Source organism: Asparagus officinalis, chromosome 7 (assembly GCF_001876935.1).
Source record: "Asparagus officinalis chromosome 7, Aspof.V1, whole genome shotgun sequence".
NCBI classification, from domain to species: Eukaryota; Viridiplantae; Streptophyta; class Magnoliopsida; order Asparagales; family Asparagaceae; genus Asparagus; species Asparagus officinalis.
In genome coordinates this window covers 68,587,511-68,659,599 of record NC_033800.1, presented here as the reverse complement: position 1 = coordinate 68,659,599, position 72,089 = coordinate 68,587,511, and positions in this window count along the sequence as shown.

Sequence of the window (72,089 nt, the reverse complement as noted above, 5' to 3'; positions counted from 1 at the left end):
CTCGGGCTTATTCATTGACTAGTCCTTGTTCTAATAACGTAGCTGAGTACAACGCGCTTCTCATTGGACTCAGTTTCGCCAAAGAGCTAGGGGTCGAATATCTCGAAGCCTTTGGGGATTCTCAATTGATAGTCAACCAAGTCCGTGGAGAGTATGAAGTCAGAAACCAAGACCTGATCCCGTACCACCAGGAGGCCATCAGAATGGCAGATTCTTTTAAAGAATTCTTTATTGAATACATCCCCTGTCTCCAAAATGCTTATGCGGATGCACTAGCAGCACTAGCGGTATCACTGGCACAGCCTCCCGAAACTGAGCTACTAGTCACAGTAATGACGCATCAACTCTGCATACCCATATACGATATGGACATTGAAGAAGAAGATGATAGAAACATGAACGCTAAGGAGGTGAATTCAACCCAAATTGGGTCTGAGTCCTGAGATTAGCGTTTTCCTATCATTGACTACGTCCAATATGGTATTTTGCCAGAGGATGTAAAAGAAAGAGAATCAATACGCCGAAGAGCGCCAAGATTCTTCTATAATACCGAGACCCATACATTATACCGTCGAGGGTACGATGAGTTGTTACTCCGATGCCTTTCGAACAAAGAAGCAGAAGGTCTTAAGGAAGCACACGAAGGAGAATGTGGTGCGCATCAGCCCGGTCCCAAACTGTATGATCGCATCAGGAGAATGGGATATTTCTGGCCAACGATGGTTCGTGATGCAATCGAATATGCCCGAGAGTGTCATGCCTGTCAGATACATGCAAATTATATGCACCAACCACCGGAGCAGTTACACACGTCAACCACGTCGTGGCCGTTCGAGACATGGGGCATGGACATTGTTGGTCATATTTTCCCCCCTTCAGTCAAAGGTGATCGATTTATCCTCGCAATCACGGATTACTTTTCAAAGTGGCTGAAGCGATCCCGCTTAAAGAAGTGAAGACGAACAACGTCATCAATTTCATCAAACATCATGTCATATACCGACACAGCGTGCCAAGACGGATCATTCATGACAACGGTCAAAAATTCATAAGCAACGCCTTCATCAGGTTTTGTGATAAGTTTAAAATTGAAGATGTTTCGTCAACAGCTTATTATCCCGCTGCGAATGGATTAGCTGAGGCGTTTAACAAGACGATCATTAAAATCCTGTCAAAGCTCGTGAAGACCAATAAACGAGACTGGGACGATAAACTCGGTGAGGCGCTCTGGGCTTATCGCACCACCATACGCACACCTACGGGAGCTACCCCATATTCGTTGGTATACGGATGTGAAGCCGTGCTACCATTGGAGATTCAAATCCCGTCACTTCGGATCGCTCTCGCAACTGAGATGACGACAGAAGAACAGCATCAATAACGTCTCGAAGAACTTGAAAAGTTGGATGAAAAGCGCTTGGAAGCTCAACAACAAATTGAGTTTTATCAAGCCAGAATATCTAGGGCCTTTAACAAAAGAGTCCGACAGAGAAGCTTCAAGGAAGGAGATCTGGTCCTCGCTACTCGCCGACCGATAATCCTCAATTCCAAAAAGAAAGGTAAATTCGAACCCAAATGGGAAGGTCCATTTGTAATAGACACAGTCTACTCAAACGGCGCATATCGCCTCATTTCTCTAGAAGGCGTCAGGCAATTAATGCCAATAAATGGGAAGTTCCTGAAAAAGTACTATCCCTAGTACATTCAGGATAACCCATTTATCGGAAAGTTCCTCGAAGAATATTCCACTTAATATTCTAGAGGATAACCCGAAATTGTTTCCTACCACCAAAATCCCTCACTGATCAATTTCAATTGACAGTGAGTCCACCAAAAATATCTTTTTGGCCCAAACCGCCAGCAATTTCCCCTCTTGATTCTTTTCACGAACAAGGGGCCCACTTTCAGTCCAGAGTCTCTTTTCGATAAACGAAAGAACTCCCTTCTTTTTCTCTTTGGTTAAGCCTTCTCATGGTTATAACCAAAGTTGAAATTTCATTTCGATAAACGAAAAACTCATCTAGATAACCAATCCTATAAAAGGTAAGCTTATTTAGATCTTCCGGATTCTCGGAGTGGAGATCCCACTTCTAGTTTCTTTCTCGCACTGGAAATAGAATATAAAATTTTTCCTTTCCAGAATCAAGGAATAGAATATAAAATTCTTCCTTCCTTGTTTGGGGAACAGAATATAAAATTCTTCCTTCCCACACCAACTCTTTTCCAAGTATTTAGGATTCATCCTAGGAAGTTTATCCCGAATCCTAAGCAGGGATAAGTCTGCGCCTAACACGCGCTGCCGGTTTAGTCTTTCCCCGTAGAAAAAGACACCAGGGTTAGATTTTGGGGTATTTTATCCTGAAACATAAGCAGGGATAAGTCTGCGCTTAACCCGCGCTGCCGGTTAGTCCTTAACCGTTAAAAAGAACACCCATCTACATATTCAACATTATGGTAGATTATTATTAATAACACCAAAATCCATGCCTCACACGCATGGGGAATTTCATCCTGAATCCTAAGAAAGGATATGCCGACGCCTAACACGCGTCGCCGGTTTAGTCTTTCTCGTAGAAAAAGACACCAGAATTAGATTCTGGGGTATTTTACCCCGAAGCCTAAGTGGGGATAAGTCAGCGTCTAATACACGTTGCTGGGTAGCCTATCCCCATAACAATGGCGAAGTCTACGTATTCGAAGTCGTAGCGCTGAGTCTAAGAGAATTCACTCTCTTAGCACAACGTCACATGCGGAACGGATTTAGACAATCCGCATGCTAGCCCGATTCAAACGGTAGTCGGTAAAGGCTAATCAAATCCGTTGAAGGCTGGGGGTTAGCCAAAAATCCTAAAGTCAACACCTAACACGTGTCGCCGGGTAGCCTATTCCCGTAACAATGGCGAAGTCTATGTATTCAACATCATAGCACAAAGTCTAAGGGAGTTCATTCCTTTAGCGCAATATCACATGCGGAACGGATTAAAACAATCCGCATGTAAGCCCGATTCAAATGGTAGTCGGTAAAGGCTAATCAAATCCGTTAAAGGCTGGGGGTTAGCCAAAAATCCTCAAGTCAACGCCTAACACGCGTCGCCGGGTAGCCTATTCCCGTAACACATGGTAAAGCCTATGTATTCTACGTATTCAATATCGTAGCACTAAGAGCGTTAACTCTCTTAGCACAACGTCACATGCGGAACGGATTTAGACAATCCGCATGTAAGCCCGATTCAAACGGTAGTCGGTAAGAGCACGTCAAATCCGTTGAAGGCTGAGGATTTGCCAAAAATCCTAAGTCAACGTCTCATACACGTTGCTGTTTAGTCTTTTCACAGGAGAAAGACGAAGTCTACGTATTCAATATCGTAGCACTAAAAGGGTTAACTCTTTTAGCTTAACGTCACATGCGGAACGGACTTGAACAATCCGCATGCTAGCCCGACTCAAACGGTAGTCGGTAAAGGCTCATCAAACCCGTTGATGGCTGAGAATTTGCCAAAAATTCTATAAATACGAGTCATAGATGTATCAACTCCGTAGATTGGTCTCGTGACTCGAGTATCCGCCACGCTCCAAGAGAGCTTAAACTGTGTATACTCCAGCTTGGACGCCGGACAACGCGTTACAATGAAGCTTAGACGACGGACAACGCGTCACAAGGAAGCTCAAACGCCGGACAACGCGTTGTAAATGAAGATTCAACGCCGACGACCGATGGTCAGTTCTATGTTGAAATAACCAAATCGAGCTAAAAAGTCAAAAAATCGAGAATCGACTTCAAATTCAAAATTCCGACAGACGGTCAGACAATAAATGCAGCACCGGAACCCTTACAGACATTCGACAAAGCACCGAACAGCAAATATCCCGTCGTAACCAATCGAAGAATGGGACAATCATATCCAAAGTATTCCAGACTCTTCTATAAAAGAACGAGGCTGAAATACTTTGGAGGGGGTATCTGTAGGCGTATAAAACTGCCTATAGGTCCCTTAACACAGCTCGACGACACTGATTCGACGAACCAACCATCGGATGACGAAGCCAAGTGATACGCGACGAAACAGATTAACGAGGCTACGAGGCTAACGAACCGCACGCAAACAACGGAATAAATCCACTCGCGTGCGGAATCAAGCTAACGGGTTGAAGAGTCAACGAGTCATCCAACCAAGGGCGGACTCGGACGAATCACGATCGAATCAAGATCAGTTTCAGACTCGAACTCAGAAGTGGATTTACTGCCAAATCAGGAATCCGACTTACTGCCAAATCAGATCAACCAATCAGAGTCTCAATCAACCGAATCACGGACAAATGAAGCTTTAAGACTTTGAGGACTTGCTCTTCCAGATCCGGGGCTCGGCGATCGTCAAAGCCAAATAAGGCAAGAGTTCGAGAGGAACCGGATCTCAGATCTACATAGTCATCCTCCGGATCAAAGCTTGGCCTTTGATCCCGAGAACTAGGGCGACTATTTCCTTGGTGAATTAATCCCCCCCGGCTATTATTTCCTTTGCGAAATAATACCAGTCATACTGCGTAGATCCGACCGGATCTAGATCGCGCGGTGGTCCACGGATTAACCCCGGCGCAGGCGAAGAACCCACGCAAGCAAGCGACCGCAAAACAGGAGTTCGTGATTTGTTCGACAACAAGGAGAAAAAGTTGTAATTTTTAATTTTCTTTTATTTGATTTTCATTGTAACCGGATCTTATAAAAATACCGGATCTTTGTAACCGAAAAACTGTTATTCAAGATAGTAATGGAATCAATGAAGAAATATACGATTTTTCCCGCGAACACTACTGAAGGCAAATTTTCTTTTATCAGTTTCTGTCAAAATACAGTGTAGTCGACTAATGAGCATTGTAGTCGACTACTGAGAAATTTTCTGAATACACAGAGTCTGTTTGAACTCAGTGTAGTCGACTAATATGTATTATAGTCGACTACAGATACAGTTTTTCCAGACTTTAAAGTTTGAATTTGTGACTGTTTATAGCCGTTTTTAAACGTTTTTAAAGTTCAAAAAATTATTTTTTCAAGGGCTATAAATAGGTTATCAGTTCAAAAAAAATGTAGTGACTTACATACCCATAAGCTTTGATCTTTGTGCATTTTTTCAAGTGAAAAATATTCAGATTTTGAGAAAAAGAAAAGTTTCTGAAATTACCTCTGAAAATCATTCAAATACTTATTGTTTAGGCAATTTACAGAGGTTAAAATCATTCCTAAGCCACTACTACACTACACTACAAATCAATGTTTATAGGAATTGAAATTGTTGTTTCAAAAGGGATCTCAAGTTGTGAGAGGAGTAAATCTCTTGGTTTAGAGATTGGTGTTCAAATTGGCAAGGTGTTTGTCAATTGGTGTTACAATTTACAGGGACTTGCAAATTGGTCAGGCTTGCGTTTGATTTTGTAAGTTTATTCAAAATTATAGTGGAAACTCTCAAGCAGGATTTGCTTGGGGACTGGATGTACACCGGATTGATGGAACCAGTATAAATCCTTGTGTTTGTGATTGTTAATTTCTGAGATTACCATTTTTCTTTACAATTTATAATATACTTTGCATAAATTTTTAAAGAATACTATTCACCCCCCTCTAGTGTTTAAGGGTATCTATTTCAGATCCTACATTTGGTATCAGAGTAAGGTGAAAGATGGCATCTACAAATACATTACAATTTAAAGAAGGCCACTCTACAAATCGTCCACCAATGTTCGATGGATTGAACTACAACTATTGGAAGTGCCGAATGAAGATTTACCTTCAATCAATTGGCTACGAACTTTGGAACGTCGTGGAAACAAAATATGAGAAGCCAACAACTCCTTTTGCAGAATGGACTACTTCTCAAAGAAATAATGCAAATTTGGATTCAAAAGCATTGAATGCATTATTTTGTGCACTTGACAAGAATGAGTTCAATAGGGTGTCAACGGCCACATCTGCATATGATATTTGGCATACACTTGAGGTAACTCATGAAGATACAAATAAAGTTAAAGAATCTAAAATTTCTGTTCTTGTGCACAGATTTGAATTGTTCAAGATGAATGAGACTATTGGAGAAATGTTCACAAGATTCACCGACATCACAAATTCTCTCATTGGTCTTGGAAAAACATATACACAAGTGGAGATGATAAGAAAGATACTTCGATCACTTACTCCATAATGGGAAAAGAATGTTACCGCTATTGAAGAAGCCAATGATTTATCAACTCTTACGGTTGAAAATCTTATTGGTAATCTTATGGCATATGAAGTTCAAATTGAAGATAGAAAGAATGATGAAGAATCAAAGAACAAGAAGTTCTTGCATTCAATACTATTTCTGATAAAGAAGATTCATATGATGATGATGAAGAAATGGGCATGTTTGCACGAAAATTTCGAAAATTTATAAAACGAGGTAATTTTAATTGCACGAAAATTTCGAAAATTTATAAAACGAGGTAATTTTAAATCTAAGAGTTCAATTTCAAATAACCCTCTTTGTTTTAAGTGTAATAAACCAGGTCATATGAAGAAAGATTATCCAATGTTGAAGAATAAGCAAAAATCAAGTTATTTTAATAACTCCAACAACATTCAAAATAACAAGAAAATGAAAGCAATGGCAGTCACTTGGGATGATAGTGATGAGTCATCTTCAGATGAAGAAATTGAAGAAAAGAAAAGTGCTCACATGTGTTTCATGGCATAAGATGAAGTAAGTGACAATGAAGAACTTTTAGATGCTTTCAATGAATTATATGAAACTTTTGTGAGATTAAAGACATCACATAATTTTCTTAAAGGTGAAAATAAAAGATTACTTGAAGAAATTTCTGATTTAAATTCCTCTACTTTTTCTAATTCTCAAATAATTGAATTGAAAGAAGAAATTTTTTCTTTACTTAAAGAAAATGAATGTTTATCTAATGAGAATAATTATTTAAAATTAGAATGTAATGATTTAAATATTCGTATTAATAGTTTAGATAAAGATATTTCTTCTTTTAAATCAAGATATGAGGATATATGTTTAAATGTAAGCAAGTTTAATAAAGGTAAAGAAAATCTCAATAACATTCTTTCTTTTCAAAGAGAATCACAAAAGACAAAAGGATTAGGTTTTAAAATTAATAAAAATATATCAAAGAAAACAATTTTTGTAAAACCTTCTTGTGATTTGTATGAATATAGGAATGAAAATTTGTGTAAAAAGAAATCAAAATTCTTTTTAATTTGGGTTCCAAAAGAATTATCTTCTTTACATAAGAATTTTTATATTTCTAATTTTATTAAAAATACTTGTTTATCATCTAACTATTTAGGCAAATCAAACTCATCATGGGTTTGGTTTCCTAAAGGCTAATTTAAAGGACCCAACATAGTATGGGTACCAAAATGTAAATGTTTATTATTTCAGGTACCCAAAAAAGATAGGTGGATTTTGGATAGTGGTTGCTCCAAACATATAACTAAAAACATACAATTGTTGTCATCTTTTCAAAACAAGGATGGTGATACCGTTACTTTTGGAGATAACAACAAAGGAAAAGTCATCGGTATTGGATCTGTCGGTAATCCAAACAAATCTATCATTGATAATGTTTTATTAGTTGATGGTCTTAAACATAATTTACTTAGTATTAGTCAACTTTGTGATAAAGGTTTTAAAATTGTTTTTGAAAAAGAATCATGCTTAATTTATGATATTGATTTAATAACGATTATCTTTAAAGGCCATAGAAAGAATAACATATATGTTTTATCTATGAAAAATATTTCAAATGAACATTGTCTTATTGCATCATCTAATGATTCTATTTTATGGCATAAACATTTTGGACATGTTAACTTTAAACATATATCTAAGATTTCTAAAAATGATTCAGTAAATGTTTACCTAAGATGTCTTTTAAAAATAATTTTTGTGATGCTTGTCAACAAGGAAAAATGCACAAATCTTCTTTCAAATCTAAAAATGTAATATCTACAAATAGACCATTAGAATTAATTCACATAGATCTTTTTGGTCCATCTAGAGTAGCATCTTTAAATGGAAGTAGATATGCATTTGTTCTTGTTGATGATTATTCTAGATTCACATGGGTAATTTTTCTTAAACATAAAAATGATGCTTTTAATGAGTTTTCTATATTTTGCAAAAGAATTCAAAATAAAAAAATCTACTTATGAATTATTTGCAAATTTTTGTGATAAACATGGTATATCACATACTTTTTCTTTTCCTCATGCTGCTCCGAAAAATGGAGTTGTAGAAAGGAAAAATAGAACTTTACAAGAATATGCTAGAACCATGTTGTGTGATAGTAATTTACCAAAATATTTTTGGGCAGAAGCTATATCAACAGCTTGTTATGTATTAAATAGAGTTTTATCATGACCTATTTTAAAGAAAACCTCTTATGAATTATTTTATAACAAAATTCCTAAAGTATCTTACTTTAAAGTTTTTGGTTGTAAATGTTTTATTTTAAACACAAAGGATAACTTAGATAAATTTGATTCTAAATCTGATGAAGGAATTTTTGTTGGATATTCTAATCAAAGTAAAGCATATAGAATATATAACAAAAGAACATTAGTTATTGAAGAATCTTTACATGTTTCTTTTGATAAAAATTTTTCAAAAATACCTATTATATTAAATAATAATGATGATATAATTGATACTATACATGATACTCCTATGATAGATATTATAAAAGATGATAATTTACAAAATGATTTACCTAAAGATTTTGTAGAAGTTAAAAATCATCCACATGATTTAGTTAATGGAAATATTTCTGATAAAGTAACTACTAGATCTCATTTTAATTTCATTGCTCATACTGCTTTTATTTTAACTATTGAGCCTAAAAATATAAAAGAAGCTCTTCTTGATGATTCATGGATAATTGCTATGCAAGATGAACTTAATCAATTTACTAGAAATAATATTTGGGATCTATACCTAGACCTCAAAATAAATCCATTATTGGAACAAAATGGATTTTTAGAAATAAATTAGATGAATTTGGTCAAGTTGTTAGAAACAAAGCTAGATTAGTTGCTCAAGGTTATAATCAAGAAGAATGAATTGATTATGATGAAACTTATGCACCTGTTGCACGTTTAGAATCAATTAGAATTTTACTTGCATTTACATGTTTTATGAATTTTAAATTATTTCAAATGGATGTTAAAAGTGCTTTTCTAAATGGTTTTATAAAAGAAGAAGTTTTTGTAGAGCAACCTCCAGGTTTTGAATATGAAAGTTTTCCAAATCATGTTTTTAAACTTAAGAAAGCTTTGTATGGTCTTAAACAAGCACCTCGTGCTTGGTATGATAGATTAAAGAAATTTCTTTTAACTTCAGGTTTTGAAATTAGAAAAGTTGATTCAACATTATTTATTAAGAAAATAAATAAAGATATTTTACTAGTTCAAATATATGTAGATGATATTATTTTTTGTTCTACTAACAACAATCTTTGTCAAGATTTTGCTAAGACTATGCAGGATGAATTTAAAATGAGTCACATGGTGAACTAAATTTCTTCTTTGGACTACAAATTAAACAATTAAAAGAAAGAATATTCATCAATCAAAGCAAGTATGCAAAAGATTTACTCAAACGTTTCGGAATGGAAAATACAACAAGCAAACCAATACCAATGAGTACCACTATATCACTTGACAAAGATGAAAATGGTAAGAATGTTGATCAAAAGCTCTATTGAGGTATGATTGGATCACTTCTTTGCATTACTGCAAGTAGACCTGATATTATGTTTAGTGTATGTTTATGTGCTAGATTTCAATCTAATCCTAAAGAATCACATCTTAAAGCAGTAAAAAGAATATTTAGATATATTAAAGATACTATAAATTATGGTTTGTTTTATCCAAAACATAGTTCATTTGATTTAATATCATATAGTGATGCTGATTTTGCCGGATGTAAATCTGATAGAAAAAGTACAAGTGGAACATGTCATTTCTTAGGACATTCACTTGTATCTTGGTTTAGTAAAAAACAAAATTTAGTATCATTATCAACAACTGAAGCTGAATATATTGCTGCAAGTCTTGCATGTGCTCAAATATTATGGATAAAACAAACATTATCTGATTATGGCATAAATTGTCCCATATCATCCATTATGTGTGACAATTCAAGTGCAATTAATTTATCTATAAATCCTATTCAACATTCACGTACAAAACACATTGATATTAGACATCATTTTTTACGTGATCATGTGCTTAAAGGTGACATTTCATTAGAATTTATATCTACAGATAAACAAATAGCAGATATATTAACAAAACTCTTAAAAGAAGAAATTTATGTTAAATTAATAAGGGAATTAGGTATATGTTCAATTGAAGATTTAAATTAAATTTTTAAAACAAACACATATGCATTTATATCTTTAATAGTCGACTAATTTGACTTATAGTCGACTACATGCACAAGTCTTGCATATAAGTTTTTCTCTAAATTACAGTGTAGTCGACTACTTGCTTCTATAGTCGACTACTCTATGTTAAAATCTTAAAAATCAACTTTCTGTTGTTTACAGTGTAGTCGACTACAATACAGATTAGTCGACTACTCTGAGTTAAAAACTAAAAATCATATTTCTGTCAATTACAGTATAGTCGACTACTTTTACTATTAGTCGACTACTGATTCTGAACTCTCGGTTCTACAATTTTAAAGCTTATTGGATTTTAACTTAAATTCATACTCAAAACCCAATACCCAATACCCGAATCAGTTTAATAAAAATCATCTCAACCATAGATTTTTAACTCTATCAATCCTAGCCATATATCTAAGATCAAATCTTAACCCTACATTTAATTCACTATCAAATCTGAACCATACATTGTAAAAGATAAAATAAAAATCTAAAAACTACCCACTAACCTATCTAAAACCGACTATCTTCTTCCTCCCTTCAGATCTGTCGTTTCCAGGTTAGGGCATCTTAAATCTCTCAAATTCTTCATTAAAATTTTCAATTTTCTTTCATATCGGTCAAGCAGTCAAGATCAGTAGTCGACTAATCCAAGCTATAGTCGACTAATCTAGGATTTCAACAGTTTGGGGTATTTTTCTAAACTTGATCTTTGAATCTTTGGTTATTTATCTGTTTCATCATGTCTAGATCTATAAGCAAACTCATACTTCTGTCAACGATGAAATCATCATTTATTTAAAAAGTCCTGATTTATCAGAAGAATTTAACAAAATATCATCTTTTGAAGTTCTTCCAGGACGATTTGTGAAATTTGATGATTTTATTCCCTGGAATTTTGAGTCATATTTTGAAAATGTGGGATTGCTTGAATTATTCTCTGCTGAAAATAAAAAACCCACATATTCATTTCTTGTGCAACTGTTCTATACCAATATAGAACGTGTGGGAACTATAGGTGGTTCTGAAAAACTTAAGACTCTTGTTAAAGGAATAGAGGTCGACTTAACTACAAAGTCAATTGGAAAAATCTTTAATATTCCTTATCAAGGAGTTTCTCTTAGGTCAGTTAGGATGAATGATTCTGATCTTTTATCTAATCATATATTTCTTCCTAGATATGGCAAACCTTTAAATAACTCAAACAAACTTCGTCCAATTCCTAGGTTTATTGCACGAATCCTAGCTTATAACCTATTTCCAAAAACTGGGAGTTTTTATTTCATTTCCCTAAATTTAGCAAAAGCTCTATATGCTATAATGAGAAATATCCAAGTTAATTGGGCTGAAGTTTACTTTGATAATCTTCTGACAATTCCAAGAGGATTTCTTCCTTATGGTGCCTTTTTAACAAAAATCTTTGATAAATTTCATGTGGATCTCTAATCTAAAAATTCTGTTGTCCGTTCTATTAAATTCTTTGATTCCAATGCCCTAACTAGAATGAAGTTGACAAATTTTGAAATTCATGAACAAAATCCTCAAAATGAACCTCTTCAAGAAGAAATTCCACAAGATATTCCACAATCTTCAACTCAAGCAGGAGCTTCTTCTAGTCAACCACCACCATTTCCTACAGAACCCTTATGTTTTTCAGACGTGCAATACAACACTTTAAGTGCACGTATTCTTAAACTTGAAACTGGTCAAAAAGCTCTATATTCTAAGAATTCATATATCATTAGTAATTAAGAAGAGCTAATCAAGAAGTTTGAAGACTTGGACACAAAGCTTAATTCATATTTTCAAGGACAGCAATCTCCTCCAGCACCTTAGGATGTTTTTATGTTAAGTTTTAAAACAATTATGTTATTTTGTTTAAGTATCAAAAACTTTGTAGTTGTGAGATGTTAAGACTTATGTTATTTATGTTGCTACTATGTCTAGTATGTTGATTGTGTGTTTAAGTATCTATGATAATGTTTGGTTAGTTAATATATGTGCTACATATTTTAAACAGATCATGGTGATGAACATTGTGGAACTTTTGGTCTTTATGGCAAGTCTTTGCCTACCTATTTGGATGGGTGAAGTTATGGACTATGTTCATAACCTGGATGATTTGTTTGAAGTTTTAGCTCATGTTGAAGAAATAATGTCATGTTTAGCATTAATGTTTTCCTCTTTTGTTGATAACAAAGGGGGAGAAATAGGTATTATTATGTATTGTTATAGACTTAAATTTGCATATATGCAGGGGGAGTAAGTATGGTTATTTTATTATGTTTAAATCTAATTATAATATACATACTTATGCATAAATTTTTTTTGTTATCATCAAAAAGGGGGAGAATGTTGAATATCATATCTCCATGATAGTATTTTGATGATAACAATTTATACAGTGTGTGTACTAACTTTTATATGCAGATTTCAATATCAAAATATGAACAAGTGCAAGTTGATTTCAAGGCATGATGAAGTGAAGAAAAATGAAGAACATATGAGATAATGTATTTTATATTTTCTTTACTTAGAATTTTTGTACAAGCCTTGATCACACACACGCACACACACAATATTAGAACACACTAACACATGCTTAGTGTGTTGGTTAACTATAGAAATCCCCTATGTTAACCATTAGAATTATAGTTAACACTTGAGTATAAAAATCTTTTATTTCATAATTTTATAAAAATCTTTTATTTCATAATTTCTACTCTTAGTAGTCGACTAATTAGTATAGTAGTCGACTACTCGTGTATAAAACTTAAATATACGTTTCTGTCATTTTATAGTATAGTCGACTACAATGGATTATAGTCGACTACTCAGGTGTTTAACAGAAACATAAGTTTCTGTCAAAATACAGTATAGTCGACTAATCAACATTATAGTCGACTACTGAAGGTAAATTTTCTTTTATCAGTTTCTGTCAAAATACAGTGTAGTCGACTAATGAGCATTGTAGTCGACTACTGAGAAACTTTCTGAATACACAGAGTCTGTTTGAACTCAGTGTAGTCGACTAATATGTATTGTAGTCGACTACAGATACAGTTTTTTCAGATTTCAAAGTTTGAATTTATGATTGTTTATAGCCGTTTTTAAACGTTTTTAAAGTTCAAAAAATTGTCTTTTCAAGGGCTATAAATAGGTTATCAGTTCAAAAAAAATGTAGTGACTTACATACCCATAAGCTTTGATATTTGTGCATTTTTTCAAGTGAAAAATATTCAGATTTTGAGAAAAAGAAAAGTTTCTGTAATTACCTCTGAAAATCATTCAAATACTTATTGTTTAGGCAATTTACAGAGGTTAAAATCATTCCTAAGGCACTACTACACTACACTACAAATCAAGGCTTATAGGAATTGAAATTGTTGTTTCAAAAGGGATCTCAAGTTGTGAGAGGAGTAAATCTCTTGGTTTAGAGATTGGTGTTCAAATTGACAAGGTGTTTGTCAATTGGTGTTGCAATTTACAGGGACTTGCAAATTGGTCAGGTTTGCGTTTGATTTTGTAAGTTTATTCAAAATCATAGTGGAAACTCTCAAGCGGGATTTGCTTAGGGACTGGATGTACACCGGATTGGTGGAACCAGTATAAATCCTTGTGTTTGTGATTGTGAATTTCTGAGATTGCCATTTTTCTTTGCAATTTATAATATACTTTGCATAAATTTTTAAAGAATACTATTCACCTCCCTCTAGTGTTCAAGTGTATCTATTTTAGAGCCTACAGAACGGAGACCATAAGTTTAATTCTGATGTATTCTATGTGTCGAATATGAAGAAAAATTTACGCTGTATGGGCCAACTTCTTAAAAAGGGGTATGATCTGCGCTTCTCTGTTAATCAACTCCTAATATTTGATAAAATATCCTTATAGCCCCTATGAAAAATAATCACATGTTTTGAGTTGACATCCAGAATGATGGTTATCATTACTTTGATATTATTATGAAAGATGAGTCTTGGTTATAGCATCTTCGGCTTGGACATCTGAATTTTTACGGTCTGAAGTTGCTTGCTCGAAGAAATTTGGTGAGAGACTTACCCGTTGTAAATTATCCCGAGAAATTGTGTGAAGGTCATATTCTTGGAAAGCAACATAGATCATCCTTTGGTATTGAAAATACTTGGCGTGCAAACAAGCCTCTTGAGCTCGTTCATTCAAATGTGTGTGGTTCTATGAACACTATATCCAATGACAATAATTGATACTTCCTTACTTTTATTGATGATTTCACAAGGAAAATATGGGTCTACCTTTTGCAGCAAAAATCTGAAGCCTTTGATTATTTTAGAGTTTTAAAGCCCTAGTTGAGAATGAAAGTGGTTACTTTATCAAGATGCTATGAACAGATGAAGGATACCTACGCATAGAGCCAGACTAGATAATCATAAAGAGCTTCTTGCTATCCTTCGACCTGAGAGTACCCTCGTTCCTCGTTATGCCTTCTGCTCTGCTTGCGATACAGTTGTTTTGATGAGAATAGATGCTTATGGGTATGTGTGTAAGATTTGGCCCATGTTTTCCCGCGGGTTATAAGTTTCCGATGCCTGCTCCACGACTATTATCTGGCTACTAGATATAAGTGCTAGCATTTCCTATCTACCAACCAGTGCTAGTTCCAGCGGCGAGTGAGGAAATCAATGCAGTTCCATGTCGGTCCAGGTATACTTCTAATGAATTCAATTAGTATTATGCAGAAGAAGGAATAAAACAGGATGTCACTTTTTCCTACACACCTCAACATAACGGTGTCGCTGAACGGAAAAACCGGACGATACTTGACAAGGCAAGAAACATGCTAAAGGCCAAAGGTATGCTAATTGTTTTTAGGGTGAAGCTGTCTCATGCAATGTATACTTGTTGAATAGGTCATCAACAAAATGTGTTGCTAATCTTACTCCTGAAGAGGTGCGGACTGGTTATAAACCAAGTGTAAGACATCTCAAAGTGTTTGGTTCTATTGCTTGTACTCATATTTCAGCAGAAAGAAGAAAGAAACATGATGACAGAGGCGAGAAGATAGTTTTTATTGGCTACAAGTCTGAGGGCTACAAACTCTATAATCTTATTACAAAGAAGGTGATTGTAAACAGAGATGTTATGTTTGCTGAAGAAGAAGCTTGGAATTGGGATCTAGAAGCACAAAACGATTCACGACATACTCTCCTTGATATTCTTGAAGACGATGTCCCTGTTACAACTGAAGAAGCACCACCGACCAATGCTCCTGAAGCTCCAACCCCACAAGGTCCATTAGAAGTTGAAAGACCAAGAAGAAATTACCAACAATCAGTTCTCTTGAGAGATTATGAAGTAACTCCAGATGATGATGTTGATACAGATGGAGATATATTACACTTTACAATTTTTGTAGATTATGAGCCAGTTATGTTTAAAGAGACTATTCAAGATCCTAAGTGGATAAATGCAATGAAAGAAGAGATAAAGGCAATTGAGAAGAATGACACGTGGGAGCTTACTAATATCCAGAAGGACATAAAGCAATCGATGTGAAGGGGGTTTTCAAAATAAAGATTAAAGCGAATGATGATGTTAAGCGCCATAAAGAAAGATTGGTAGAGAAAGGCTACGAGCAAATGTTTGGTTATGATTACCAAGAGGTATTTTTCTCTGTTGTTAGAATAAACTGTTAAACTAATAATTGTCCTGTCTATGCAGAAGCATTGGAATATTCATTAGATAGATGTGAAGTCAGCTTTTTCTTAATGGGTGACTTGAAGAAGAAGTTTTTGTGACGCAACCACCTGGATTTGTGAAAAAAGGATGTGAGCATAAAGTATACAAGTTAAAAAAAGCCTTGTTCAGGTTGAAGCAGACGCCACAAGCATGGAACAAAAGAATTAATTCTTTCTTTCACAAAAGTGGATTTCAGAAGTGCCCCTCCGAGCATGCCTTATATGTGAAGATAAACAACTCTGGTGATATACTACTATTATGTATTTATGTTGATGACTTGATTTTTACGGGTAATAATATTAGTATGATTAAAGATTTTAAGAAGTCGATGACGCATGAATTTGAGATGACAGATCTTGACTTGATGTCTTATTTTATCAACATTGAATTAGTTTAAGGAGATGATGAGATTTTTATATGTTAAAGGAGGTATTGTGCAGAATTGTTGAAGAGATTTCATATGTTTGATTGCAATCCTATTAAAATTTCTTTGGAGGTTGGTACTAAATTATCTCACGAGAAGGTGGTAGTACACAAGTTGATCCTACTTATTTCAAGAAAATTGTTGGGAGTTCGAGATATCTCACATGCACAAGGTCAGCTATAGCCTATGGAGTTGATTTAATTAGCAAATATTTGGAGGCCCCTTCCTAATATCATCTACAAGTTGCAAAGAGAATTATGTGGTATCTAAAGGGGACTTATGATCATGGTTTGTTTTATTCTTCATCTAACAGTTGTGATATTATAGGCTATTCTGATAGTGATTGGAGTGGAGATCATGATGATCATAAAAACACTTCTGGTTATGTCTTCAATTTTGGAATCACCACATTTTCATGGTCGTCGAAGAAGCAATCTATTATCGCACTCTCAACTTGTGAAGCGGAGTATGTAGAAGCTATGTCAAGTGCTTGTCAAACAATTTGGTTATGTAATGTGCTAAGTCAGATTCATATTCAAGTTGAAGGTTCTACAAAAATTTATGTTGACAACAAGTCCACAATTGATTTAGCAAAGAATCCAGTTACTCATGGAATGAGCAAACATATTCATACTAATTACCACTTTTTCCGAGACAATATTGAGAAGAACGAGATCATGTTGGTTTATTGCAAGTCTGAAGATCAAGTTGCGGAATTTCTCACGAAACCTTTGAAGTTTGAAGCGTTTGTCAAGTTGAAGCACATGACGGGAATGAAGACTTTACAAAATTAGGATTAAGGGGGGATGTTGAAATTAATCCTAATTCTAAAATGATTTGAGTTAGTTATCTTTAGTAATTATAGTCATGCTAGATATCTATTATGAAACATTTTTTAAAGCCTTTAAATATGCATTCATGCATCATTCTACCTAAGAGAAAAAAGAGGAAAAAAAGACAGGAGCTGAGTACTATAGCTACAATAACCAAGAGTTAAAAAGAATTTTTTATTTGCTTCTCCCACTAAATCTCTCCTCATACATATTATACTTCTATTTGCTTTGCTTTTGATTGTTCCAATAACCATCTTCTTGTTTCTCCATCTCCTTCCTCTCTAAACCCTAACCCTAGCCTCCTCATCTTCCTCTTCTCATTCCCTCCTCAAATCCGCTCTAAAATCCCACCTCAAACACCGCAGCCACCCCATGACCACCACCTCCCCCTAAACCCCTAATCCTAATCCTACTTCCCACTTAGGGAGGAATGGAAGAGTAGGAGCCTAGGGAGAAGAGGGAGAATGAGAGGAAGAGGGAGAGGAGTTGGGGGAGGAGGGAGAGGGAAGACGAGGAGGATTAGGAGGCTAGGGTTAGGATTTGAAAAGGAAGAAGATGAAGGAGAGAATAGGGTTGGAGGTAAATGGAATTTTTTTTATTAACAGTTAAAAATTACTATTTGTGAAGATGTATGCAAGTAAATGTGGTTTTGATAAAAAAAGGTTAAAATATGTAAGTATTGATTTAGGTATAAGTAAAAGTGATTTTAATATAAAAATTCATTTCTTAGTTTTTATCTCTATATCAATACTATAGAAGTTTATCAATTATCAATTGTCACATCGACGTCTCATCTCACCCCTCTCTTTTCCAAACACAGTTATCACTTTTTCTCAAACTTGTTAATAAACCATATATCTATGCCGAAATTCTTGTGCACCAGTGTGCACCCCGTGCAAAACACGGCCCCTTATTTTTTAAACATTGTATTTTGAACTTTCATTCCTCTAAGTTTTAATACATTTAATTTAATTATTGTATACTTAAAAATAGAAATCATATCTACTCCTCTATACTTAAAGAATTATCAAATTTTTAATACATTTAATTTAGAAATTATATCTACTCCTCTATTGTAAAACTCCGTAAATTTGTGATAAATAATATTTAATATGTCATACTATGATAAATAACATAATTTTGATGTTTGAGTAAGTTAGGAATTGATTTGAGATTAATTCGATGTACATATTTTTGGGTATGAGAATGAATCAGTTTGCACAGGCAAACAGACTCAGTGTGGTCGACTAGTGCTCTTAATAGTCGACTACTCTGTGCCTGTAAACATTTTACAGAAACTTGAGTTGAGCTTATTAGTCTACTACTAAGCTTAGTAGTCGACTAGCGGGAGATTTCCCAATGTGTGCAGGTTTGGTGTCGGACTAGTTTTGTTTGTTTCGAACCCGACCGTTAACCTATGTGTATATACTCATTTGAAACCCTAATTTCCTCACCTTCCACATAAAATTTCTGTAGCCTCTCACCTCCTTCAACTCCAATCCTAAAAGTGTGAGTTTTGGGTGTGTTCTTGAGCGTTTGTCGAGGGGAAGGCAGATTTTGGTGTTTTGGAGAAGAGAGATCTTGTGTGCACGTGTTCAGGAGATCAACACCACTTTGAGGCAAGATTATCTTCGTCCAAACTCATCCTCATAGATAAATAACTAGTTTGAGATGTAAATTTTGGTTTTCACATGCTTAAATCTTGACCCAAGGTGTTAAAGTTCTCGAGGTGTTAAAATTTGTTTTTTGATGATAAATCTTAACCCTACACTAGATCTGAAAGTGGTACCTTTGTTGTTGATGATTGAAACGTGAGCATGATCATTAGGGTTTATACTAATTTTATTTTTAACATGATAATTTTGTTTAACTCATGAGTAAACCCTAATTAGATGTTAATTGAGGTTTCTTGTAAGCTAATTATGCTAAAAACCTAAGTTTGTGATACCTAAGACAGATGAACATGTATAAACAAAATTTTCTTCTGTTCATGAGTAGATAACATCATGTGTTGATATTGTCGTGGTTTAATTAAGAGCTAATTCGAGTAATTTGATTAATTAGGATGTTAATCCCTAATTAGAGCAAATTAAGAGATTGTTTCATGTTCAGGATGAATTCTCAATTTTGATGAATATTACATGTTTTATTTTTGTATTAAATCACATGAGAAGTATAGTTGAATGATAAATCATGTTCGTGCATGAAAGAATGCACATTTTGACAGGATAGTCGACTATTAAGCTTAGTAGTCGACTACTCATGCCCAGTTTAGGTTTACAGAAACTGAGTTAGTACAGTATAGTCGACTAATATGCTTAGTAGTCGACTACTAAGTTTAACACTGTAATTACAGAGTCTGGATGGACTCGGTGTAGTCCACTGCTAGGGATAGTAGTCGACTACTAAGACTTTTTCCTAAACATTTTGTTACTTTGTTTTGAGATGCAATCGCAGGGTTCGAGTCGCACGATAGTATACGTATAGACATGTATATACATGAATAGTGTTGTGGCACACACATGAGTATCCCAAAGGGGATTTGACAAGTGTTGAGTGCTTACACTTGAGTTGGAGTAGTTTATACACATGTCGGATATCGTTAATAAGCTCAGTTCAGTACTATATGAGATAGTGTATCGGTATACCAGATTTATACAGTTTATGCATGGGATGGATATCGTTGATGAGCTCAGTTTAGTACTACATGGGGGGTAGTACGTCAATATTCTATTTGTACAGACCGTTGAGTCGGGTTTGGATGCTTTGTCTAGCAGTTTGTTTGCATGAGGATGCGATGAGGCTCGTGAGACGTCTTTTAGGATACCTATAAGGTAGGATGTCCCACATTCATGTTACGTACTGAGATCATAATAAGACTAATGAGCCATGTACATTGATCTAGGATACCTACAGGGTAGTCCGTTGTGTATGATACTGCGATGAGATCAGAATCTTGCAAAGAGTTGTAATGATACGATTATTTGATAGCCTGAGTTTTGGTGGATGCCATGAGTGTTTATGTCACATTGTTGAATATATATATGACCAAGATACCTTACTTTTGTGAGTACATGAGAACTGTGTGCTGATGTTCATTATGGTGTTTTATTTTTCCAGTGGTGTTTCTCTTCATAGTTCAGGATTAATATTTAGATATATACAGTTTGAGATATATGGTATATACATGAGGGTTTTCATGCTTGGATTATTTTTCTCGACGTACTACGTCTCATTGTAAGGATCATGAATTTTGATACTAGTTAAAATAATTTTCTAGTATTTAAAAATATTTAATTAAGATTTTTAAAAGAGTATTTGTATTTTTCTTGAATTTCTATAATTTTCTATAATTTAAAGTCTAAGTTTTATATTTATTTAAATGATTTAATATTTTTCTTGAATTTCTATAATTTTCTATAATTTAAAGTCTAAGTTTTATATTTATTTAAATGATTTAAATATTTATAAATTTATTTAGTAATTTAAAGTCTAAGTTTTATATTTATTTAAATGATTTAAATATTTATAAATTTATTTAGTACAGTAAAAAAACTTTTGGAATTTATCCGATGTGTTACCGATACTATTACGTATCACTTTGAATAATAAGTGGTATTGTTATTATTATTACGTATATTTTCGTATAATATGTTGTATTATTAATTACGTATTATTTGTATAATTTATTGTATTATTTCTATTGTTACATATTATCTGTTATATTAGTATAACTGGTATGTTTTACTGTGTATATAATTATCCCCTAATTATTTGATTTTAAATGTAAGTAAATATATTTTTATTATTGATTATTCTCGTTTAATTGTACAATATGTGTATATTTTAACAATTTTGTATCAACTGTTGTATTAGCACAACATGTATGTTTTTATTTATAGATAATTACTATGTAATTAGTTTAATTTGAAGTACTTGTATTTATTTATTTTAATTAATTTCATTTTAAAGTAATTAACCCTAAACCCTAATTATATATATATATATACATTTATTTTATCTTGCTCTCTATTTTTTCTTCCCCAAAACGCAAACAGCCACCACCTTCTTCTTCCCTATCTCCTCTCTCTCTATCTCTTTAGCGTTTCTCTCTCCCCTCCGCCTCACGCCTCCGAGCACCGTGGCTTTCCCGCTTCGATGAGATCACCGCATCGCCCTCTACCCGCCTGCTCCGCCGCCATCACACTCGAACAGCCGCAACTCCTCCCCCACCACGGCTTCATCAACCACGCTTCAGCCTCCCGCGCCTCAAACTCGTGCCCTCCTCCACTCGCAGTCAGCTCGAGCTCCGCCACCTCCTGCTCCCCATCTCTCTCTCCGACGCAGAGCCCGGCTGCCGTCGATAGTGCCGCTGCCGTCGACAGTGCCGCCCAAGCCACGTCCCCTGTAGCCTTCCCAAACCCGATAGCACCACCTCCTCTGTCTCCCCTCCGATCGTCGTCGTCCACGCCGCCCTTCAGCCCTTCGTCGTCGCTTCCTCCACCTCAGCCCAATCCGCTCCTCCTCGTCAAAGCGCCACCAGGCACTATCGACCACCTCAACCGCTAGCCTCCAGCCTCCTCCTTTCCCGCTTGCCCATCTCCACCCAAGCTCCAGTTTTGGCCAACCAGATCCAGCCCTCGTGAGACCCCCGACCCGCCGACCGTCTGCCTCCGAAAGATCTGGCGCCCGACGCCTCCGACGCCGACCGCCCCTCCACAAGACCCAACGCCATCTCCCCCATTGGCCTCCCCTCTCCTGAGCTCGCTGCTGCCCGACACCGATCCGAGTTCGTCGTTGCGCTCCCCGCGCTCAGATCAGACCCGTAAACTCGCCCATCGACGTCGAATTGTTCGACGAAACCGCTAGGCAAGATCCCGCCTCTCCTTATTTCCGTTTAGATATTTTTATGTGTAGATTAGTTTGTGTTATAATTAAGGGAAAATCTTCTTTTAACCTAAAGTTTTACTCCAACTTATTTTTAAACCCACCTACTTTCATTATGATCCATAAACCAAAATACAACACCCACTTATTTATAAACCTAAAGTATCAAATACACCATATTTATATACTGTATACAAAAAATAAAAGATAAATTCTGAAATTACCCTTGTTCTTCTTCTTCTTCTTCCTCCCTAATAACTACCCATGGCTCAACCCTCTCTTTCTAATTATCTCCATCTTTCTAGTTCTCCTCCCACTAAAAAAAACCCTAAAAATTCAAGGGTTTTGATCTCTTGCAATGGCGTCCAATGTCAACTTGCAGGTTTCTCTTCGCTAGATCCTTCGTTGAAGGGGGCGGTGGCAGCGGCCCTAGGACCACCTAGTCCACTCAAAGCCGACCAATAGAAAATGGTATGTTAACATTTTGAAAATTTAGGTTTTTTTGGTAATATCTTGTTAAAAATGTCTTGTTCTTATAAATTGATGGATTCTTATCAAGCTTATGCTTCAGGAAAGAGTATGTGCATAACAATTTTGCTTATATATATCTATGTTTTGGTGACTAGGTTGATTCATAGAAGGTGTTTGATGGAATGACAAAAGGGATATAGTTATTTGGACCATAACGATTAGCGGTTATGCCATATTGTTGTTGGTTGAGGAGGCAAAAAGGTGGTTGATGAAATGTCCAAGAGAAGTTTGGTTTTGTGGACCGCCATGATCTTAGCCTATCGGTATGCCATCCTACTCCCTCCGGTTGCTCCTCACCATTTTCTATTGTCGCCAACACCTAACGCAATGTACAGTTACCCCTCAATTAGAAATGATTTGTCAATGCACGTACACTAACTTTCCAATTAAATACATGAGAGAATCCTCCACTCTTGGCATTCGATCAGATCTTAGCTCAATGCACGTACACTAACTTTCCAATTAAATACATGAGAGAATCCTCCACTCTTGGCATTCGATCAGATCTTAGCATTGTTGTCACATTGCAACCCAAACGGCAAATCAACTACAGCCAGCAATATGATGTACCAAGTAGTATCTAATGTATCATGTTGTATGAAATTTTCTATATTATGTATATATAGATGATTTTTGTGTATATTGTATCAAATGCACTATCCAATGTGTCATGCTGTATCAAATTTTCTATTAAAAATTTATCAGTGTATCTAGTAGAAATGTATTTAGTAGAAATGTATACAATGTTTCGATAGTGGTGATTTTGGATTATTTCCATTCAATCTTCATGGATTATTTTCATTCAATGTTATGTGCTTGAGTTTAGTGGTTGATAGATATGAATATCTGTAATGAATTGATGCACTGATTGAACTGAAGAAGTTATGATGGTAGGTTGTGGTAACTACAGCCTATTGGGCCATATTATGTTTCGTGTGTCCAATTATCCACCTCGACGAGGGGTCCTCGCTCAATTTTTTAGCTTTTGATAAAGATTAGCACTTTATGGGAAAGTATAGCAGCTTATTGATAACGTATAGCACCTTATGGTAAAGTATAGCACCTTATGGTAATAGTATAGCACCTTATCGATAAAGTGTATCACCTTATGGTCTCTGGAAATTCAGCAACTTATTGCATTGTGATAAACCAAATAAGTTTTGTTAGGGCCATGCAAACACTTGATGACCTACGTTATGTGTCGCGTGACCAATTATCCACCTCGACGAGGGGTCCTCGCTCAATTTTGAAGCTTTTGGCAAAGTATATCACTTTGTGAGCAAGTATAGCACCTTATGGCCAAAGTATAACACTATATGATAAAGTATAGCACTTTATTGGTAAAGTATAGCACCTTATTATTAAATTATAGCATCTTATGCTCTCTGGAAATTCTGCACCTTAAGTTGTCTAAAACCAAATCAGTTTTTTTCACCGCAACGCAAACACTCGATGACCTACGTTACGTGTTTATTGACCAATCATCCACCGCGACGGGGGGTCCTCGCTCAATTTTGAAGCTTTTGGTAAAGTATAGCACTTTATGGGAAAGTATAGCATCTTATGGCCAAAGTATAGCACTACATGGCAAACTATAGGACTTTATTGGTAAAGTATAGTACCTTATTGGCAAAGTATAGCACCTTATGCTCTCTGGAAATTCTGCACCTTAAGTTATCTAAAACCAAATCAGTTTTTTCACCGTAACGCAAACACTCGATGACCCATGTTACGTGTTTATTGACCAATCATCCACCGCGACGGGGGGTCCTCGCATAATTTTAAAGCTTTTGGCAAAGTATAGCACTTTATGGCAAAATATAGCACCTTATGGCCAAAGTATAGCATTATATGGCAAAGTATAGCACTTTATTGGCAGAGTATAGTACCTTATTAGTATAGTATAGCACCTTATGTTCTCTGAAAATTCTGCACCTAAAGTTGTCTAAAACCAAATCAGTTTTTTCACCGTAATGCAAACACTCGATGACCTACGTTACGTGTTTATTGACCAATCATCCACCGTGACTGGGGTCCTCGCGTAATTTTGAAGCTTTTGGCAAAGTATAGCATTTTATGGGAAAGTATAGCACCTTATGTCTAAAGTATAACATTATATGGCAAAGTATAGCACTTTATTAGCAACGTATAGCACCTTATTGGCAAAGTATAACACCTTATGCTACCTGAAAATTCTGCACCTTAGGTCATCTAAAACCAAATCAATTTTTTTTCACCGTAACGCAAACACTCGATGACCTACGTTACGTGTTTATTGACCAATCATCCACCGCGACGGGGGTCCTCGCGCAATTTTGAAGCTTTTGGCAAATGATAGCATTTTATGGGAAAATATAGCACCTTATGGCCAAAGTATAGCATTATATGGTAAAGTATAGCACATTGTTGGCAAAGTATAGCACCTTATTAGCAAAGTATATCACATTATGCTCTCTAGAAATTCTGTACCTTAAGTTGTCTAAAACCAAATTAGTTTTTTTTACAAATAATATGCTATATTTTACCAATAAAGTGCTATACTTTACCATATAGTGCTATACTTTGGCCATAAGGTGCTATACTTTCCCATAAAGTGCTATACTTTACCAAAAGCTTCAAAATTACGCGAGGACCCCCCGTCGCAGTGGATGATTGGTCAATAAACACGTAACGTAGGTCTTTGAGTTTTTACGTTGCGGTGAAAAAAACTAATTTTGTTTTAGACAACTTAAGGTGCAGAATTTCCAGAGAGCATAAGGTGCTATACTTTACCAATAAAGTGCTATACTTTGTCATATAGTACTATACTTTGGCCATAAGGTGCTATACTTTCCCATAAAGTACTATACTTTGCCAAAAGCTTCAAAATTGTGCGAAGACTCCTGTCGCGGTGGATGATTGGTCAATAAATACGTAACGTAGGTCATCGAGTGTTTGCGTTACGGTGAAAAAAAACTGATTTGGTTTTAGACACCTTAAGGTGTAGAATTTTCAGAGAGCATAAGGTGCTATACTTTGCAAGTAAGATACTATACTTTGCTAATAAAGTGTTATATTTTGCCATATAGTACTATACTTTGGCCATAAGGTGCTATACTTTCCTATAAAGTGCTATACTTTGCCAAAAGCTTCAAAATTGAGCGAGGACCCACCGTCACAGTGGTGATTGGTCAATAAACACGTAACGTAGATTATCGAGTGTTTGCGTTGCGGTGAAAAAACTAATTTGGTTTTAGACAACTTAAGGTGCAGAATTTCCAGAGAGCATAAGGTGCTATACTTTGCTAATAAGGTGCTATACTTTGCCAATAAAGTACTATACTTTATAATATAGTACTATACTTTGGCCATAATGTGCTATACTTTTCCATAAAGTGCTATACTATGTAAAAAGCTTTAAAATTACGCGAGGACCCCCATCGCGGTAGATAATTGGTCAATAAACACGTAACGTAGGTCATCGAGTGTTTGCGTTGCGGTAAAAAAAACTAATTTGGTTTTAGACAACTTAAGGTGCAGAATTTCCAGAGAGCATAATGTGCTATACTTTACCAATAAGGTGCTATACTTTGCCAATAAAGTGCTATACTTTGTCATATAGTGCTATACTTTGGCCATAAGGTGCTATACTTTCCCATAAAGTGTTATACTTTGCCAAAAGCTTCAAAATTACGTGAGGACCCCATCGTGGTGGATGATTGGTCAATAAACACGTAACGTAGGTCATCGAGTGTTTGCGTTGCGGTGAAAAAAATGATTTGGTTTTAGACAACTTAAGGTGCACAATTTCCAAAGAGCATAAGGTGTTATAATTTACCAATAATGTGCTATACTTTGCCAATAAAGTGCTATACTTTGCCATATAGTGCTATACTTTGGCCATAATGTGCTATACTTTCCCATAAAGTGTTATACTTTGCCAAAAGCTTCAAAATTACGTGAGGACCCCATCGTGGTGGATGATTGGTCAATAAACACGTAACGTAGGTCATCGAGTGTTTGCGTTGCGGTGAAAAAAACTGATTTGGTTTTAGACAACTTAATGTGCAGAATTTCTAGAGAGCATAAGGTGCTATACTTTGCCAATAAGGTGTTATACTTTGCCAATAAAGTGCTATACTTTGCCATATAGTGCTATACTTTGGCCATAAGGTGCTATATTTTTCCATAAAGTGCTATACTTTGCCAAAAGCTTCAAAATTGCGCAAGGACCCCGTCGCGGTGGATGATTGGTCAATAAACACGTAACGTAGGTCATCGAGTGTTTGCGTTGCGGTGAAAAAAAACTGATTTGGTTTTAGATAACCTAAGGTGCAGAATTTCCAGATAGCATAAGGTGCTATACTTTGCCAATAAGGTGCTATACTTTGCCAATAAAGTGCTATACTTTGCCATATAATGCTATACTTTAGACATAAGGGTCTATACTTTCCCATAAAGTGCTATACTTTGCCAAAAGCTTCAAAATTGCTCGAGGACCCCCCGTCGCGGTGGATGATTGGTCAATAAACACGTAACGTAGGTCATTGAGTGTTTGCGTTGCGGTGAAAAAAACTGATTTAGTTTTAGACAACTTAAGGTGCAAAAATTTTCAGAGAGCATAAGGTGCTATACTTTGCCAATAAGGTGTTATACTCTGCCAATAAAGTGCTATACTTTGCGATATGGTGCTATATACTTTGGCCATAAGGTGCTATACTTTCCCATAAAGTGCTATACTTTGCTAAAATCTTAAAAATTACGCGAGGACCCCCGTCACGGTGGATGATTGGTCAATAAACACGTAACGTAGGTCATCGAGTGTTTGCGTTACGGTGAAAAAAACTGATTTGGTTTTAAACAACTTAAGGTGTAGAATTTCCAGAGAGCATAAGGTGCTATACTTTGCTAATAAGGTGCTATATTTTACCAATAAAGTACTATATTTTGCCATATAGTGCTATACTTTGGCCATAAGGTACTCTACTTTCCCATAAAGTGCTATACTTTGCCAAAAGCTTCAAAATTGAGCGAGGACCCCCATCGTGATGGATGATTGGTCAATAAATACGTAGCGTAGGTCATCGAGTGTTTGTGTTGCGGTGAAAAAAACTAATGTGGTTTTAGACAACTTAAGGTGCAGAAATTCCAGAGAGCATAAGGTGCTATAATTTGCCAATAAGGTGTTATACTTTGCTAATAAAATGCTATACTTTACCATATAGTGCTATACTTTGGCCATAATGTGCTATACTTTCCCATAAAGTACTATACTTTGCCAAAAGGTTCAAACTTGAGCGAGGACCCCTCGTCGAGGTGGATAATTGGTCACGCGACACATAACGTAGGTCATCAAGTGTTTGCATGGCTCTAACAAAACTTATTTAGTTTATCGCAACGCAATAAGTTGCTGAATTTCCAGAGACCATAAGGTGCTATACTACTTATCGATAAGGTGCTATACTATTGCCATGATATGCTATACTTTACCATAAGGTGTTATACTTTATCAATAAGCTGCTATACTTTCCCATAAAGTGCTATACTTATACTTTACCATAAGGTGTTATACTTTATCAATAAGCTGCTATACTTTCCCATAAAGTGCTATACTTTCCCAAAAGCTGGAAAATTAAGCGAGGACCCCTCGTCGAGGTGGATAATTGGACACACGAAACATAATATGGCCCAATAGGCTGTAGTTACCCCAACCTACCATCAAAACTTCTTCAGTTCAATCAGTGCATCAATTCATTACAGATATTCATATCTATCAACCACTAAACTCAAGCACATAACATTGAATGAAAATAATCCATGAAGATTGAATGGAAATAATCCAAAATCACCACTATCGAAACGTTGTATACATTTCTACTAGATACGTTTTTACTAGATACACTGATAAATTTCTAATAAAAAATTTGATACAGCATGACACATTGGATAGTGCATTTGATACAATATACACAAAATCATCTATATATACATAATATAGAAAATTCCATACAACATGATACATTAGATACTACTTGGTACATCATATTGCTGGCTGTAGTTGATTTGCCGTTTGGGTTGCAATGTGACAATAATGCTAAGATCTGATCGAATGCCAAGAGTGGAGGATTCTCTCATGTATTTGATTAGAAAGTTAGTGTACGTGCATTGACGAATCGTTTCTGATTGAGGGGTAGCTGTGCATTGCGTTAGGTATTGGCGACAATAGAAAATGGTGAGGAGCAACCAGAGGGCGTAGGATGACATACCGATCGGCTAAGATCATGACGGTCCACAAAACCAAACTTTTCTTGGACATTTCATCAACCACCTTTATTGCCTCCTTAACCAACAACAATATGGCATAACCGCTAATCGTTGTGGTCCAAATAACTATATCCCTTTTGTCATTCCATCAAACACCTTCTATGAATCAACCTAGTCACCAAAACATATATATATATGAGCAAAATTGTTATGCACATACTCTTTCCTGAAGCATAAGCTTGATAAGAATCCATCAATTTATAAGAACAAGACATTTTAAACAAGATATTGCCAAAAAAACCTAAATTTCAAAATGTTAACATACCGTTTTTTATTGGTCGGCTTTGAGTGGATTGGGTGGTCCTAGGGCAGCTGCCACCACCCTCTTCAATGAAGGATCTAGCGAAGAGAAACCTGCAAGTTAACATTGGATGTCATTGTAAGAGATCAAAACCTTTGAATTTTTAGGGTTTTTTTAGTGGGAGGAGAACTAGAAAGATGGAGATAATTAGAAAAAGAGAGTTGAGCTCTGGGTAGTTATTAGGGAGGAGGAAGAAGAAGAAGAAGAAGGGTAATTTTGGGATTTGTCTTTTATTTTTTGTATACAATATATAAATATGGTGTATTTGATACTTTGGGTTTATAAATAAGTGGGTGTTGTACTTTGGGTGTATGGATCATAATGAAAGTAGGTGGGTTTAAAAATAAGTTGGAGTAAAACTTTGGGTTAAAAGAATATTTTTCCTATAATTAATTGCGTGGGTTGTTTGGTAAATAATATTGATTTATATCATAGTTGTGTGATAAATAGTATTTTCGGAATAATGGTAATAAAGTGAAAGAAATTATTTTGATCATGGAATCAATTTAGAAAATTTATAATATTTAAAAAGAATTTATTTTGAGGAATGATTATTTTAGAATAATTATTATGAATTAAAAGAATTTATTTCAGTAACGAAATTATTTGCGAATAATTATATTAATTAAAAAGAATTTATTTGAGAACGGAATCATTTGAGGAAAATTTATGATACTTTTAAAAGAAATTATTTTCTGAATTACATAGTTGTTGCTCATTATTACATTTCATGTTTTGTGAATATTTTACTGTATTCAACATGTCATGATATGATTGCGTGAAATTAGTATTATTATTATCTCCTTGTTGTGTTTGAGAACCTTAGTAGTTCATGACTTAGTGGCCTCGTGCGTCATGAACAGAGTTAGTGACATGTATGGGTGTGTTGACTGAGTTTAGGTGATGAACCCGAGTTACAATGAGGATTATGGTTGACTTAGAAAAAAAGAGAAGAGTTGGGATAGGGAAGTTAATATTCATGTGATCGGATAAGGTTGTTGATGTATCTTCCAGGTTTGTGTCAGTGATTGGTATCACCACTAGGGTTGGTTTGTAGGGCTAAAGTGAAGTGTGTACATCACTTTAGTTAGTGAAATCGTTTCGTCACCCGAGTTTTGCTTGAGTTCGGACCAGGCAGATAACGGTTTACGTGTAGTCCTCTGGCCGCATGTGTAGCAGGATTGGATGCACCTAGGGGATTTATGAACAGTCAGTACCCGATGACAGGAGCATTGACTCTGTGTGAGATGTGACCAGTGACTTGTTATAGAATGACTAGTTACATGACCTTGTTTCTTGGCTAGGTATGATTTATTGTGAGATGTAGGCTAGTTTTGTTTCTCTTCGTACATAGATCATGATTAATATTTATTTATTTACAATTCGAGACATATGGTATATACATGAGGGTTTCCTTGTTTGGATTATTTTGCTCGACGTACTACGTCTCGAGTTGTAGATTTTTAAGTATTAATTCCATCTAGTTGTATGACCTTGTGACTTGGATGATTGTTCTGATCGCTAGCTGTATGACTTCGTTACCTGATTGATTTATGGATTCTTATGATTATCATGTTTTAGTAGTGAATTTGCATGTTGATTTTGTCGGATTTCCTATTGCACGTTCTTTTGTCATTTTTGTTATCGTATTATTTTCCGCTTGGGTTTTCGTTCATTCTATTTGTTTTGTAGGGTCTTGCCGTGTGTCATGCACGCTGACGTACACTTGTTTTCTCTGGTGTACGTTAGACATAGAGGAAGAATAGGTCCGACCGGAAGATCGTCAGGAGCCAGAGGATTCTCAGCAGGAGTGCTTTGCAGATAGAGTTGAAGAATATGCCGAGCAGTTATCTCTTCTTAGCTGATGACCTTAGTAGTTCTTGTAGTATTTTTCTTTCTATTACTGTTGAACGATGTAGTTTACATTTTCTTCAGTATTCATTGTTCAATTTGTATAAGGGCATGGTTGACCCGTATTTTTATATCTTGGATGATATTCATTTGTGATATGTATTATTTTATTCTGTGTTGTTCATTATATTCTTGCTATAGGTGATCGGGGACCTGTGCCTTTATATTGTATCTATTTCTAGAAGCTTAGCGTATTGGATTGAGAAGAAAAGAAAAGAAAAAATGATAGTGTATATTTCTTCTCAATCTAATACGTCGCGGGCTTGTTCACGTTCCGATTTCCGGGTAAAAAATGATAGTGTATATTTCTTCTCAATCTAATACGTCGCGGGCTTGTTCACGTTCCGATTTCCGGGTATTTTGGGAAGCTCGCGGGCTTGTTCACGTTCCGATTTCCGGGTATTTTGGGAAGCGGGGCGTGACAGGTTTTAGTGGTGGTCCATGCAGGTCACGGTCCCGAGTCCTACCAGTGAGAATATAATGGATAATTTAGATGCATAACATATTTCATCCATGAGACTATTCTTGAGCCCTTATCTTATTTTCTTGATTGATTTCGTTTCGTCCCTATCTTATCACTCTTTGACTCCAGAGTTTTCCATGGTTCTTGTCTCATCGCTTCGCGATTATCCTCTCTTTATATAACTCCCCTATCACCGTGCTGGTCATTATTTTATATGTTATTATTTTTACAACTATATTTTCTTTGATTTTGACTTATGTATCGTTTAAGTGTATTGATTTTTGTATTATTTATTATAATATTTTATGTATCAAATACATTATTATATTGTATGTTTTCATTTGTTTATAAATCTATTTTATCTTTTATAGTTTATGTTTTATGTATTATACATTTTATTTATGTATATTACACTGATTGTATTTATGTGATTTTTGACTACCACATAATATACTACTATGTCTAAATTGATTTTATATAGTGATAATTATTATTGTTGTAACTTGTTTATATTTATGAATATTACTAATACTTCTAATTTATCATATTGTTTGTCGAATATATAATTATGATCTTCTTATTATGTTTTATATAATATGTTTATTTTGAATCACATGTTTACTCTTATGTCTATTTTATCATGTAATATTTTGTGACTCTTTCCATCAAATTTTATTTTTATTAGCATGATTAGTATCACGAGTATACAAACTTTTTATATGCTTATTATTATGTATGTGTTTTTATTTTTAATGCTTATTATACATAATGATTATATTTGTTATACACATCACATGTTTCTGAATCTTATTTATCTCCTTTGCTTTTATATATTTTATTTTTATACTTTGATTTTATTTGTGTTTCTTTGAGCCTAACTATGATTTAATATTATTTATTTTGTTTTATATAACTATTTGTATGTTAATAATTATTGTGCATCGTTTCATTCTGCTATTTATTATTATTATAATTTGTCTTTGTTTGTCTATCTATATGTATTGATGTGTTTCTATCTATGTTTATTTCTTAATGTTATTTTTAATTGTGATTATGTATGTTTTGTATACCTTATTATAATCTTTATTGTACTTCTGCCTGATTTGTTCTACATTCTTATCTTATATCTTGTGTTTTCTAGTAATATTACGTTATTCTTGTGTTTTAGTATATTCCAATCATTTTATATTATCATTGTCTACTATTGTATATTATATTTTAAGTGTATTATTAACTTGCTAGCTTGTTTTATTATTTTAAAATAGTTTTATTTAGTATATTTTATTTTATTATTTACTTCCAATTACATGTATCATCATTGTTTGATTTAATTTATCAAACATTTTATTTTTCTTAGTTTTGTTTATATTTTGTTTACTTATTTTCTATAAACAATTTCTTATTCATTCTAATACTTACTTTTTATTTCTTGTTCATTCTAATACTTATTTTCTATATACAATTTTATTTTCTATATACAATTTCTTATTCATTCTAATACTTACTTTTTATTTCGTTCTTTGTTCAGGTTAATCTGCTTCATTTATTTAGTCATAAAATTATATAAAGTGTGTGTTTTCGATAATTATTGTTGTGATATACGACTATAATTATTTATTTTGTTTTTGAATGATATACTACATATAATTCATTTCTTATATGTTGTTGTGTCATATCACCATGTCCTTCCATGATTATCTGCTTTGTATTGTTAGTATATCATATCTTTTTGGTTTATGTTCAATTACCTTCTAATAATCCACTTACACTGTGCAGTTTCTTTTTACATAATTATATTGTTTATCACATTCTAATTTTTGTGTATACAATTTGTAAATTCCCAATATTTATGTAATGACTTATTTATCTGCTAAATTTTGTATACTGCTTTACATGATTATTTGATTGTATAATTGTTTTAATAATTATGTTTAGCTATTTATACTTGACTGTCTTTGTATCTTTTCTATATTTCAGACTACTTTTCATCATTCCATTAATTAAATATATTTTCTTTTATTTGTGTTTATTTTGTATGTATTATTATTCTAATTGATTTATGATTGCTTTTCCTATTATCTTTGATTTATACTTATTATTATATCATTCTATTTTGTTATATAATCCTGTTGATGTTCATTTTTCACTCGTTTACTCGTTTTTATTGATTTTATATCTTACATTGTGTTTTTAATATCTTTAGTTTGAACTTGTATTGATTGTGTTTTTCATAATTAAATTTCTTTTTGTTTTTGATTAACTATTGTTATACCCTGCTATTATGTTTTGTTTAAATTATTATGTATTTTAGATTTTTAAACTTTTCTTATTATGTTGTTTATGTTTCTGTCTGTTTCTATTGTATTTAACTTATTTTTGTGTTTGCTTTAGATTTATAGTTCTTACTTGACTTTATTCTTACTTAATATGTTTCTGCTTTGTTTCTATGAATGCTTGTATATTATTTGTATGATTCACTCTATATGATTATTTATTTATATTGTACCTATTTGTTTTAGTATATTATTTGTATGATTCACTCTATATGATTATTTATTTATATTGTACCTATTTGTTTTGATTCTATGTTAATGCTTATCTTATACTTTATACTGATTAGATTGCTTATATAATTACAAGTACTGTATAACAAGTTCACACAATTAAATATCTTTGTATCATATTATTTGTTTGGACTTTGTTGCGAGTCTGAAATACGATAGTGATATCTTAGCTGTCACATCTTGTATCTTACATTGTGTCGTTTTTGTTTTACATTCACCTCTGTTTATGGATATCGTTCCATATCTCTGTCCTCGGATTCTTTCTGCGTTACTTTTATTTTAATTCTAAGGGCGGAATTTATTTTAAGGGGGGGGGGGGGGGAAGATCATAAATTTTTTATACTAGTTAAAATAAATTTTTAGTATTTTTAAATATTTAATTATTATTTTTAAAAGATATTTTTTTGAATTTCTACAATTTTCTATGATTTAAAGTCTAAATTTTATATTTATTTAAATGATTTAAATATTTATAAATTTATTTAGTGCAGTAAAAAATTTCTGGAATTTATCCGATGTGTTACCGATACTATTACGTATCACTTTGAATAATAAGTGGTATTATTATTACGTATATTTTCGTATAATACGTTGTATTATTAATTACATATTATTTGTATAATTTGTTGTATTATTTTTACTATTACATATTATCTGTCGTATTAGTATAACTGGTACGTTTTACTATGTATATAATTATGCCCTAATTATTTGATTTTAAATGTAAGTAAATATATTTTTATTATTGATTATTCTCCTTTAATTGTACAATGTGTATATTTTGACTATTTCGTATCAACTGTTATATTAGCACAACATGTACGTTTTTATTTGTAGATAATTACTATGTAATAAGTTTAATTTTTAAGTACCTGTATTTATTTATTTAATTAATTTTGTTTTAAAGTAATTAACCCTAATTATATATATACATTTATTTTATCTTTCTCTCTATTTTTTTCTTCCCCAAAAAAATGGATAATTTAGATGGCATAAAATTTCCATCCATGAGACTATTTCTTGAGCGCCTTACTTATTTTCTTCTTGATTGATTTCGAGTCGTCCCTATCTTAATCACTCTTTGACTCCAGAGTTTTCCATGGTTCTTGTGCTCATCCGCTTCGCGATTATCCTCTCTTTATATAAGTCCCGCTAATCACGGCTGGTCATTATTTTATATGTTATTATTTTTACAACTATATTTTCTTTGATTTTGACTTATGTATCGTTTTAAGTGTTTGATTTTTTGTATTCATTTTTATAATATTTTTATGTATCAAATACATTATTATATTGTATGTTTTCATTTGTTTTATAATCTATTTTATCTTTTTTAGTTTATGTTTTAATGTATTATACATTTATTTTATGTAATTACAAACTGATTGTATTTATGTGATTTTGAACTACCACAGTAATATACTTACTATGTCTAAATTGATTTTATATAGTGATAATTATTTATTGTTTGTAACTTGTTTATATTTATGAATATTATTAATACATCTAAATTTATCATTAATTGTTTGTTCGAATATATAATCTATGATCTTCTTATATGTTTTTATATATATATGTTTTATTTTGCAATCAATGTTAGCTCTTATGTCTATTTTATGCCATGTAATATTTTGTGACTCTTTCCAATCAAATTTTATTTTAGTTAGCAGATCAAGTAGTATCAGAGTATACATAACTTTTTAATATGCTTATTTATTAATGTATGTGTTTTTATTTTTAATGCTTATTATACATAATGATTATATTTGTTATAACACATCACAATGTTTCTGAATCTTATTTATTCCTTGCTTTTATATATTTTAATTTTTATACTTTGATTTTATTTGTGTTTCTTGAGCCTAAGCTATGATTAATGATTATTTATTTTGTTTTATATAACTATTTGTATGTTAATAAATTATTGTGGCATCGTTTTCATTCTGGGGCTATTTATTATTATTATAATTTGTCTTGTTGTCTATCTATATGTAATTGATGTGTTTCTATCTATGTTTATTTCTTATGGTTTTTTAAATTAATTGCGTGAGTTGTTTGGTGAATAATATTAATTTATATCATAGTTGTGTGATAAATAGTATTTTCGGAATGATGGTAATGAAGTGAAAGAAATTATTTTGATCACGAAATCAATTTAGAGAATTTATAATATTTAAAAAGAATTTATTTGAGAAAATATTATTTTAGAATAATTATTATGAATTAAAAGAATTTATTTAAGTAACAGAATCATTTTCGAATAATTATATTAATTAAAAGAATTTATTTGAGAATGGAATCATTTGAGGATAATTTATGATAATTTTAAAAGAAATTATTTTGGAAAAGGAATTATTTTCTAAATTACATAGTTGTTGTTCATTATTACATTTCATGTTTTGTGAATATTTTACTGTATTCGACATGTCATGATGTGGTTGCGTGAAATTAGTGTTATTATTATCTCCTTGTTGTGTTTGAGAACCTTAGTAGTTCATGACTTTGTAGCCTCGTGCGTCATGAACAGACTTAGTGACATGTGTGGGTGTGTTGACTGAGTTTAGGTGATGAACCCGAGTTTCAATGAGGATTATGGTTGATTTAGAAAAAAAGAGAAGAGTTGGGATGGGGAAGTTAATATTCATGTGATCGGATAAGGCTGTTGATGTATCTTCCAGGATCGTGTCAGTGGTTGGTGTCGCCACTAGGGTTGGTTTGTAGGGCTAAAGTGAAGTGTGTACATCACTTTAGTCAGTGAAATCGTTTCGTCACCCGAGTTTTGCTTGAGTTCGGACCAGGTAGAAAACGGTTTACGTGTAGTCCTCTGGCCGCATGTGTAGCAGGATTGGATGCACCTAGGGGATTTATGAAAAGTCAGTATCCGATGACAGGAGCGTGACTCTGTGTGAGATGTGACCAGTGACTTGTTATATAATGACTAGTTACATAACCTTGTTTCTTGGCTAGGTATGATTTATTGTGAGATGTAGGCTAGTTTTGTTTCTCTTCGTACATAGATCATGATTAATATTTATTTATTTACAATTCGAGACATATGGTATATACATGAGGGTTTCCTTGTTTGGATTATTTCGCTCGACATACTACGTCTCGAGTTGTAGATTTTTAAGTATTAATTCCATCTAGTTGTATGACCTTGTGACTTGGATGATTGTTCTGATCGCTAGCTGTATGACTTCGTTACCCGATTGATTTATGGATTCTTATGATTATCATGTTTTAGTAGTGAATTTGCATGTTGATTTTGTCGGATTTCCTATTCCATGTTCTTTTGTCATTTTTGTTATTGTATCATTTTCCGCTTGGATTTTCGTTCGTTCTATTTGTTTTGTAGGGTCTTGCCGTGTGTCATGCACGCTGACGTACACCTATTTTCTCTGGTGTACGTCAGACTTAGAGGAAGAACATGTCCGACCGAGAGAACATCAGGAGCCAGAGGATTCTCAGCAGGAGTGCATTGTGGATAGAGTTGAAGAATATGCCAAAGCAGTTATCTCTTCTTAGTTGATGACCTTAGTAGTTCTTGTAGTATTTTCCTTTCTATTATCGTTGAACGATGTAGTTTACATTTTCTTTGGTATTCATTGTTCAATTTGTATAAGGGCATGATTAACCCGTATTTTTATGTCTTGGATGATATTCATTTATGATATGTATTATTTTGTTCTGTGTTATTCATTATATTCTTGCTATATGTGATCGGGGACCTGTGCCTTTGTATTGTATCTATTTCCAAACATTTAGCGTATTGGATTGAGAAGAAAAGAAAAGAAAAGAAATGATAGTTTATATTTATTCTCAATCTAATACGTCTCGGACTTGTTCACGTTCCGATTCCCGGGTATTTTGGGAAGCGGGGTGTGACACTCATGCTTTAGATTTCTAAGTATTAATACCATTAGATACGGGGAAAATGATATAGGTGGACTATGCTTAATAGATAGAGCCTTCACTATATTTAGCAGCCCTTCTCCTAGGGGCGAATGGAGGTAATATTGCTTTAGCGCTCTGATGCTCTGTTGTTATTTTCTTTTTGTTTTAAATTCCCTTTCAGGCGGTTCACAGCTTCAGAGAGCTGCAGGTTGACAGACTTTTAACATAGTCACTGTCGCTCAGATATAGTAGTTGAGGCTCCATTGTAGTTGACTTTCATGTTCAGATATTAGAGTTTATTTTCTTATTGTAAAGGCTATGAGCCTTAGTACGATTCTTATTTGGTTCATGTTGAGGCACTTTTCAGATATCAGATGTATTTTAGATTTATCAGTTGAGACATGAGTTCACTTATGAGATTTATTTTTTCTACATCATGTCTACTGTATTTAATACCTTCTTTTTGCATGTTTTAGATCTGCACTTTATTTTTGATTCCACTAGAGGATATTACTATGATTGGTGAAATATGTTCTGCACAGTGTGGGTGCATAGCATGTTTTATATCTCTGGGTTCACCTTGGACTATAACCATGTGTGAAAACAGGAGCGTCATAGTTGGTATCAGAACTCTAGTTCTAGTATCCTTAGGATTATCCTGTGTCGAGTAGTGGAGCTGAAATAGAGTTTCTTAGGATTCATGTATAGAGTCCGATAGAAATTCCTAGACTGAGTGAGGATGTTATATACATATACCTTGAAAATTACAAGAAAAAAAATCTATGACTATCTTGCTTCGATTGAAAAGTATTTGCGTGAAATTACGACACGACTTTTCTTATTGTTCTATGTTATATATGTTTTTTTCTAAGGTCTCATAACTGCATCTTATAAACTTTCTTCCTGGAAATTTATAGATGGCTGGACGAGAATGTGGACGAAGAGTATCCCGTGCTCATAGAGAGAGGCAGGATGAGTCAGAGCCTGAGCCACAGCAGGCTCCACCCGAGCAATAGCAGGCTCCACCCGAGTAGCAACAGGCTCCACCTAAGCCGCAGCAGGCTCCACAGTACCTCATGGCACCTATAACAGCTAGGCTAGCAGCAATTGAGGAGCGAGTAGCGAGCCAAACTCCACCAGTTGCACCACTGCTTGTAGTTCCACCGCCCGTGACTCTAGCTATTCCTATTTCAGAGGAGTCCTCAGATGGTACACCAGGGATCACCCCACCATCAGTTGCAGCTACAGAGCAGGAGGCTTAGCTTCGCCTAGTCGAGAGGTACCAGAAGATGAGGGCACCAAAATTTTAGGGATCATCAGATTCACTTGTAGCCCACAAGTGGAAGGAAGATGTAGGGAATATTCTTAACTTGCTTGATGTGGATCCAATCCAAAAGTGAAGGTTAGCAGCCTTCAGCCTAAAGGGTGATGTCGGGGGATGGTATAGGTTTCAGTTCACCCCAGAGCAGTAGGTAACTATCATGGAAAGATTTTGTCTATTTTTTCGACGAGCAGTACATCTCTCCCACGACACGGACCAGGAAAGAGCTTGAGTTAACCAGATTAGAGTAGGGAGACGTGTCCGTGAAAGAGTCGGTTCATGAGTCTACTTTGATTTGTAGGCATGTGGCAGTCAGGAGAGCGCTAGGCTCAGATGTTTCTTATAGGGCTTCGTCCAAGCCTTAGACGCTACCTCGTGTCCAGGAGGTTCCGCTTAGTTAGAGAGGTAGCTGATGCAACCTTTACGCAGGAGATAGAGACTACGATGTTCTAGAAGAACAAGGAGGGTAACGCTAAGTCGGGACAGCAGAATTACAAGGACAATGACAAGAGACATTTCGTTGGACCTGGAGCACCCCAACAACAGGGTAAGGATTTTCAGCACCAGCATCAGGGGTAGAGGGGACCACTACATGATCAGAGAGTGTCATAGCAGTGCGGGATTCAGGGTGCATGCTACAATTGTAACAAGATTGGGCATAAAGCCAAGGATTATCATAGTGCACCAGTAGGAGACCAGCAGGGTAGAGGCCAGGGCCAGCAGCAGGTTCGAGGACATGAGCAGTAGCAGAACTGTAGACATGGTCAGCAGCAGTAAGGTAGTGGTTACGCAGGGACAGATAGTCCTATGCATTCCACCAGCTTCAGCACAGCAGTCTTCAACCACCTGTAGGGTTTATACAGTCGTACCACGTGATCATGGTACGAGCGGAGCCATAGTGGAAGGTACATTTTTAGTAAATTCCTTCCTAGCTCGTATCTTGTTTGATTTGGGAGCTTCGCATTCTTTTATCTCTCATACCTTTATGGATAGGCTCCAATTGATTTCACATCCTTTAGATGTATATCCATCTCTACTTCTTTAGGGGAGGTATCCCTATTAAAGAGTATCCATAGGAGATGCGTCATCAGCCTAGATGAGTCCGAATTCATCATCGACCTGATTGTTTTGCGAATATCAGAGTTCGATGTCATTCTCGGTATGGATTAGCTATCATCCTACCATGTCAGTATTGACTGTTTTGCTAAAACAGTCAGGTTGAGGGCGTCCGATGGGTCTGAGTTGATCGTAATGGCCTCATAGGACAACCAGATTGTGGAGTCATTTCTGACGTACATCGAGTAAATGATGCTGAGGGACCGGAGTACTGATTTGTAGGAGACTAGAGTTGTCTCAGATTTTTAGGATGTCTTTTAGGACATACCTGGGTTACCTCCGGTAAGAGAGGTTAAGTTCTGCATCGAGTTACAACCGGGCACAACATCGATATCCCGAACACCCTATCGTATGGCACCTGTTGAGATGAGAGAGCTACAGACCCTGTTAGATGAGTTGTTATCTTAGGGTTTTATTCATCAGAGTCATTCTCTATGGGGAGCACCAGTCCTCTTTGTGAAGAAGAAGGACGGTAGCATGCATCTGTGCATAAATTATCGTGAGTTAAACAAGTTTACTATCCGGAACAGGTTTTCACTATGGAGGATTGATGGCTTATTCAACTAGCTGCAATGAGTATAACACTTCTCAAAGATTGATATTCGTTCTGGCTATCATCAGTTGTGAGTTCGGGAGATGGTTATTCCCAAGACCACTTTTCTGACTCGATATGAGTCTTTCGAGTTTCTTATCATGCCATCTGGGCTGACCAATACACCCACAGTATTCATGGATTTAATAAACTGGGTCTTTCATCCATACTTGGACTAGTTTGTGATTGTTTTTATCGATGACATCCTTATATATTCTAGATCGGAGTTAGAGCACGAGTAGCATCTTCATTTAGCATTACAGACGTTGTGGTAGCATCAGTTGTACGCCAAGTTCAGTAAATGTGAGTTTTGGCTATCAGAAGTTAGATTTTTAGGTCATGTTATCAGCTGGGAGGGCATTATAGTAGATCCAGCTAAGGTGGAGGTCATTCTTGATTGGGAGCCACCGAAGACCGTTATAGAGATTCGTAGCTTCTTAGGTTTGGCCGGCTATTACAGGAAGCTCATTCAGGACTTCTCAAAAATTTTGATGTCACTTACACACCTTATGAAGAAGGGTGTATAGTTTGATTGGGACACGAAGTGCCATGAGGCCTTTGATACATTGAAGGCTAAGTTGACTACAGCGCCAGTGTTGATTATTCCGAGCGGTGATAAGACTTTTATTATCTACACTAATGCGTCATTATCGGGTCTTGAAGGTGTTTTGATGCAAACCTAGAGAGTTGCGGTCTATAGTTTGAAGCAGTTGAGGACTCATGAGCAGAATTGCCCCACACACGATTTGGAGTTAGCACCAGTAGTCTTCGCTCTGAAGACTTGGAGACATTATCTGTATGAAGTACAGTTTGAGTTTTTCACGGATTATCAGAGTTTGAAGTACCTTTTCTCTCAGAAGGAGTTTAACCAGAGGTAATGACGATGGTTGAGTTCATTAAGGACTATGAGTTTGCTATACAGTACCATCCGGGAAAAGCAAATGTGGTAGTAGATGCATTGAGTAGGAAGCGACGTCGGGCTTGTTGTTTTGAGGTATTCATTACATCGAGATCTTTACACCCTCAGTCAGTTTGACTTTAGACTGGAGATTGGTAGGAGCATCATATTTTTGGGAGCTATATCAGTACAGCCATCTTGGAGTGACAGAGTGGTCAGAGCTCAGCTAGAGGATTATTGGATTCAAACCTAAAGGGGCAAGATTTCCAAAGAGCCCAAAGCTGATTGGACTATTGGAGCAGATGGAGGCCTTCGGATGTATGGCTGGTTAGTCATGCCGAACAATCCTCAGATGAAGAAGGGTTTATTTAATGAGGCGCATCGTACCAGGTATACAATGCATCCAGACACAAAAAAATGTACAAGGTTCTGAAGAGATATTTTTAGTGGAGTGGCATGCGTGTGGATATTGTAGAGTATATAGCTAAGTATTTTACCTACCAACAAGTGAAGGCAGAACATCAAAGACCTGTAGGAACCCTACAGTCTTTATCCATTCCTGAGTGGAAATGGACGGATATTTCTATAGACTTTACCATGGGTTTACCAAGGTCGAGCAAAGGGAATGATTCCATTTGGGTGTTAGTCGATCGGTTGACAAAGTCAACATATTTCTAACATGTGAAGACGACTTACTCGGCAGAGACTTATGCAAAGATTTTTTATCCGGGAGATAGTTCGTTTGCACGGAGTCCCAGAGACTATTGTATCATATTGAGGCTCAGTTTTCACATCCCATTTATGGAGGAGTTTCTAGAATTCATTCGGGAGCCAGTTATCATACAGTAGCATTTTCCACCCACAGATGGATGGTCGGACGAAGAGAGTGAATCAAATATTGGAGGATATGCTACGAGCATGCATTATTGATTTCCAGGGTAATTAGGAGGACCACATCCCATTAATTGAATTTGCTTATAACAACACTTATCAAGCGACGATTGGTATGGCTCCATATGAGGCATTGTACGGAAGGCCTTGTAGATCCCTAATTTGTTAGGCAGAACCGGAAGATAGCTTATTACTTAGACCGGAGCTTGTGAGACAGATTACAAAGAAGATAGCAGTAATTTAAGAGCGCATCCTTGCAGCACAAAGTTGTCAAAAGAGTTATGCAGATCAGAGGCGACAACCGTTAGAGTTCCAGATTAGGGACTATATATTATTTAAAGTATCTTTGATGAAGGGAGTTCAGCGATTTGATAGGCGGGGAAAGCTAGCCCCGAGGTATGTTGGTACGTTAAGGATTATTGAGCGTATTGGAGCTATTTCGTATCGGCTAGAGCTTCCAACATCAATGTCGAGCATACACGATATTTTTCATGTATCTATGATTAAGAAGCATTTGCATGATGAGGAGCAGCAGTGAGTGTTAGACGCACCAGAGATTGAGCTTAATGACGACTTGACCATGATAGAGGTTCCTGTATGTATTCCTGCCAAGGAGGACAAGAAGCTTAGAAACAAAGTGATACCTTTGGTTAAGGTTCAGTGGAACCGGAAAGGAGCCGTAGAAGCTTCTTAGGAGTGTAAGGAAGATATGTGTTGCGACTACCCGTACCTGTTTGAGCAGGTAATTTGATTGATTTGATTATGCTTTGATTATACATATGATTATCAATATGGATATATTTATATTTAGCACTAGAATTTGGGTATTAATACTTAGCTTCTAAACTTTTGGAACACATGGTATATATATGGGCAGTCCCTTGTTTGGGCTTTTCGTCCAACGTACTAGTTCTGTTTAATTAGGAGTTAAGTGGAAACACCCACATTCTAGACTGTTAAGCATGGATATCTCTATTATATGTTTACGAAATTTTAGGGATGAAATTCTTTTAAGGGGGAAGAATATAAAACCTCGTAAATTTGTGATAAATAATATTTAATATGTTATACTATGATAAATGACATAATTTTGATGTTTGAGTACGTTAAGAATTGATTTAAGATCAATTCGACGTACATATTTTTGAGTATGAGAATGAATGAGTTTGCACATGCAAACAGACTCAGTGTAGTTGACTAGTGCTCTTAGTAGTCGACTACTCTGAGCCTGTAAACAGTTTACAGAAACTTGAGTTGAGCTTATTAGTTGACTACTAAGCTTAGTAGTCGACTAGCGGGAGATTTCCTAGTGTGTGCAGGTTGGGCATCGGGATGATATTGTTTGTTTCAAACTCGACCGTTAATCTATATGTATATACTCATTTGAAACCCTAATTTCCTCACCTTCCACGTGAAATATCAGCAACCTCTCACCTCCTTCAACCCTAACCTTAAAAGTGTGAGTTTTGGGTGTGTTATTGAGGCATTTGTCGAGGAGAAGGTAGATTTTGGCATTTTGGAGAAGAGGGATCTTATGTGCACGTGTTCAGGAGATCAACACCACTTTGAGGCAAGATTATCTTTGTCTAAACCCATCCCCATAGATATATAACTAGTTTGAGATGTAAATTTTGGTTTTCACATGCTTAAATCTTAACCCGAGGTGTTAAAGTTTGGTTTTTAATGATAAATCTTAACCCCACGATAGATCTGAAAGTGATACATTTGCTGTTAATGATAGAAACGCGATCATGATCATTTGGGTTTAATTAATTTCATTTTTAACATGATATTTGTGTTTAACTCATGAGTAAATCCTAATTAGTTGTTAATTTAGGTTTCTTATAAGCTAATTATGTTAAAAACCTAAGTTTGTGATACCTAGGATAGATGAGCATGTATAAACGAAATTTTTCTTGTGTTCATGAGTAGTTAACATCATGTGTTGATATTGTCGTGGTTTAATTAAGAGCTAATTCGAGAAATTTGATTAATTAGGATGTTAATCCCTAATTAGAGCAAATTAAGAGATTGTTTCATGTTCAGGATGAATTTTCGTATTTTGATGAATATTACATGTTTTATTTTTGTATTAAATCATATGAGAAGTATAGTTGAATGATAAATCATGTTCCTGCATGAAAGAATGCACGTTTTAACAGGGTAGTCGACTACTAAGTTTAGTAGTCGACTACCCATGCCCAATTTAGGTTTACAGAAACTGAGTTAGTACAGTATAGTCGACTAATATGCTTAGTAGTCGACTACTAAGTTTAACACTATAATTACAGAGTATGGATGGACTCAGTGTAGTCCACTACTAGGGATAGTAGTCAACTACTAAGACTTTTTCCTAAACATTTTGTTACTTTGTTTTGAGATGCAATCGCAAGGTTCGAGTCGCACGATAGTATACGTATAGACATGTATATACATGAATAGTATCGTGACACACACATGAGTATCCCAAAGGGGATTTGACAAGTGTTGAGTGCTTATACTTGAGTTGGAGTAGTTTATACACATGTCGGATATCGTTACTGAGCTCAGCTCAGTACTATATGAGATAGTGTGTCGGTATACCAGATTTATATAGTTTATGCATGGGATGGATATCATTGATGAACTCAGTTTAGTACTACGTGGGGGTAGTGCATCGATATTCCATTTGTACAGACCATTGAGTTAGGTTTGGATACTTTATCAAGCAGTCCGTCCACACGAGGGTGCGATGAGGCTTGTGAGACGTCTTTTAGGACACCTATAAGGTAGGTTGTCCCACACTCATATTATGCACTGAGATCGTAATGTGACTAATGAGCCGTGTACATTAATCTAGGATACCTACAGGGTAGTCCGTTGTGTATGATACTGTGATGAGATCAAAATCTTACAAAGAGTTGTAATGATACGATTATTTGATAGCCTGAGTTTTGGTGGATGCCAAGAGTGTTTATATTACACTGTTGAATATATATATGACCGAGATACCTTACTTTTGTGAGTACATGAGAGCTGTGTGCTGATGTTCATTATGGTATTTTATTTTTCCAGTGATGCTTCTCTTCATAGTTCGGGATTAGTATTTAAATATCTACAGTTTGAGACATATGGTGTATATACATGAGGGTTTCCTTGTTTGGATTATTTCGCTCGACGTACTACATCTCGTGCTGTAGATTTCTAAGTATTAATACCATTAGATACGGGAAAAATAATGTAGGTAGACTATGCTTAATAGATAGAGTTTCCACTACATCTAGCAGCCCTTCCCCTAGGGCGGATAAATGTAAAATTGTTTTAGCACTCTGATGCTCTTGTTGTTATTTTATTTTTGTTTTAAATTCCCTTTCAGGCGGTTCAGAACTTCGGAGAGCCACAGGTTGACGGACTTTCAGCATAGTCACCATCGCTCAGATATAGTTGTTGAGACTCCACTGTAGTTGACTTTCATGTTCAGACATTAGAGTTTATTTTCTTATTATAAAGGCTGTGAGCTTAGTACAATTTTTATTTGGTTCATGTTGACACACTTTTCTGTCATCAGATGTATTCTAGATTTATCAGTTGAGACATGAGTTCACTTATGAGATTTATTTTTCTACATAAGTTCTATTGTATTTAATACCTTCTTTTTGTCTATTTTGTACATGCACTTTTTTTTATTCCACTAGAGGACATTACTGTGATTGGTAAAACGTGTTACTGTATAGTGTGAGTGCATAACAGGTTTGATATCTCTGTGTTTACCTTAGACTGTAGCCATGTGTGAAAATAGGAGCGTCACATCTATACTTAAAGAAGGATCTAATTTTTAATACATTTGATTTGCTTTATTGTTTATGATACAGTAATATACTATAGTATGAATAGTAACTTTAAGTATGGAAGAACATATTTGATTTATTGTTTATGTTACAGTAACTTACTGTAATATAAATAGTAACTTCGAGTGCAAATGATCAGATTTTATTTACTGTAGTATTTACTATAACATGAACAGTAGCTCTTTAGATTCTTCTTTAAGGCATGTTTGTTTGGCAAAAAATACCAAGAAATTAGTTTTCATGGCTGACAAGATGACAATGGGATGAAAGAAAACTAAATAAGTGATATTTTTGCTAGCTGGACCGTGGGAAACATACTGAGAAATAGCAAGAGCGAGACATGCCCTTGTTATTATCACAGCCTTACCTCTCTATCATTTCCTCCTCCTTTTCTTCGTCTTCAGCCTACCTCCTTCCACCGCCTCTTTCTAAAAAAACATCGGAGGAAGATGATTGAGCTTCTTCACTCCTCCGTCGAGCCTACCTAATTTTGAGTCCTCTTTTACAGTCAATTCTCTCTTGCCACTTTACAAAGAAAACCTAGCTTTGTTTGGGTTGATTAATTTGTCATGTCATCGATAGAGCATCTTCAGATCTGGGTGATTTAGTTCAGTGGTCTTCTATTTTGGTTATTTTAAAAGTCGATTTGTTGCTTTGCCTTCTTAATTGCTTAATCTCTCAAAGATCCAACTACTTTGGGGCTAATCCTTTTGGAAAACACATCCGAATTGCTTTCAAAACTGCTATAAGTAATTTTCTTGACATGCAAGCAATTATTTGTGTGTAAAAATTTTTCCCTTTTCATTTGTGTGTAGAATTTTTTCCTCTTCAAATTTTGTGTACAAAATTTATTGTTTAGAATTTTTCCCTTTTATTTGTGTACTTGATGTTTCCCTCTGATTTCACCCAAGATCTTGTCGTCATGTGTTTGATTCCAATTGAAGTAATAATTTGAACTACATTTATTGTGAAAATAAAATGGCTACATCTTCTTCATTGTTTTGGGCAATTGCACTTAAAATTATATTATTGATCAATTATTCAGCAGTTGCAATTACAATTTTACTTATTATCTGCATTCGTAATAGCAAGCTAAACAACACATTGTATTACAATTAGTCTTAGTTAATACATTATTGTGTTAATTTTGGACATTACTGTAAGGTTGATTTGTGAGATATACAAATATTATAAGGTTTTTTATTTATTTTATACATTATCATAAGGTGGACAAATATTATGCTTCAATTCCTAGAGGCATATAATTATATGAGACAAGGACCACATCGCCATCGCCTAGGCCTTTGGTGTTTTAGATTTTTGTTTATTTCAATATGGTGCCAAAAGCGTGTGTTTGTGCGTCACACACACACACACACACGTGTGTGTATATCATATACTATATCATATCATATCATATATATATATATATATATATATCATCATCATATCATATCATATATATATATCATATCATATATATATATATATATATTATTATCATATCATCATCATATATATATATATATATCATAATGTGTGTGTGTGGCTGTCACGTATGTCATGTGTGCTCACGTCATGTATGCATGCTATAATGTATTGTATATATCATATATCATATATATATTATCATATATATCACATATACATATACATATCATCATGTGCTGGTGTTATATATAACAATTATGTGTGTGTGTTGTGCTATATCATATATAAGACACACACACACACACACACAACACACACACATCATATACTCATCTATATATATATAAATATATCATATATCATATATATATATATATATATCATACTATATACATATTACATCATATATGTGTGTGTCATCATATACAATATATATGTGTGTGTATATATTATATATCAGTATATCATATATTATATATCATATATATTATCATATATCATATCATCATGTGTGTGTTGTGGACTATACATTCACATATATATTGTGTGTGTGTGATGTCATATCATCATATCATCACACACACAAATAATATATGGTAATATATATCATATATATATCATATATATATATATATATATACTATATCATCACACCAACACATGTGTGTGTATATATATATATATATATATATATATGTATGTATGTATATACATACATACATATATGTATGTATATGTATGTATGTATGTACATACATACATGCATATATGTATGTATATACATACATATACATTCATATATGTATATATATGTATATATATACATATATGCATATACATATACATTCATATATGTATATATATACATATATGAATGTATATGTATATGTATGTACATACATACATATACATATACATTCATATAAGTATATATATGCATACTATGGTGATCAAATTGTGCAAAGACATATATTGTAAGGTCTTTTTGTCATTTTGATGAGTTTGTGTATGTATTTTGTGAGTAGTTATGTGCTTCTTTACTCTTTGAACATAGGTAGTTTTTACTGAAGATTGATTGTCATTGACTAGTGTAGTAACAAATGACTTGGAGAATAATTACAAATCGTGATATACTCTTTTCACCATATTATACTTTCGCTTTGTGCTTATTGTTCCTTAATTGTTCTTTTCTTCTTCTGAATATTTAGTTTGAGGTATGCTTAAGGATGACAGATTTGGGTTTTAAATTGTGCGTTTCTAAACCTGATTAGTGATATTTTATAAAAATAACCTGATTAGTGCTCTAATTTTTATGTTAAATCCTCTATTTATGAAGAAAATGATTATTGTGATATAGGTGCATATGCATGGCTTATCCTTGAAATGTTTTATAATACTTCTTTTTAATAACCACAATAGTTATTTATAAAGAGACGGAATTCCTCTTTTTGAAATTCCCAAAGTGGACCAATAGGAAAAACAGGTATTATTTTGTTTACTTGTTTTCCATTATTATGCAAATAATATAAAAAGTATTGCTTTGAATGTATTGGAAAGTAGCAATATTGCTTTTTCAAGAATGCATTAATCACCTTTTGTAAATTGTTGCTAATAGTAACTTGTGCTTGAGATTATAAACTGTTGCTTGGATAATTGTATCACAGGACCTATATGATTTTATTTCCCTTGCAATTGTTTAATAAATGATAGCTGCATTGAATAAATTTTACTATGAATGTTATTTTACTATGATATTAGCTTTTTGATACAGTTTAATCTTAAATTTCAAACAATAGCATTAATGTATGTAATTTCATTATATAGATTATTATGCAACCCTTTCTTCTTAATTTGATGAAGATTTGAGGCATTTTAGGTGAGATGGTACATATCTCTACCTCCCTTTCTCTATATGGTTGGTAGTTGATAATACTCTTTCAAGTGCCTTTAGACTTTGTCATGTAATTTTATGGTTATGACATATAAAGGATATGCATGATACTACATCGGTTTGGTTCAATATTAAAAAATCTTCCATTTGTCTATCTTATGACTGAAAGCCATTGACTCAAGCTTTCTTGTATTTTAGTTTTTTTTTTCATGTGGTTGGTTTGACAGGGGATGACCTTGGGCTTTTCGATTTTAAACAGCGATTTTGACTTTAAGGTTAAGGTATTAACTTTTGCTTATCTCATGGCTCTCTTTTCTCATCAAATCTCTAAAGTTATGTTTCTGTTGAGATGCTCGGTTGCAGGTACATAGGGATAAGAAGAAATTTAGTTTTGTTGATTAGCTAGTGGAAACTATCGACATTGAAGGAGCTTGTTTATTGCCTTTGATTGACATTGTGGTTTCCTTTTGATTTGGAAGAGGATGAGTGATTTGTGTTTTTTGTTTTGGATGAGGTTTTGGATTTTATTATGTGCATGTGATTTCTATTGTGAAGAATTGGAGTTATTGTATTTTGGCAGGAATGAGGTTTTTGAGCTTTTAAATTTGAACTATTGTATCAAATTTGAGCATAGGTTGAGGTTTGAATTTTATTATGTGCATGTCATTTTTCTTTTGAAGCTTTAATGGGAAAAATTTTATAGAAGCTCTAAAGAGCTATTAGAATTTGGTTGTTGGAATGAGTATGAAATTTCAGCATAGGTATGCTCACCGTTTTTTGTAACACTTTTTTATTGTGTCTCTTTTAATGGTAGCCTCACCATGGTGAGTGTGAACTCGTGACCAGTGGGGCCACACACCCACGTGACATTCTCAAATCTCTTCGCGTGAAGAGATAGCAAACTGCATGAAGAGAGTTCACGAACCCGAGCCCACAAAGCCGCATGACCGGATGAAGCTATATATATTCCTAGGATTTCGTGGAAATTGTAGTGCGTGTGCAAGCCGGCAGAAAAAAAATTCGCCAAAGTGTAGGTGGGGTTCATACAAGAGGCGGCTGAGTTTTCTCTTTTGGGGTAAGCGTGTAGGCAGAGAGCACTTGTGGCTGTGCAAGAAATTTGAAGCGGCAGATTCGGTGCAAGCAAAAGAGAGGCTTCTGGTTTGGCGGCTGCAGGCAGCGAAAGCGCGCAAGCAGAAGAAAAAGCTGTGGCCATTTTTTAAGGATTTTAGCATCCTTTTGAGAGAGAGATTGTTTGAGGGTTTAGGTTGAGAGATTGTAAACCCTAGTTGTATTTTTCTCTCTCTAATAGTAGATCTCCACCCTCCTTACTCCGTGGACGTAGGTGATTTGCCGAACCATGTAAAAATTAGTTGTCTTGCTGTCTTGTGATTTGTAATAGCTTGTAGGTTCCCTTGACAAGTCAGTCCTAGAACTGATGAGAGGAAGAGCTGATATCTCACTTTGTTAAGATATTTTATTTTTGATTCTTGTTTTCTTTGTGAAACGAGAATTTCGTTATGACCTAATCTCTTGTTGTACTGCCGAAGTGCTACCTAAATTTTTGCTGCACACAACAAGTGGCATCAAAGCTTCAGGTTTGGCTTGAGGCTTGTACAAAGGATTCGGTGAATGATTCCTATCTGAAGAGTTAGATCGATAAAATGGGAGAAGCAAGCACTTTAGGTTCATCTCTTACAAAGGCGATACAGAGTCTGAGCATTAATAGCATGAAGATTGATGTTCCGAAGTTTGACAGCAAGATTAATTTTGGATTGTGGAGGTGTCAGGTGATGGACGCATTGGATGCACAAAATTTGGAGGAGACTCTTGAGTTATAAGAGAAACCCGCTGATATGGAGGACAAGGTTTGGAAGAAGATGAATAGTAGAGCTTGTGGAGTTATTCGGTCATGCTTGACTATTTATGACATAATGAACAAGATGTCGGTGAAGAGAATGTGGGAAACACTCAATGAGAAGTATCTTATGAAGAGCATTAAGAATTGGCTTCACTTGAAGAAGAGGTTTTACCAATTCAAGATGAAAAGGGAAGTTTCCATCAGGGAGCATGTCAATAATTTCACGAAGCTACTTTCAGATATGGCCAATGTGGATATCATGGTTGAGGATGAAGATAAGGCAATGTTACTTTTGTGTTCGTTGCCCGAGGATGATTACGGTACGTTCGTTCTCACTATGATCAATGGAGAACTACTGTTAGCTATAAGGAGGTGACCTCAGCTTTGGTAAATTATGAGTTGAGGAACAGTGATGATGAACCCTCCGAGAACGCATCGGGAGTTGCATTAGCAGTTCGAGGCCGTGATCCAAACCGCCGCCAGTTCAACCGCTCAAAATCAAAGAATAGAAGTGGCCATAAGAGTATTGGTAAAAATCAATGTCGCTTTTATAAAGAAGATGGACATTGGAAGATCGACTGCCCAAAGTTGAAGGACAAAGCCGGGAAGAATAAAGGGAAAGCTGTATAAGCTTCAGAAGTGAATATTGTAAAAGCTATTGATGAACATTCAGAGTCAGATTCTTCGGGCTATTCGTATCCTGCACTACCGTCGGTTTGCTATGCCGACTCCACGGAGTGGATGTTGGATTCAGGAGCCACACATCACATATGGCCTAGGAGAGATTGGTTCTCTAGCTTTGAGGAGGTGGAAAGAGGGGATGTCGTGCTTATGGGAAATGACCATGTATGCCCTATTGGCGGTATTGATTCAGTCCGGATTAGGATGCATGACAGAGTGGTGAGGGAATTGAAAGAAGTGAGGTTTGTACCGTAGTTGACAAAGAACATCATTTCTCTTGGTATTTTGGAGGCAGCTGGTTATCGGGTGACCTTAGAGGATGCTACAGCGAATGTCACGAAGGGTTCTATGGTGGTGATGTGAGGAGTCAGGGAAAACTTCCTATACTACTTAAAGAGCAAGACAGTTACAGGGGGTCTGGCAGCTTCTATCACTACAGAGGAGGACACTACCACATTATGGCACATGAGACTAGGACACACAGGAGATAAGTCCCTACAGTCATTGGCGAAACAGGGGCTATTGAAAGGTGCTAAGACCTACAAGATGGAGATGTGTGAGCATTGTGTACTTGGAAAGAAGACTAGAGTGAAGTTTGGCACTGTTATTCACAACACCCAAGGTATATTAGATTATATTCACAAAGATGTTTGGGGTCCGTCCAAGAACACATCACTTGGTGGGGCCAACTATTTTGTTATTTTTATTGATGACTATTCCAGGAGGAATTAGATATACCCTATGAAGCATAAACATGAGGTCCTGGATATTTTTGTGGAGTGGAAGAAGAAAGTGGAGCTGCAGACAAGTAGAAAGGTGAAGACTCTTCGTTCGGACAATGGAAGAGAGTATAAGAGTGATCCGTTTCTGTAGTTTTGCCGGGATCACAGCATTAGACGACACTTCACAGTACGAGAGACACAACAACAAAACGGGGTGGCTGAGAGATTGAACCGTACCTTGTTGGAGAAGGTGCGATGTATGATAACGCAGAGTAGATTACCTAGATCCTTTTGGACTGAGGTATTAGTTTATGCGAATCATCTCGTGAATAGGTTATCGTGCACTACGATACACGAGAAGACTCTGTTGGAGCATTGGTCTGGTTCGGTAGCTAGTGACTATGAGTCACTTCGGATATTTGGGTGTCATGCTTATTACCATGTCAGTGATAATAAATTAAATCCGAGGGCGAGGAAAGCAGTCTTTGTGGGATTTAGAGATGGAGTTAAATGCTTCAAGTTATGAGATCCACATGACAAGAAGATAGTTATTAGTAGGGATGTCACATTTGACGAGACATACATAATGAAGCCTCAAGTTTCTCAACAGGTGGAGGAAGACCAGATTCAGGAGATATCACAGCAAGTGAATGATGATGTGACTCCACTCACTCCAGAGAGCATTGTATCCATCGAGGCTCCTACAAAGGTGACACTAGGAGGAGATGGGATGACAGTCAGATAGATAGAGGATACAATAGATTGTGAGACTCAGGAGCAGGGCCATGTTTAGGAGTCTATTGTAGCGAATAGACCTAGAAGGGTAATTCGTCGGCCAGCTAGGTATAATGATGTCATGGTCGCATATGCATTATCAGTGGAGATCGTTGATAATATGGTTTCATCCACATTCAAGGAGGCAGAGTCTAGCCCTGATTCGATCAGGTGGAGGGAAGCTATGGAGGAGGAGATACGATCTTTTCAAAAGAACAACACTTGTGAACTTGCAAAGCTACCTAAGGGTAAGAAGGCTATTGGATGCAAGTGAGTGTATGCAAAAAAAGAGGAATCTTCTATTGGGGAAATTAGATTCAAAGCAAGATTGGTTGCTAATAGATATGCACAGCTAGAGGGCATTGATTACAATAAGGTATTTTTACCTGTTGTGAAGCATTCGTCGATTCGAATTTTATTGGCATTGGTGGCACAACTGGATTTGGATCAGATAGATGTGAAAACAGCCTTTCTACATAAAGATTTAGAAGATGAGATCTACATGACACAACCTATGGGGTTTAAAGCTGCAGGAAAGGAGGAATTAGTGTGCAAGTTAAAGAAGTCTCTTTACGGATTGAAGCAATCACTGCGACAATGGTACAAGAGATTCGACGGCTTTATGATTGGCTAAGGGTACACAAGGAGCCCATATGACCCGTGTGTTTACATACACAAGCTACAGAATGGTGAGTATATTTATTTGCTGTTATATGTTAACGATATACTTATAACTTCCAGGAATACTTCAGCTATTAAAAAGTTAAAAAATGAGCTATCATCCGAATTTGAGATGAAGGACCTTGGAGAAGCAAAGAAGATATTGGGTATGGAGATCGAGAGAGACAGGGTGAAGGAGAGATTAAAGCTTACACAGAAGAGCTATTTTCAGAAGATGTTAAAGAAATTTAGCTTTGATGGTAATACAAAAACTGTTAGCACTCCATTGGCTCTCCACTTCAAGCTTTCAGCTAGTATGTCACCTGTTTTAGTTGAGGACAGAGATTATATGTCAAAGGTCTCATATGCCAGTGCAGTAGGTAGCTTGATGTATGCGATGATGTGTACGAGGCCAGATTTATCACAGACCGTGAGCATGGTATCGAGGTACATGCACGACCCGAGAAGGGTCATTGGGAGGCCGTGAAATGGATTCTAGATATATCAAAGGTATCGTGGATGTTGGTTTGGTATTCGAGAAGAATGAGAAGACATGGCAGGATTGTATTGGCTATGTGGATTCAGATTATGCGGGGGATCTTGACAAGCACCGGTCTACTTCAGGATATGTATTTACATTGACAGGTGCATCGGTATGTTGGAGATGTACACTTCAATCCACAGTGGCTCTCTCTACTACAGAGGCGGAGTATATGGCGGTGACTGAAGCTGTTAAGGAGGTTTTGTGGTTACGTGGATTATTGGAGAACTTGGGGATTGCACAGGAGACCCTTCGGGTATATTGTGATAGCATGTTAGCTATCTATTTGGCAAAGAACCAGGTTTATCATGCGCGCACAAAGCACATTGATGTCAGATTCTACTTTGTTCGTGACATTTTGGATGATGGAGACGTCATATTGGAGAAGGTCCACATGAAGGACAACCCTGCAGATATGTTGACCAAAGTTATTTCAGGAGTGAAATTTGGTCATTATTTGAAGCTTTTGAACATTCTTCAGTGTTGAGGCATTTGGAGGCCATTTGGGTGAACTACGTTCGGCTTGATTCCTTGAGCAAGAGGATATGTAGGCAGTCTTTCAGATACAGTCGGTTTGGATTAGTTGATTTTGATGAGGGTAAGATTGGTTGGACTCTTGTTCAGGTTCTCGACTTGTTGTGGATTGAGTCCGTTGTTGTGGATTTACTTCATGGCATACAAGACACAACAAGTGGGACATGTGGTTGCTTTGGTATCGGCTAAGTTTTTTGAAAAACTTCACCGAGGTGGAGAATTGTGAACTCGTGACCAGTGGGAGCCACACACCCACGTGACATTCTCAAATCTCTTCGCGTGAAGAGATAGTAAACTGCATGAAGAGAGTTCACAAGCCTGAGCCTACAAAGCCGCGTGATCGGATGAAGCTATATATATTCCTAAGGTTTCGTGGAAATTGTAGTGCGTGTGCAAGCCGGCAGAAAAAAAAATTTGCCAAAGTGCAGGTGGGGTTCATACAAGAGGCAGCTAAGTTTTCTCTTTTGGGGTAAGCGTGTAGGCAGAGAGCAGTTGTGGCTGTGCGAGAAATTTGAAGCGGCAGATACGGTGCAAGCAAAAGAGAGGCGTTTGGTTTGGCGGCTGCAGGCAGCGAAAGCGCGCAAGCAGAAGAAAAAGCTGTGGCCCTTTTTCTAGGATTTTATTATTTTTTTGAGAGAGATTGTTTCAGGGCTTAGGTTGAGAGATTATAAACCCTAGTTGTATTTTTCTCTCTCTAATAGTAGATCTTCCCCCCCTCCTTGCCCCGTGGACGTAGGTGATTTGCCGAACCATGTAAAAATTGGTTGTCTTACTGTCTTATGATTTGTAATAGCTTGTAGGTTCCCTCGACAAGTCAGTCCTAGAACTGATGAGAGGAAGAGCCGATATCTCACTTTGTTGAGATATTTTGCTTACAGTTCTTGTTTCCTTTGTGAAACGAGAATTTCTTTGTGATCTAATCTCTTGTTGTACTGCCGAAGTGCTGCCGAAATTTTCGCTGCGCACAAAAAAAATTCGCCAAAGTGTAGGTGGGGTTCATACAAGAGGCGGCTGAGTTTTCTCTTTTGGGGTAAGCGTGTAGGCAGAGAGCACTTGTGGCTGTGCAAGAAATTTGAAGCGGCAGATTCGGTGCAAGCAAAAGAGAGGCTTCTGGTTTGGCGGCTGCAGGCAGCGAAAGCGCGCAAGCAGAAGAAAAAGCTGTGGCCCTTTTTCTAGGATTTTATTATTTTTTTGAGAGAGATTGTTTCAGGGCTTAGGTTGAGAGATTATAAACCCTAGTTGTATTTTTCTCTCTCTAATAGTAGATCTTCCCCCCCTCCTTGCCCCGTGGACGTAGGTGATTTGCCGAACCATGTAAAAATTGGTTGTCTTACTGTCTTATGATTTGTAATAGCTTGTAGGTTCCCTCGACAAGTCAGTCCTAGAACTGATGAGAGGAAGAGCCGATATCTCACTTTGTTGAGATATTTTGCTTACAGTTCTTGTTTCCTTTGTGAAACGAGAATTTCTTTGTGATCTAATCTCTTGTTGTACTGCCGAAGTGCTGCCGAAATTTTCGCTGCGCACAATAATGAGCACATCTAGTTTTTCTCATTGTGTAATTCTTCCATCCAAACTAAAGAAAATGAGAAGTGGATATTTCCTATTCTTAGTTTTCTTTTTTCAGTTGTGAAACATGTTGTGCTCTAATACCAATTGTTATTAAAAACCGTGTCGAGGAACCAAACCAAATGTTGATCAAAGAGGGCCAAAACCAACCAAAAATTAATGCACAAACAAAACACCAATTTTAACGTGGTTAGGCAAGTTACCTACGTCCACGGGGCAAGGGGGATGGGGTTTTTACTAATAAAGAAAGAGTACAAACTGAGATTACAAATCACTCGAAAGAACAAACTAATCTCACCAACAAAACTCTTAATCTCTCCAAATAAAACCCTAATAAAAAGCTCAAAAAATACCTCTTTTTGTGCTCTGAATATCCCACAATCAATGCTTAATCAAAGCCTAATCAAAGCCTAAACAAAGCCAAAGAAATCCTAAAAACGTGTCTCTATTTATAACAAAACACAATCTCAAACTGATTGAGATTCTAAAAACGAGTCTGCCACACCCTGGAGTGGCACACACCACACCCACGGCAAACAGGATAGATTCTGCCACACCAAGATGTAACAGACACCACACCCATGACAGACAGGACAGATTCTGCCACACCCATGGCAGACACCACACTAGGGTATGGTGGAGCCTGTTTTACTTATTCTTCACATTTTTTTCAATTCCTTCCTCAATTCATTCGTCGTTTTTACAATTTCTCCACCTCAGCGAAGTTTTTTTTTAAAACTGAGCCGACACCAACCAAACTAAATATCCCACTTGTTATGTCCAGGACGTCATGGAAACCCTTCACGACAACGGACTCAAACCACAACAAGTTAAGACCCAAATGAGAATACGAACACTCTCCAAACGTCGATGTCTACTCACCAAATCGGCTGTATCAAAACTGACTACCTACTTATCCTTTTTCCTAAGGAATCAAGCATTCACGTAGTTCACCCAAATAGCCTCCAAAGGCCCTCAGTCAAATAGAAAAGTATGCAACTCTTCCCCAATATCACCAAAGAATTTGCAACTGATAGCGGTCCCAAACTGATACAAATCAAACACCTCCATCTGAGGTGAACCAATGGCCGTATCCAAATCATGTCCACCGGCTACAACCGAATCCAAAACCAATCCATCATCTGCATCCGAAATTAAATGATCCCCAACCTGTGCCACCTCAGCTAGAATCCTAAATGAGGCAGTATGATCTGGAGTATGTGGAATAAGTTCCACCCAACGTGAAGTAGCATCACCCTCTATCTGCTGCGATATCCAAATGACCTGATCAACACTCTACACCTGCTGAGAGTCAAAAGTGACATTCCTACTCAGAAAAAAATCAGAAGCTCCCAAACGATAATCAAATGAGCCTCCGAATCCCAAACGCGTAATCGGATCAAATCTCACATCCTCAATGTGACCAAATGCTAAGTAACCAAATATCCGACGCCAACTAAAATCTAAAGCAACTCCACCATATCCAATAACTCCTAATACAGCAGTCGGCGACCTATGACTAAGATGACTCAAATATGTCGAAACTCCAGAACTAGAACCAATGCTCGATAACCAACACCGATCCTCCTCCAGAAAGGAACGACCCATCGAAACTGTCATCTCATCTCGTCACCCCAAAGTCTCCACATCAATGAAGTGTTTCAAGTTGCCATGAGCTCGACACAAACACAAGAAAGGACCCCTACCAAAGCTAGAACAACGAGTTACCTTTCTGCCCAATACACTTCTTTCAATTGTTGTTGACTTTTAGGACTTTACACTAACGGGAACTGGTCGCGACCCAATAATGCCTAGAACAATCACCAACTGTGGAAATTACAAAACGATTACCTCCAAATGATGCCTCCTTGGAAGGCCCCTAAATGCCTAACTGAACACCTCCTAAAAGACCCATCGCTCGATGGATAGAAGTGCCTAACTCCACCACGGTCTTGCTCATCCCAATGTGTTCAAAGGACTTCCATCTGCAGGTCAAAGCACTCCTTAACAACCTATGCACGGCATCACCAATCATATATCCCAGCACCAAACAATGCCACAGTCTAGCCAAAGAAGTCGTCAGCGCTCTATCAATCACCGTACTCCCAAGCAAATATTAGAAGTTACTCCTTCTGATGCCCTTCATCACAATCATGGACCCCAATATGACCTTCAAACGTGCATCCACGAAGGTCACCCTATAGCCTGCTGCCTCCAAAGCTCCAAGTAAAATGATGTTCTTCTTCAACTGAGGAACGAATCTCACTCCAACCAACACCCGAATCACTCCGTCACTCATCCTAATCTGAACGGTGCCAATACCACCAATAGGGCATTCATGATCATTACCCATGAGCACGAAATCCTCTCTTTCCAATTCCTGAAAGCTAGAGAACTAATTCCTCCTAGGACAAATATGGTATGTAGCACACGAGTCCAATATCCACTCTGTAGAGTAGGCAACACAAACTGACGACAGTGCAGATAATGAGTAGCCCAAAGAATCCGAATCTGAATCGTTATCACTAGCCTTGACAACATTCACCTCTGAAGCCTGAATAGCTTTTCCCTTATTCTTCCCAGCTTGATCATTCAACTTTAGGTATTCAGCTTTTCAATGTCCATCTTTTTTACAAAAAACACACTGATTCCTACAAATTCCAAGATGTACCCCTCTAGACTGTGACATTCTACCTCGGTTTGGACCCTTTGCTCTTGCAACCAATGCCCCCGCTACCGGCTCAGTAGAAGTCTCCTTGTCCTTCTTCCTAAGTTAGTAATTCACTAATGCAGCGGTGACCTCACTATATGAAATAGATGCCTTCTCATTAATAAGAGTAAGGACAAACGTCTCATATTCCTTGTCGGGCAAGGAACTCAATAATAGCAACGCCTTGTCCTCATTTTTAACAAGATATCTACATTCGCCAAATCTGCAAGAAGCTTCGTGTAGTGGTTCATGTGATCACTAATGGATACCTCATTCTTCAATTGGAAGCAATAAAGTCTCATCTTCAAATGCAAGTGGTTTTCAACACTCTTCGTCAAGTACTTGCTCTCTAGGACTTCCCAAATCTTCTTAGCTGAAGTCTCATTCATCACATCATATTTTAGATCTTGAGTGAGACAAGACTGTTCGCGGGAAAAATCGTAGCTTTCTTCATTGTTGATATCATTGCTATCTCAGTTAACAACTTTATGCGTTACAAAGATCCGGTCTTTTTATAAGATCCGGTTACAATGAAAAATCAAAGAAAACAAAGTAAAGATTACAATTTTCCTTATTTGTCGAACTAATCGCGAGCTCCTGTTTTGCGGTCGCTCGCTTTGGTGGGTTCTTTGCCTGCGCCGGGGTTATTTGCCGTGGACCACCGCGTGATCTCGATCCGGTCGGATCTACACGATATGACGGGTAATATTCCACCAAGGGAATAATAGCCGGGAGGGATTGTTTCACCAAGGAAACAACCGCTCGAATCTCGGGATCTAAGAACCAAGCTTAGATCCGGAGTGTGATCGTGTAGATCTCAAATCCAATCCTCTCGAACTCCTGCCTTATTTGGCGTTGGTGATCGCCGAGCACCGGATCTGAAAGTCCAAGTCTCCAAGCCTTCAAAGTTGTGATCTTTTTTAGATCTGAGTCTTCAATCCAGCAGGGCTTCGCCTCTCTCCAAAATTTCCAACCTCTGAAACAAATGAGCACAAGGCCTATTTATAGGCACTCAGAACTGTGCCCGCGCACAGTTCTGAGCCTAGCCACCCATGGGTGGCTCGGCCTTGGCCGAGCCACCTCAGGGTGGCTCGGCCTTGGCCGAGCCACCCTGGGGTGGCTCGGCTTTGGCCGAGCCACCTCAGGGTGGCTCGGCCTTGGCCGAGCCACCCTGGGGTGGCTCGGCTTTGGCCGAGCCACCTCAGGGTGGCTCGGCCTTGGCCGAGCCACCCTGGGGTGGCTCGGCTTTGGCCGAGCCACCTCAGGGTGGCTCGGCCTTGGCCGAGCCACCCTGGGGTGGCTCGGCTTTGGCCGAGCCACCCTGGGGTGGTTCGGTTTCGGCCGAGTCCCCGGGTGTTTGTCCGTTTCGTCCTTTGTTTCCGGTTCTGGTTCTCTTGTGTGGTTGATTGACTTGGCAACGACTCTTTGACTTGATTCCAGATTTGGCAGTGAGTCGGGTTCCTGATATGGCAGTAAATCAACTTCTGAATTTGAGTCCGGAATTGATGTTGATTTGATCGTGATTCATCCGAGTTCGCTCTTGTTTAGATGACTCGGTGATTCACCTAAACATTGGTTTGATTCCGCGTGCGAGTGGATGCATTCCAATGCTTGGGTGCGATTTGTCGCCTCGTTAACCTGCTCCGTTGCGTATAGCTTGGCTTCAGCGTTGGCGAGCTAACGGTCTTGTTTGGATACGTCGCCCGGTGGTCCGTTTGTTAAATCGGCGTCGAGCTGTGCTAAGGGACCTATAGGCAATTTTATACGCCTACAGATACCCCCTCCAAAGTATTTCAGTCTCATTCTTTTATAGAAGAGTCTGGAATACTTTGGATGTGATTGCCCCAACCTTCAGTCGGTGTAACGGGACTCTGGAATGACTTCTGTTCTGGATTCCTTCAATTCCTTCAGGCTATTCAGTGCTTTGTAGAATGCCTGTAGGGGTTCCGGTGCTGCATTTATTGTCTGACCGTTGTTGGAATTTGAACTTGAAGTCGATTCTTGATTTCTTGACTTTTTGGCTCGAGTTTGCTGCTTCAACACAGAACTTATCATCGATTGACTGCGTTGAATCTTCATCTATAACGCGTTGTCTGGCGTTTGAGCTTCATTGCGACGCGTTGTCCGGCGTCCAGGCTTCATTATGATGCACTGTTCGGCATTTGACACAGTTTATACTCGTACGTCTGCTGGAGTACACACGGTTTAAGCTCTTAAGGAATTGGAGCATGGATCTTATCCCAAGGTCGTTGGATGCTCGAGTCACGAGACCAACTCATAAAGTTGATGCGTCAATGACTCGCATATTTATAGGATTTTTGGCAAATCCTCAGCCATCAACGGGTTTGATGCGCCTTTACCGACTACCGTTTGAGTCGGGCTAGCATGCGGATTGTTTTAAGTCCGTTCCGCATGTGACGTTATGCTAAAAGAGTTAACTCTTTTAGTGCTACGATATTGAATACGTAGACTTCGTCTTTCTCCTGTGAAAAGACTAAACAGCAACGTGTATCAGACGTTGACTTAGGATTTTTGGCAAATCCTCAGCCCTCAACGGATTTGTCATGCTTTTACCGATTACCGTTTGAATCGGGCTTACATGCGGATTGTCTTAAGTCCGTTCCGCATGTGACGTTGTGCTAAAGGAATGAACTCCCTTAGACTTGATGCTACGACTTCGAATACGTAGACTTCGTCTTTCTCACGGGAATAGACTACCCGGCGACGCGTGTTAGGCGCTGACTTTAGGATTTTTGGCTAACCCCAAGCCTTTAACGGATTTGATTAACCTTTACCGACTACCGTTTGAGTCGGGCTAGCATGCGAATTGTCTAAATCCGTTCCGCATGTAACGTTGTGCTTAGAGACTGAATCCTCTAAGACTTGTTGCTATGACTTTGAATACATAGACTTCGCCGTTGTCATGGGAATAGGCTACCCAGCAACGTGTATTAAACGTTGACTTATCCCTCCTTAGGCTTCGGGATAAAATACCCCAGAATCGAACTCTGGTGTCTTTTTCTACGGGGAAAGACTAAACCGGCGACGCGTGTTAGGCGTCGGCATATCCTTTCTTAGGATTCAGGATGAAATTCCCCATGCGTGTAAGGCATGGATTTTGGTGTTATTAATAACAACCTGTCACAATGTTGAATATGTGAACGGGTGTTCTTTTTAAACGGTTAAGAACTGACCGGCAGCGCGTGTCAGGCGCAGACTTATCCTTGCTTAGGTTTCAGGATAGAATACCCCAGAATCGAACTCTGGTGTCTTTTTGTGCAGAAAAAAGACTAAACCGGCAGCGCGTGTTAGGCGCAGACTTATCCCTGCTTAGGATTCGGGATAAACTTCCTAGGATGAATCCTGAATTCTTCGAAAAGGATTGGTATGGGGAAGGAAGAATTTTATATTCTATTCCCCGAACAAAGAAGGAAAGGAGACTCGAGGTGGGATCTCCACCCCCAGAATCCGGAAAGGTGAAACTAAGAGTGGGATCTCCACTCCGAGAATCAAAAAGATTCGGATAACCCTAACTGTCGGAAGGTTTGATTATCGAACTAAAGATGAATTTCTCGTTTATCGAGAATGAATCGTGGTTTTGGTCCTAACTGTAGGAAGGTTTGACCAAGTGGGAGGTTTGAGGTGACCCTAACTGTAGGAAGGTTTGATCACTCGATTTGAAAGTGGACCTCTCGTTCATTGGAGGAATCGAGAGGGGTTTTTGGTTTTGGTCCTAACTGTAGAAAGGTTTGACCGAATGGAAGGTTTAAGACGATCCTAACTGTAGGAAGGTTTGATCGCTTGATTTGTGGACCTCTCGTTCATTGGGAGAATCGAGAGGGGATTTTGACTGTGGTCCTAACTGTAAGAAGGTTTGACCAATCAGGAACTTTACGTCCAGACTCTAACAGAGAGAGTGTTGAGTGCACAGACACAGTGAGAACTTGAATGGGAGTCCTTATTCATTACATTGCTGTGGTTTTGGGAACTTCCCGTTACATAAATCGTCCACCCCCAGTTTCCTCTGCGGAACTGGTTCGGACATTATTATCAGTTAACTAACCGGGTTATCCTTAAGAATATTAGCTTAATATTCTCCAGGAACTTCCCGTCAAAAGTGGGGAAACAGTTTAGACTCATATACCTATTGGAGTATCAGGGAGTAGTTTAACCTCTTATACCGGTCGGAGGATTGAGAAACAGTTTATACTCGTATACTCTTTGGAGTGTCAGGAAGCAGTTTATACTCTTATACCGGTCGGAGTTTTGCCGTTTTTATTTGGCTTACCTTAGCGTTATAACGCCGGCTTCGACCAAGGTCTGAATGCTATTCCTGAGAGCAAAGCAATCCTTGGTGGGATGAACAACCCTTCTGTGGTATGCACAGTACTTTGGGTCCGTAGTGTTATCAGCTTCCTCCTGATTCGTGATAGGTGGTAGCTTGATCTTGTTGCCTTCGAGGAGCGATTCGAAGATGGTTGGAACGTCTTCGTCCTTGAAGGAATACTCTCTCTGGAGTCTCGGACCCGAAGTCTTCTGCTGCCTTCGGGATTGCTGTTGTGACGCTTGATTAGCACCACCAGCAGCTGCAGGTGCTTTGCCCTTACCACGGGAAGCGAAGTTTGAGTCCAGCAGATTAACCGTCGGTTGGTTCCTTTCGGCCTTCTTCCTTTTAAGGAAGCGTTCGGCTTGTTCACCGCGCACCTTCAGATCCTTCCAAGTGTCAGACGGTGCTGTCCCCATTGCCTCCAATACGTCCAATGCGAGGTTGTTGTGGCAAGTCTGGAGAATGAATTCCTCGGTGATCGGGTCCCGGCAATTCATCGCCTTGTTCCGGAACCTTTTGACGAAGGTGTCGACTAACTCCCCGTCTTTTTGTTTCTCGTCGAGCAACGATCCGATAGAGATCTCGGTGTCGTCGTCGAAGAAATTTGCAAGGAACTTCGTCTCCATGTCATCCCAGCTGTTCACGCTTCCTGGCTTGAGGCGACGATACCAATCGAAGGCAGCTCCGCGAAGAGTGCCGACGAATGACCGCACCATCAGAGGCTCGTTCCCAGAGATAGCACCCAGGTGCGATTTGAAATAAATCAAATGCTGGGTGGGGGAACCCCTTCCATCGAACGGCGTGAAGTTGATTAGACTAAACTTCGCCGGATAGGGGATTGATTCCCATTCCCTCGGGTATGGACAAGGAATGCCCGTTTTCTTTACCTCTTGAGCAGACAGCAACGTATTGATTTTACTCTCGAGGCTTTTGATCTTCAAGTCTTCACTTGTATCCCCGTTGGCATCCTCACTACCACCCCCTGCATTGATGGGAGGGTTATTGGCATTGTGAGCTTCATCCCCATCCGCGTGCTCCTTTTCCTGAGCAACCTGGTTACGGTGGCTTGGTTCACCTTGTTGGTTCCTGAATGCTTGGATTTGCTGTTCATGCATCTCTCTCATCTGCTGCATGGCCGTCTCCATCTCGAATTTAAAACTTTCTTTCTGCTTAGCCAAAGCGTCTTCAAGCATTTTGGCCATTTCTTCCGCGCCTATCATGAATGACTCGCGGGGTTGTCCTTCGCTGGACACTGTATTGTCCGATGCGACAGCAGAGCAGGAATCCGATTCTTCATCTTCCGAAGGCAATCTTATCCGAACCCTACCATAAGTTCCTCGTGCGATGGCTCCGGACTGCAGACGGGTTACACGCCGGGACGCTTCCAGAAACGATTTGAGATCAATCTGTGTCGATGTCTCTTTGCTGGTCATGTTGGCGGTGACCTTCGGAAATTCTCCATCCTTAACCACTGTTCTTCTTTGCCGGAAGCGCCTATGCCTTGGTTTTGGCGTTTCGGTGCCGAGCCTTTCGAACACTGAAATTCTCTCGGGGACTCCCTTGATGCAGTTGCATTGAGACAGTACTACCCGAATGAGCTTGGCACATGGGCACTGAGTTTCGAGCCCTTGAGGGCTTCTTTTTCTTGTTTTGTTCGTACCCCCAGCACGATAGTACAACTCGTCCATTTGATCGGAGTAACCTATCGCGTGTTGGCATGATTTCCCAGGTATAACGTTATCATCCTCGGATGACAACGTTTCCTTCTGAGAGCAAACTGCCTTATTTGGACTTCCGAGAGTCACTCGCCTCGAAACACGCCTTTGTAGACATGAATTCTCAGCGGGCTCCCGAACTTCGATGCGCAAGGTAGTGCGCTTGGGTGCCGTAAACTCTTTGTCATGTTGAGGGTTGTGTCGACCCCCAGCATGTTGATTAGTTCGGAGCCTCTTCATCGGGCCCGAGCGTTCATGGACTTCGTTGCGCTCGTCGGGAATTGGACCGAGGCGCTCCAAGATTGACCTCCTTCCTCGGGATGGTTCGGGAGGTTGAACTCGTTTTGAAGGCTGTAAAGGTCGATCCTCGGCCTGACTCACCACTTTGGACTTTGGCCTCCATATTTTGTGAGTTAGTGGTGATTTCTTGGCTACTCCATTCTGCCACCTTCTACGGGCTTCTTGAACTTGAGCTCGTGCTTGTGCTGAGAGTGCGCGGCGCTTCTGAATGCGATCCTCCAGCGTTGAACGGTTCCGTTTGACACGGATCCATTCGTTCGTTGGTGGCTTGGAGGAGTTGCCATTCATTGGTTGTTGAGGTCGTTCGCCTCTTCTGTTCTTCAGATCCGTGTTGTAACGGATCCCGTCCACAGATTCCATTGCCTTTGCGATTTGTTTCGCAAGGCGCTGACGTTGCCTTTGGCGGGCTCTCTTTGAGAGAGTCACTACGCCCTCGGCAACGGAAGATTCGGCCAGAGCAGATCTGACCTGGTTGGAAGGAGAGATCTCACCCGATGCAGCTTCGGCATCAAACGGGGCGAGATCTTCGTTGGCAGCTTCAACTTCTTCGTACCAACGAAGTTTTCTCTTGGAAGAGAGCTTTGGAGACTTGGACTTGCGAGGGGAGGTGGATTCGGACGAGGATGACAGATACTCCTCGAACTTTTGTTGGTCGAATTCGTACTCGACCTCCTCCTCGACCGGGATCGGGATCCGCGGCTGCGACGCGACAGCTTCGGCAGTAAAGCTGTTGGCTCCCACTGTGGTCGCCAGATTGTTCGCGGGAAAAATCGTAGCTTTCTTCATTGTTGATATCATTGCTATCTCAGTTAACAACTTTATGCGTTACAAAGATCCGGTCTTTTTATAAGATCCGGTTACAATGAAAAATCAAAGAAAACAAAGTAAAGATTACAATTTTCCTTATTTGTCGAACTAATCGCGAGCTCCTGTTTTGCGGTCGCTCGCTTTGGTGGGTTCTTTGCCTGCGCCGGGGTTATTTGCCGTGGACCACCGCGTGATCTCGATCCGGTCGGATCTACACGATATGACGGGTAATATTCCACCAAGGGAATAATAGCCGGGAGGGATTGTTTCACCAAGGAAACAACCGCTCGAATCTCGGGATCTAAGAACCAAGCTTAGATCCGGAGTGTGATCGTGTAGATCTCAAATCCAATCCTCTCGAACTCCTGCCTTATTTGGCGTTGGTGATCGCCGAGCACCGGATCTGAAAGTCCAAGTCTCCAAGCCTTCAAAGTTGTGATCTTTTTTAGATCTGAGTCTTCAATCCAGCAGGGCTTCGCCTCTCTCCAAAATTTCCAACCTCTGAAACAAATGAGCACAAGGCCTATTTATAGGCACTCAGAACTGTGCATTTGCACAGTTCTGAGCCTAGCCACCCATGGGTGGCTCGGCCTTGGCCGAGCCACCTCAGGGTGGCTCGGCCTTGGCCGAGCCACCCTGGGGTGGCTCGGCTTTGGCCGAGCCACCTCAGGGTGGCTCGGCCTTGGCCGAGCCACCCTGGGGTGGCTCGGCCACCGAGCCACCTCAGGGTGGCTCGGCTTGGGCCGAGCCACCCTGGGGTGGTTCGGTTTCGGCCGAGTCCCCGGGTGTTTGTCCGTTTCGTCCTTTGTTTCCGGTTCTGGTTCTCTTGTGTGGTTGATTGACTTGGCAACGACTTGTTGACTTGATTCCAGATATGGCAGTGAGTCGGGTTCCTGATATGGCAGTAAACCAACTTCTGAATTTGAGTCCGGAATTGATGTTGATTTGATCGTGATTCATCCGAGTTCGCTCTTGTTTAGATGACTCGGTGATTCACCTAAACATTGGTTTGATTCCGCGTGCGAGTGGATGCATTCCAATGCTTGGGTGCGATTTGTCGCCTCGTTAACCTGCTCCGTTGCGTATAGCTTGGCTTCAGCGTTGGCGGTCTTGTTTGGATACGTCGCCCGGTGGTCCGTTTGTTAAATCAGCGTCGAGCTGTGCTAAGGGACCTATAGGCAATTTTATACGCCTACAAAGACCTAATCACACCACACGCTGTCCGATTCATCTTTTTTCAAACCTTCTCATTAATGTCGTCCGGTTTTTAGTCCAACTCTAATGTATCTTCTAAATTCTGCGCATTGAGCACATCCAAGACTTCGCATCGCTAAAGTCCAAAATTATTAGTGCCATTGAACTTCTCCATGTCAATCTTCATTGAGTGGATACTCAAACTTTGGACAGTCTTCATACCTGAAAACCACCCTCAACTCCCTCTTTCTCGGTCATAATCCTCAACACACCAACAACCAGTGCGGAAACAAACGAAGAATAGATCCAAAATTGAGAAAAGAAAGAAGCTTTACCAAAAAGATCACACATTTCTCACCAACTGAAACTCTAGACGAGCTTCCCAAATCGATCTACTCCTCTAAATAGACCAAGCGTAGCCCGAGCTCTGATACCAATTGTTGTGCTCTAATACTAATTGTTGTTGAAAATCGTGTCGATGAACCAAACCAAACATCGATCAAAGAGGGCCAAAACCAACCAAAAATCAATACACAAACAAAACACCAATTTTAACGTGGTCTGGCAAGTTGCCTACGTCCACGGGGCAAGGGGGGATGTGGTTTTCACTAATAGAGAAAGAGTACAAACTGAGATTACAAATCACTCGAAGGAACAAACTAATCTCACCAACAAAACTCTTAATCTCTCCAAATAAAACCCTAATCAAAAGCTCAAAAAAATACCTCTTTTTGTGCTCCAAATATCCCCCAATCAATGCTTAATCAAAGCCTAATCAAAGCCTAAACAAAGCCAAAGAAACCCTAAAAACGTGTCTCTATTTATAACAAAACACAATTCCAAACTGATTGGGATTCTAAAAACGAGTCCGCCACACCCTGGAGTGGCACACACCACACCCATGGTAAAAAGGGCAGATTCTGTCACACTAAGATGTGGCAAACACCACACCCATGACAAACAGGACAGATTCTGCCACACCAAGATGTGGCAAATACCACACCCATGACAAACAGGGCAGATTCTGCCACACCCATGGCAGACACCACACCAGGGTATGGTGGAGTCTGTTTTGCTTATTCTTCATGTTTTTCTCAATTCCTTCCTCAATTCTTTCGCCGTTTTCACAAAACAAACAATGGATATGGGAGGTAATCTATTTTCAACCTTATTTTGTGGTGAACCAAACAAATTACTCAATATTTTTAGAAACCTTTAAATACACATGAAAAGTCATATCTATGCTTGGAAATGAGTTTCCTATCATCAGAGAAACCAACCAAACAGCCACTGAGTATGGAGGAGTAGATTGCATACGTAATAAACTAATAAACTAATGATAGTCTATGAAGAGTTCCTATACAAGCCTTTTTTTGAGAGAAGATATCCATGTATTTGAGATAATTCCAAACTGTATTTATGTTTTTCACACACAAAGATGACTGAAGCTATCATCCATTTAATACGTTCTTGCACGTGAAGAGTAATACTGATGGTTCTGTTTTCAATTTTTTTAAGCAATCAAGACTTACTTGATTTACGAAATAAAATTATCAAGAGTAAGTAGGAACCTTGAATATCTATAATAATAAACGCGCAATATAGATATCATTTCAAGAGTAAATGGCAAAAAATAAGAAGAGCCCACGATTTATCACGTAAGTGTTTGTAAGATTTATCACGTAAGTGTTTGTAGAATCCCAATTCACACGAACATGAATTGAAGTCACACGAACAAACTGAAATCGATACGTCTAGTGGTTTTGCTAATAGAAGAATTGAAAAATATTCAAAATTTTAATTCTCTCAACAGTTATTTGAACTTCGAAATATTAAAGCATGATCAATTTGTTCACATTTAACTAGCTCAAGCTAACATGTCCCCTGTACGTGAATTTAAAGTTGATTATGTGATTTATTAATGAGCAGTGATAACCGGCCTATTGGTCTCTTATAACTTTTGTGCTAAGGGCCTCTTTGGTTCGCCGAAATGGGCTCAGAAACATTTTTCACTGCTCTGACACAGCGTCCAGCAATATGAAGTTTTGGGCTTTCTAATAGCCAGTTTGGTTCGCAGCGATAAAATGGAAAATGGGCTCCGAAAAACCTCTCCACGTCAGAAAAATATTTCACTTCTATTTCCTCCATCAACTGATAGAAATAGGCTGAAAACCTCCTCTTTCACGTGGTTCTGTCAGATCCATTTATTTGGGGAAACTAAGAGCGGCTAAGGTTACCGCTTACCGCTTATTCTTCCCCCTTCTCTCATCTTGGCGCCTTCATCTCTCTTTTAGTTAGCTCTTTTACGGCCATTTTACTGAGGGCTTTTGACATTTTGATTTGATGGTTGAGATCTATGAATATTGATCATTCTTGGATGATTTCTTAGAGTTGAAATTAGGGGTTCTGTGAAATCATGGGCAAAATTTTAAAACAGACCCCTTTGTAAAAAAAATTCCCAAAAAAAATCTGTTTTGAAAATATTCGCAAAAAACGACCTAGTTTTAACTTCAGGGCTGAAACTGGGTCATTTTTTTGCGAAAAATGTTCTCAAACTTCACAGGAGTTTAAGTCCCGTGAAGTTTTGTTATGAAAAAACTTTACGGGAGTTCAACTCCCGTGAAGTTTGGGAACATTTTTCTCAAAAACCGACCCAATTTTAGCACTGAGACTAAAACTAGGTCGTTTTTTAAAAATAAAGTGGAAACGAGTCTTTTTTTTGAGAATATTTTTGCAAAGGGGCCTGTTTTCAAAATTTGTCCATGAAATCATTCTTGCCAATTGGTGACTTTTATAAATTTTGCTTCATCTCTCAAAAAGGTAATTCCTTTATTGCTAATTCTTATTCTTATTGCATATTAAATCTGAAAATTTAAGGGTAATTCAAAAAAAATTGATGATAAATTTTGGTAGTTTGATAATGATCTTGAAATTTTTCTCCTTTCCCTGATACTTTTTTTGCCATTTTTTTCGAATGACTTCTATTTGTTAGTTCAAGGGTAAATAAAAAAATTTCATGTTAAAACCACTGCCTAGACAACAAGACGAAGAAACCGAATCGGGTATAATGTGTTAGGTCTTGTGTTTATGAGTCTATTGTCTAATCTGGTTTTGATGATTAACAAACAATTTCTAACATTATTTTTGAGTATTTACATTTGCTTGTTAGGTATCCTACACAAACATTCTCCGCTAGAGGTTGGATGGACTCGAGCTTTAACGATGATATTCATGGAGGTTGGAGGGAAACAGAATGAAGCGCTATGTCATTCAAGTCAAAGACACACCATCGTTTCATCCCCGCTAACAAGATCAAGCTAAATGAAGCTTATTTGCTTGGGTATATTGTTTGTAGTTTAGGTGTTCACTTTATGTGTTCATACTTAAAGCTCAAATCATACACATGCACATTAATTCGTTTTATCGCATTATACGTCTTTTTGGGAAAATAATGTGTTTCG